A 71,806-nucleotide genomic window follows, 5' to 3' on the forward strand; every position below is an offset into this window, starting at 1 on the left:
TTACATAACAGTGCAAACTAGCCATTTCTATAACAACAAACATCTAATCGGTAAAACCCGAAATCAACGTTTCATTTTTTCCCCCCCACCTTGAGCACAAAATCCAGCACTGGTTTCCAAGTAGAAAAAAGTAGGCTTTTTAAAAAATAAATAAATAAATCAAAACAATCCATTTAGCCATCTCTGCTAACTCCATTAATTTTTGCAGTCGTTCATCCATTGTGGGCATTAAAGCGTCCCTCCATTTCTGTGCATAAAATTATCTTGCTGCCGTCACCGTATATACCAGGGGTCTTCAAACTTGGGCCTTTTATGACTTGTGGACTTCAACTCCCAGAATTCCTCAGCCAGCAAACATGCCTGCCTGAGGATTTCTGGGAGTTGAAGTCCACAAGTCATAAAAGGGCCAAGTTTGAAGACCCCTGGTGTTAAATAGTGGGCTCTTTGGTGCAGGAATGACGACACGAGGCTGAGTACAGGATAACTCTTACTTTATTTCTTGCTCGAACTGTACTGAAGCATGGGCTGCAACCAGCCACAATATATAGTCTAGCCCCTAGGTGGCAGCCAATAGGTTTGAACCAACACTTGCCGCCTGGGGCTAGCCAATTGCAGGACAGGAGACAGTTAGTCTGGGTTGCTGGAGAGCCGTTAGCTGCTCCAGCAACCTGTGTGGTGTATCACCAAAACCCAGTACATAACACCTGGTATAGGTTCTCCTGCTTGAGCAGGGGGATGGACTAGAAGACCTCCAAGGTCCCTTCCAGCTCTATTCTATTCTAAGTCCAGGAAAGGAAAAAGACAAAAAGACAAAATGTACAATTAATCAGATTGTTGAGCCACAGGGAGTGTTTTCCTTATTCTCGGGACTAGGAGAAATTCGTAAAGGTTGAGCACCCCTGCTTTAGACCAAACCCACTTTGTTCTATCCAGTCCATGAATGGAAAAAGTGGAAGAGTCCCAAACATCTTTTTTCTGCTACAAGAGTCAAACAAGTCTGTATTTGTTACACAAAATAGCTGCCCCCAAAGATGGATAAATCTCCTTCAAATCTCCACAGATATTATTGTAGGCTGGGTTGGGTTTTATTTATTCTTGTTTCATCTGGTGCTCCCCGCCCAGAGTTGCAAAGGCAAGATGGGAGGCTAGATAAATCAATTTAATCGGCATAAAAACAGCTGCTCAGTGACCTTGAGGCAAAGAAGGGCTGTTCCAGAACCAACATTGACCTTGAAGGCGATTTGGGATGTGGGGCGCCCGAGGAACACAATTTTTGGGGTGCTCCTTTGTTGCCATAGCTCTCTGGAGAAGTCCAAACTGTGGATAAGGGTGGAAGGAAGGAGAAGAGGACAACCATCAGTGGGTGGATGGACCTCAGTGCTGTGTTAACTTCAGACAGTCACTAAACAAATGGTTATAAATTGAGGACTATCTGTTTAAGGATACAGGCAGTCTTCAACTTATGAGCCTAATTAAGCCCAACATTACTGTGGCTACACAACATAGTTATTCAGCGGGTTTTGCCCCATTTTGTGAACCTATTTTGCCACGGTTGTTAAGTGAATCGTAATGATGAAGTTTGTAACACGGTTGTTAAGTGAATCTGGCTTCCCCATTGACTTTCCTTGTCTGAAGGTCGCAAAAGGGGATCACCTGACCCTCGGGATAACGCAACTGTCACAAATACAGTTGCCACTTGCCAAGTCTCCGAATTTTGATCAGCCAACCACGGCGATGCCACCATGATCGTAAGGGTGAAAAACGGCAATAAGTCACTTTTTTTTCAGTGCTGTTGTAACTTTGAACAGTCACTAAACGAACTCTTGGCAGCCGGGTTTGTAATCCATTCGGTCATCTTTCTCCGAGGTCTGCCGAGAAACTAAAGTAAACTTCGGCTGCTTGTTCTGAGAGCCAGGGAGAGGAAAGGTCAGAATTACAGTGTTATTCCAAGTTTTCCTCTGGATTCCTTCAAAGGATCCTGCAGAGAGGAGGCCAAGGGGAGTGTGTGATGCTCTTTTGCAACAACACCACTTGGGTTGATCTCGTTGGTACCCGCTGGGCCTTTTCAAACATCCACTCCGCACCCCCGTCTACTTGGGCTATGTGTGTCTGGATCCAAGTCTTCCTTCCAGGAACTTTCTCTCTCTCTGTTTGTGTGTCTGTGTGTGTGTGTGTGTGTGTGTGTTTTGCACGGCCTGTACGTGTCTGTCTGTACACGTTCGTTCCTTGGCCTGCGTTTGTGCCAAGAATTTGGAATGTTAAGACAGGGAGCGCCAACCAGCTCCCTCCGCCAGTCGCACACTTTCCTCTCTCTGCTGTGCTCTCCGCTTTTGTGTTTCCGGATTTGCCCAGCTCGCCAACAGGTTGCCAACAGTAAAACGATGTGGTGGAGACCCTCAAGGAGGCAGGTTGATCCTAACACATGGCTTATTAGCTTTGCGGCCTTTGGAATAGTAATCTCTTCCGCCACTGTCTGTCTCCCGCGGAAGGCTTCCCTTTGCCAAAACAAACCCCACCTCCCTCTCTTGGATTTGCACAATTTTGGGTGTGCGTTAAAAGGCAAGCCACAGCATTGTTGTTCTGTTCCAGGACGGGGTCCAAGAATCCGATGTGGATACAGTGCTGATAGCTCAAGTGAATAATAGCAGAGTTGGAAGGGACCTTAGAGGTCTTCTAGTCCAACCCCCTGCTCAAGCAGGGGACCCTATTCCATTCCAGACAAATTGGACTAGAAGACCTTCAAGGTCCTATTCTATTCTATTCTATTCTATTCTATTCTATTCTATTCTATTCTATTCTATTCTATTCTATTCTATTCTATTCTATTCTATTCTATTCTATTCTAATTCTATTCTATTCTATATTCTACTCTATTCTAACTCTATTCTATATTCTATTCTATTCTATTCTATTCTATTCTATTCTAATTCTATTCTATTCTATTCTAATTCTATTCTATTCTATTCTATTCTATTCTATTCTATTCTATTCTATTCTATTCTATTCTATTCTATTCTATTCTATTCTATATTCTACTCTATTCTAATTCTAATTCTATGCTATTTCTATTCTATTCTATTTATTCTATTCTAATTCTAATTCTAATTCTAATTCTATTCTATTCTATTCTATTCTATTCTATTCTATTCTATTCTATTCTATTCTATTCTATTCTATTCTATTCTATATTCTACTCTATTCTAATTCTATTCTATTTATTCTAGTCTAGTCTAGTCTAGTCTAGTCTAGTCTAGTCTAGTCTAGTCTATACTATATTTTCTTATTCCTATTCTATTCTATTCTATTCTATTCTATTCTATTCTATTCTATTCTATTCTATTCTATTCTATTCTATTCTATTCTATTCTGAGTCCTTCGGGAGAAGGGCGGTATAGAAATTGAATAAATAATAATAATAATAAATATTCTATTCTATTCTTTCTTATTCCTATTCTTCTATTCTATTCTATTCTATTCTATTCTATTCTATTCTATTCTATTCTATTCTATTCTATTCTATTCTATTCTATTCTATTCTATTCATAACTGCAGTGATTCGTTTAGCAACTGTGGCAAAAAAAACAGGTGGCAAAATCAGGCACGGCTCCTTTAACAGCTACTACCTTGCTCAGCAACAGAAATTTGGGTCCTCATTGTGGTCGTAAATCAAGGACTTCCTTGTTTGTTTATTCATTCATTTAGGTCAGGGGTCTTCAAACTTGGCCCTTTTATGACTTGTGGACCAACTCGCTGGCTGAGGAATTCTGGGAGGTGAAGTCCACAAGTCATAAAAGTGTCACGTTTGAAGACCCCTGATTTAGGTATTTATTTATTTTTCACACTTAACTGCCAATCTCCCTCAGAGAAAGGCTCTGAACGGTGTATAGTTCAATCAATAAAATTAAGCACCTAAGATTATTATTATTATGTTTTTTAAAAAATATAAAACGACATCATAAATTTTCCAAAAATGCAGCGATCCAAGATGGGGAGGTTAGCAGTTATTCCTCGACTTAAGACCATAATTGGGACTGCTAAATGATATGGTCGTTAAAAGAGTCATTGTGTGACCGGACCTGATTTTAAGACCAGCTCAGAGTTGCCTGAATTGCGAGCCTGTTGGCAACTAAATAGTAATAATAAGCACCACTTGGACACCATTGGCGTTGACAAATTCACCCTCAGTCAATTGCAAAAGGCAGAACAGCTTCCATCCTGCGACGATTTCTCTAACACAATCAAACATCCACATCTGCCTATCCCTTGGAAAAGACTCAAGATAGATGGGCAAAAATGCCAAGTCCAGTCTGAACATTTGGCTGACAAACCACAATTAGACGTCCAGTTTTACTGCAATTTTTAAGCAAATCTAGCTTCTTCAATTGACTTTGCTTGTCGGAAGCTGCAAAGCTTGCAAATTACAAGGGTGCAACCATCATAAATGTGAGCCGGTTGCCAAGCACCTGAATTGTGTGACCTTGAGGGTGGGGCGATGGTTGTAATTCCAAGATCAGGTTGGAATTACACCTTTTCCCAAGGCTGTTACTACTTCGAATGGATTTGTGAACTTCAACTCCCAGAATTCCCCGTCGGCATCTGTGGACTTCAACTCCCAGAATTCCCCAACCTGCATGGCTGCCTGGAGAATTCTGGCAATTGAAGTCCACCCATCAGAAAGTAGCTGAGGTTGAGATACACTAAGTTAAATCGCTGCCCATCTTATAGACTGGAATCCTAGTTGCTCAGAAAGCCACCATAAAAACATCAGAACGACACACACAGAGCCACAACCAAACCCACTGCACAGTGGCGTAGCGTGGGTTGTCAGCACCCGGGGCAAGGCAAGTGACATCACGGCACCGCCGAAAAGACGCGCCCCGCAGCAGCGTAGACTTTCCAAGAAGAGTCGCGCGCATGCGGGATGCTTCCGGGTCCCTCTCGAGGGCAGCTGGGCGAGGCTCCGACCTGCAAGAGCCGCTGCATTCAAGCTCGCACGTGAGCCCCGCTAAATAAAGCCACGCATGTGCACGAAGCTAGGCCGGCCGGCCGGCGGGTCCGTCTTCGCTCGGCCAAGCCTGCTGGGGCGCCTGCAGGGCGCTTGCGGTTGGCCTGAGCCTGGGCGGAGAGTTGGGCGCTTCTATTTATTTTATTCAGTTTATGTGGCCGCCCATCTCACCTGCTGGACTCATTTTCCCTTTGCAAGAAAGAGCAGCTCGAGAGCGGAGCCAAGCCGACTCTGTGCAGCCCTTGGGGCTCCCTGAGCAGCTCAGTGCGAGCACGCCCCCCCAGATGTTGCGCCCGATGCGGCCAGCCCCCCTTGCACCCCCCACGCTACGCCACTGCCACTGCACTCTGAATGCAAATACCTAGCTAAGACATCTTAATTCAAAAATGTGCTATCAATAATGTCCAAAAGCTGATTTAGTCGTATCTGTATTTCTAGTCCCCAGCGTGGCACCATAGAGTGCCAATATGCTCACAATCATCTCTTTGGCATTTGTGCCACCCTCTTCATTTTCCACTCTGTTGAAAGCTTTTTTTTTTTGGCTTTTTTTAAAGTGAAAACTGGCCCGGTGCAAAACTCCATTTTCCAGCCTACGTTTTCATTTTCCAAGAATATGAGAGGAACAGCTTGCTTAGGAAACAAAGAAGATTGTTGGCTAAAACACAGGAAGCCGTAGAAACGGGCTTTCTTCTGTATCCTGGCACAACACCATAGTTATGTTGGGTCAGGTGGTTCTGATCAGCCCAGCCCACCTCACAGGGTTATTGTTGTGGGGAAAATACAGGTAGCCCTTGACTTACGACTGGTCGTTTAGTGACCATTTGATGCTATGATTGCCCCCCAAAAGGGTGACGCACAGTTGAAATTCTGATGGCTGAGTCTCTTTGCGACACAAACTGCATTTACGGCGATTGGCAGCTTCCCACTTTCACACGACTGCACAGGTAGTCCTCGACTTACAACAGTTCGTTCAAAGTTACAACGGCACTGAAAAAAGAGACTTATGACTGCTTTTCAGTTATGACCTTGTAGCATCCCCATGGTCAGGCGATCAAAATTCCGACGCTTGACAACTGACTCATATTTATGACGGTCGTAGTGTCCCGGGGTCATGTGATTCCCTTTTGCGACCTTCTGACAAGCAAAGTCAATGGGGACCCCAGATTCACTTAACAACCAGGCTACTAACTTATCAACTGCAGCGATTCACTTAACAACTGAGTCAAGAAAGGTTGTAAAATGGGGCAAAATTAACAAACGTCTCACTTAACAATGGAAATTTTGGGCTCCGTTGTGGTCGCAAGTCGAGGACTCCCTGTATTTTACGGATGGTTTTTGCTGTAAACAGACACATCTGTGTTTGGCAAAATGACACCCATAGGAACCCATTGGTTTGCTTAAGGACTGTAGGATTTGCTTTACGACCACCGCAAAAAAAAAGGTTATAAAATTGGGTTGTTCAGATGACAAACCCATTTTACAACCATTATGACATACAATAGTAATGGGCAAACTCCATTATGGCTGTATGTTGAGGACTTACCTGTAACTGGACGGGACCTTATGTTTACTGCCTGGAGTTTGTACAAAATAAAGGGGGATGTAAATCAGTAAAAATCTCCCTGCACCTTTAAAAAAAGATATGTTGCTCCTTTGCTGAATTTTCAGGGAATAAGAGAAAATATTTGAGTCTGCTGTTCCTTTTTTCCCAGCACTGTGCTTTTTAATAGTTTGTTTTTGCTTATTTATCCCCCTTTTGTGCATTATTTTTCTTGCTTAGAACAGTATTTGCCCACTTCCGTGCACGGTGGACTTCAATTCCCAGAATTCCCAACAATGCCGTGCTGGCTGGGGAATTCTGGGATCTGAAGTCCACACATCTGTGAGGGCTTGAAGCGTTTTGAGGGTCTGTAAATGAAAGAGAAGCGATGGGAGAAACTTTTATGCAGTTGCTACCTCTGAAATACCCTGCCTGAGGAAACCAAGGCATTTAGGTAGGCCTCAATTTATGAGGGCAGGTTCCATTACGGTCGTAAGTCATCAAGGGGGCCACCCACCCAACCGACTCGAGTTTATGACCATTTTTGTGGCAGTTGTTAAGGGGATACTGGAGTCGTTAAGTGAAACAATGGTTTGGTATGGGCTGGTTTTGGTGAAGACTGGAATTAAATGCCAGGTTTTGGCAAAAATGCTAGAAAATGTGGTCCCATGAGTATATGATGCTGCAAGTGGCTGTAATTGCACTCCAGTTGCTGAAATACGGTCATATGAATGGTGGGGGAGGCTGATCTTGGAAATTTGAAGCTGGGTCATAAGTAATCCTAGAGAGGTCCTGGAGGTGTTGAGACTCTAGAAAGAGTGCAGAGAAGAGCAACAAAGATGATCAGGGGACTGGGGGTTAAAACATACGAAGAACGTTTGCAGGAATTGGGTATGTCTAATCCAGGAGTCTTCAAACTTGGCCCTTTTATGACTTGTGGACTTCAACTCCCAGAATTCCTGCCTGGCTGAGGAATTCTGGGAGTTGAAGTCCAAGGGCCAAGTTTGAAGACCCCTGGTCTAATCTAATGAAAAGAAGGACTAGGGGTGACATGACAGCAGTCTTCCAATATCTGAGGGGCTGCCACAAAAAACAAGGGGTCAATCTGTTCTCCAAAGCACCTGAAGGCAGGAGAAGCAGCAACGGATGGAAACTAATCAAGGAGAGAAGCAACCTGGAATTAAGGAGAAATTTACTGTCAGTGGGAACAATTTATCAGTGTCCCAAAGGTGTTTTTTTTTCCAGGAGGCAACTGGACTTTCTTTGTTTTTCTTTGAAGACATTTCACTTCTCATCCAAGAAGCTTCTTCAACCATACTGAATGGAGAGGAATGGAAGGATTTATATTCCTTGCAGTCAGCTGGTCATTTGCATTCTTTTAGAGAGTCATTGAGGCCACTTGGAGGTTTACCGGTCTACCATAGAGAGCGCTCTACCATAGAGAGCGGTCTACCATAGAGAGCGCTTTTACCGGTCTACCATAGAGAGCGTCCTCTCGTATGGTATTGTGGTTTGGTATGCTGGTCTGACAGCCGCGGATAGGAAAGTATTACAGAGGGTAGTGAGCACAGCACAAGACATTGTGGGCTGTTCCCTGACACCACTGGATGACCTCGCCAGGGCCCGTTGCCTTGGAAAGAGTGAGGAAGATTCTCAGGGATGACTCACACCCTGGACGGTATCTCTTTACTCTCCTACCATCCGGTAGGAGATACAGGAATATAGCCAGCCGTACCAACAGGCTGAAAAATAGCTTTTATCCGTGGGCTGTTAGGCTTTTAAATGGGACATATTCTTATGCAGAATTGACTTGGGAGGCTGGTGTGTGGTGTAGTTGGTTCACATAGTGTGGTGGGATGGAGGGTTTGTTGTCACTGTGTGTTGGGGGGAGAGAGCACAGGGGGAGGCTCAGCTAATCTCAATGTACACATGTTGTACTTTGACAATAAAGGTTGATTATTACCTGCAGCCTCAATGACGCTCTAAAAGAATGCAAATGACCCACAAGCAATATAAATCCTTCCACTCCCCACTATCCAGTCAGAGTCGAAGAAGCTTCTTGGATGACAAGAAAGTCCAGTTGCCTCCTGGGGGAAAAAAGCACCTTTGGGATAAGGTGCTTTCAAGGTTGACTCAGCCTTCCATCCTTCCGAGGTAGGTAAAATGAGGACCCAGATTGTTGGGGGCAATTAAGCTGACTTTGTAATAATGCCGCATGGGGTGTGTGTGTGAAAGCCCTAATAAGCAGGCATATACATAGAATGAAGGCTACTGCTAAGCTTGTAAGCCGCCCTGAGTCTTCGGAGAAGGGCGGGATATAAATGGAATTAAAATTTAAATTTAAAAAAAAAATAACTATGAGCTGGACGACGGAGAATTTCCGCAGCCATTTAGCAAATCTATCAGTGGAACTCCTTGCCTCCAGAGGTTGTGGGTGCTCCATCATTGGAGGTTTTGAAAGAAGAGATTGGACAGCCATTTGTCTGAAACGGTGTAGGGTCTCCTGCTTGAGCAATGGGGCTGGACTAGATGACCTCCAAGGTCCTTTCCAAGTCTGTTATTCTGTCTGTTGTCAGCTCAAAACACCTGCTAAGTGACAAGTCGTAAGTCAAGGACAATCTGTATTGTCTCTCTGGATTTTAAAGGCCTTTGTCTCTGGACTTGTCAGCTGGAAAGCTGGCAGCCCAGGTTCAAGACCCAAGCGCCACAGGATGGGGTGAGCTCCCGTCCTCACCTCAGCTCCTGCCAACCTAGCGATTCGAAAGCATGCAAATGGAAGTAGATAAATAGGTACCCCTTCGTTGGGAAGGCAACAAGGCTCCGTGACATCAGGCTGACCGCATGACGGCGAAAATGGCTTTGGACAGCGCTGGCTTTGAAACAGAGATGAACATGGAATTGGGTATGTGTAGTTTAATGAAGAGAAGGGTGAGGGGTGACATGATAGCAGTGTTCCAATATCTCAGGGGCTGCCCCAAAGAAGAGGGAGTCAAGCTGTTCTCCAGGGCACCTGAAAGCAGGACAAGAAGCAATGGATGGAAACTAGTCAAGGAGAGAAGCAACCTAGAACTAAGGAGAAACTTCCTGACAGTTAGAACAATTAACCAGTGGAACAACCTGCCTCCAGAAGTGGTGAATGCTCCAACACTGGAGGTTTTTAAGAAGAGACTGGACAGCCATTTGTCTGAAATGGTATAGGGTTTCCTGCCTGAGCAGGGGGTTGGACTAGATGACCTCCAAGGTCCCTTCCAACTTATTATTATTATTATTATTATTATTATTATTATTATTATTATTATTATTATTATTATTATTATTATGCCCCCCCATAGTTGGCAACAAGTGGAGTCAAATCTGCAGAGACTCCTTGACCTCTTTTACCTGTTTCATAAGATGTCCTTTCTCTAGATGAGGGTAATTCCCCTTGAATTGCTATTGGCTTGATCTGATTTTTTTCCCCTGCCTGTTTTTTATTAGATTTTTCTTCTTCTTCTTCTTCTTCTTCACAGTCAAGTGTGTGCAGCAAATGGTTTGAAATTTGTACCGCTCTTCCTGAATTCGTAACGACCCATCGAAAGAGAGTTGCTTCAGCGTAACCCGGAAAGGATCAAACCTTTATTTCTTTTGCCCACGTTCCTCACCCTCTGCAGGCCACACACGCATTCAAGGCCCAAATTTCCCATCAGAAATGGCTGCTTTTCAAATCGCTTAAGCGATTCTTCTCCTTTCTGGCGGCACCACAAAAAGCTGGTGATCCGCAGCTTTTCCCACCCACCCCACTGCTGAAATTTCGGACTTCAAAGCTTTAGGGAAAAATCTGATCGTCTGCAGCGAGAACAATAAAAAGATGTTGGCAGTGACTTAAAAAGTCCGTTTCAATTTTATTCAATCTTGCTCGATTTTATTCACTGGAAAACAAAAGTTTGACCGGTACAAAAAGTTGGTATCGGAGATATGGGATGCCCCTCCCCACCCCCCACCCCCAATTTAGCAGTTTAATAAAAACATCACTGATGCCCAATATTCGTCCCTTCTTTCAACCTTGACGAAATTGTAAGATATTATCCAGGTGACAATTTTCTTTTTATGGAGCAAATCTGGAATATCCATGCTTGACAACTTTAAGACCTGTGGACTTCAACTCCCAGAATTCCCCAGCGGGCATGGGGAGTTGAAATCCGCAAGTCTTAAAAGTTGCCAAAAGTGGAAAGCCTTGCTCTAACCTTTCACAGCTACAGTCCATTTTTGCTGCTATACCCCAGAGCAAATATTTCACACACCATGTCCTTTGAGAGGATTTGTCTGCATTCAAACACAAAATTCCCTTTAGACCCCCCCATCAGGCGCCTAAAAAGAGGACCCAAATACATAGAAAATGGAGGGGGAAACCCCTCCCCAAAGGCGTTAAAAAACATCCTAGCAAATTTTGGGGGTCTTGACAGTGCTCAGGAATCCTTCCACCGTTTTGGGAAGAGACTATCAGATACCCACTAACTTTTGCAAAGCAAGCTGTGGCACCCTTTTGCAAAGCCAGGCACAGAGAGCGAAGTCCAGATAAAAAGCTGGGCCATCAAGCTGAATATATATATATATATATATATATACATAAACCTGTGTCTTATTTTACCCCACATGGAAAAAGGGTTTGTCTGGAAGTCTTTTAACAAGAGACAAAAGTTTGAAAATTTTCAAATTTCTGGCCTGGTCTTTGAGCTTAGGTGGCGGTGCGGCAGGCATTTCCAAGTGTCAAATGTGCTGTGTGGTGTGGTGCAGTAGCATTGGGCATAATAATAATAATAATAATAGTAAAAAAAAAAGGGGGGGGGTTTAAAAATGAACAAAAAAAGAAGAATGAAAGGGAAAAAAAATGTCCCAGTTTTTCCTTTTCATTGGACGAGTCCAAGGGGAAAGTAGAAACGCATCAGAGAGTGAGAGACATCGGATAATAGGCGGATAGGTGCGTTCACTGCTGAAATCAAACCATTTGGAGATCACCCCATTCACACAGGAACCCGATAGTTGCAGTGATTACACTCCGACTCGCTCAGAGGCAGGGGGATGCTGGGTTTACGTGCAAGATCCTTTTCGGCACACGGTGCCTGGGGCCTCTCCTTGAAGAAGTCGGAGATGTAGCGGACCTGTAAAAAAAGGAAGCTCAAATGAGAAGATGCCAGAGATGGCCAGTTTGATTTAGTGGTGAAGGCACCAGGTTAGAAACTGGGAGAATGTGAGTTCTAGTCCCACCACAGGCATAAAAAGCTCTCTGGGGTGACTGAGCCAATCACCAGGAAACAGTGAGTTCTAGTTCTGCTTAGCTATGAAAGCCAGCTGGGTGACTTTTGGGTCAAACACCAGGAGACAGTGAGTTCTAGTTCTTCTTAACTGTGAAAGCAGGCTGGGTGACTTTGGGCCAATCACCAGGAACATCGAGTTCTAGTTCTGCTGTAGCCTTAAAAGCCAGCTGGGTGACTTTTGAGTCAAACGTCAGGAGACGGTGAGTTCTAGTTCTGCCTTAGGCTTGAATGCCAGCTGAGTGACTTTGGGCCAACCACCAAGAGGTTGGGAGTTCTAGTCCTGCCTTAGGCATGAAAGCCAGTTGCGTGACTTTGGACCAATCACCAGGAGATGGGAGTTCTAGTCCAGACTTAGGTATGAAAGCTGCCTTGGGTGACTTTGAACCAATCACCAGACACGGCGAGTTCTAGTCTTGCCTTAAGCATGAAAGCCGGCTGGGTGACTTTGGGCCAATCAGCAGGAGATGGCGAGTTCTAGTCCCGCCTTAGGCATGAAAGCTGGCTGGGTGACTTTGGGTCAATCGGTCCATCACTTACCGTAAGGATAGCAATGAGCGCCCCCTGCAGGAGGCCGACCACCACGTCGCTCCAATGGTGCTTGTAGTCTGACACTCGGCTGTAGCCCACGTAGATGGCGAAGCAGAGGAGAAAGAACTGGATAGTAGGGCGCAGCAGCCGAGCCCATCGGCCAACCAGGCGGGCCTGGACGTAAAGCTAGACTCCAAGAGAAAGGAGGGGGCTTTAGAGATGGCTGACAGAGGACAATGTCTTTGGAAGAGACGGTCTTCCTCTGTGCCCCACGGCTGAACCTGATGCTCACATTGAATTCCACCCACGCTTCGAATCCTAAATGAGCCCCACGGCTGGGTTTGCCCAACGAGGTCAAGGGGAGTAAGGGGGCATATAAGGGAAGGGAAGGAAAGGGGAAAGAGAAGGAAGGAAATGAGAAGGAGGAAGGAAATGGGAGGGAGAGAGGGAGGAACAGAGGGAGGAAGGAAGGAAGGAAATGGGAGGGAGAGAGGGAGGAACGGAGGAAGGAAGGAAAAAAAGAAAGAAATGGGAGGGGGGAGGGAGGGAGGAAGGAAGGAAGAAAAGAAAAAATGAAGGAGGGAGGAAGAGACCGAGAGAGGGAGAAAGGAAGGAGGGACAGAAGAAAGAAGGAGAGAGGGACAGAGAGAGGGAGGAAGGAAGGAAGGAAGGAAGCAAATTAAGTACACAAACGGTAAAGGAAGTATGCAAATAAATAAAGAGAGCAAATAAATAAATAAAGAGTGAAGCTAAATACAGGGAGCCTCCAAAAAATAAAAAAAGAAGGAAAAATATACTACAAACATTAGTAAATAAAGGAAGTGTGCAAACAAACAAAAAAAAAAACCACACACAAAGGGAACAAATCAAGTTAGCAAAGTAATGCCAGCGCGCAAAAAAAGCGATCAGTAAAACACGCAAATGTATAAAAGGCAGCACGTCACTAAAGGCAGCAGACATATAAATAAAAGGAGCAGATAAATCAAGTGAGCAAAATAAAAGAAAGCGTGGGAATAAATGCAAAATAAATAAATAAATGACGCAAATCAATAAAAGGAAGCGTGGAAATGAACGCACAATAAATAAATAAAATGAATAAAAAGCTAGCAAATCAGTAAAGGATGCAAATCAATGAAGGAAGCATGGAAATAAATAAATAAAGCTAGCAAATAAATAAAAGTATGCAAATAAACAAAGGAAGGGAGGGCACAAATAAATAACCACGCAACGTTTCTGCTCCCACCTCCCCCAATTTGGAAGCTCATCAAACTATAGCCCCCCCCCCTCCGCCAGTCACCGAGGCAACCGCTGAGGGGTCCCGATTTAACTATCCTGGTTCAGCGTGTTGTGGGAACGCAGCCACGATTGGCACCCCTCTCAGTACCTTTTTAACTGACTACAAAAGCCGATCAGACGTCCTGAGCGGGACTGTCAATTCAGAAATTTTTTATTTATTTATTTATTTAAAAAATTATTTTTTAAAAAATAATATATATTTTTTTTTTTAAAAAAAAAGAACCGGGAGCTTTAGAACTCAATCCGGATGGCTTTCCTGATTCGTGGGAATGCTGGCTGCACCCTGCAAAAATCATGTTAAAGCTCTCAAATCTGATGTTTCTCAAGCTTGGCTGGGGAATCCTGGGAGTTGAAGTCCACCCGTCTTCAAGTGGCTAAAGTCGAGAAACATTGATCACAATCACTTTCTCCCTGGTCCTTTGAAATGCAAACGAACGTGCGTCTTCGGGTCCCTGCTTTGACCCCGCCCCGCTTCCAGAGAATTCACTCACCGCTAAAAACATCATGCAGTACATCCCAAAGGAAGAGTGTCCAGAATAGAATGACAATCTAGAAAGAGAAGAAAAAAAGATATATATATATATATATATACATATACATATATATATATATATATATATATATATATATATATATATATATATATATATATATATATATATATATATATATATATATATATATATATATATATATATATATATATATATACACACACACACACACACACACACACACATACATACATATATATATATATACATACATACATATACATACTTACACACACATACATACATACATATATATATATCTTTGGTCATTCGGGTTTTTTCCCACGTAGAATTGGAGGTATCAGGGCAATGTTTCGATGAAATCTCAGAAGAACGAAGCTGAAGTCACCAGCCTGAGGATGACGGATGAGATTTCGTCGAAACGTTGCCCTGATACCTCCAATTCTACGTGGGGAAAAACCCAAATGACCAAAGATCTACATACAAACACCCGCGAAAACCTCAGAACACACACACACACACACACACACACACACACACACATATATATAATTTTGCCCCATTTTATTTTATTTATTTCTTTTATTTATTTTAATCCCATTTATATCCCGCCCTTCCTTGCTGCCGTTGTTAAGTGATTCGCTGCAATTGTTAGGCTGCTAACACGGTCGTTAAGGGGAATCTGGCTCCTCCATCAACTTTGCTTGTCGGAAGATCATGGCAAAAAGGGGTGGCATGATTCCCCGAGATATTGCAACTGTCGTGGGTACATGCCAGTTGCCAAGCCTCCAAATTCTGATCACCTGACCCTGGGGAGGCTGCAACGGTCGTTAAGTGTGAAAAACGGTCTTAAATCAATTTTTCTCAGTGCCGTTGTAACTTGAATGGTCACTAAATGAACTGTTGTAAGTTGAAGACTTACCTGTATAGAATGGATGGTTGGCTAATGCTTTCTCCCTTCCAAAATTCTCAAACAGGAGAACTCATTGTGGAAAAGTTGTTCCTCTTTCAGATCCGACACGGCTTCGCCTTTTGGGTTTTTTTTAAGAAAAGTTCTAAACTACTGGACAACTATGTTAGAAAGGAGTCCTTGACTTACGACCATTTATTGAAGAACTTTGAAATTATGATCTGGGTTCCTGCCTCTCCTCCCGCCTCTTGGAGTGGGGAACACAATCTTCCGTACAAAACAGGCAGCACCAACAACTTTACACGTAGTCCTTGATTTACGACCATTTGAAAAAAGTGATTTACGATCAGTCCTCGCCTTTACAACCAGTGCTGTCCTGTGATCATAATTTGGGAGCTCGGCAACCTCATCTTGGTCACGTGATCATGAGTGGCGGTTTTCCCAGGCAACTTCCAATAAAGTCAAGTCCATGGGAGAAGCTGGGTTCATTTAACAAGCACGTGATTCGCTTAATGACCACGATGATTTGCTTAACGACAGGGGCAAAAATGGTCATAAAATTAGGCACAGTTCACTTAACAAACTGTCTCACTCAAGTTCTGGTTCCCAACTGAGATGGTAACTTGGGGACTTCCTGTATCAAATCCTCTTTAACTATTTATTAACCATTATGAACCATTATTAATTACTTTTTGACTGTTTCCTATCAACGGTTACCATTGTATGTTTATAATTGTATTGATTTTAGAATTGCCAGGAAATTCAGTTCAGATCCACATTCACCTATTCCTGAAATAGAATTTGTCCATATTTTTCTTGAAATCTCCTTTTCGCTGGTAGCTTTGCATAATGATCAAATTTCTGCTGCAATATTTATAGCATTTGCAAAAACAATACCGGTAGTCCTGGACTTACGACCACGATTAAGCCCAAAATTTCTGTTTGCTAAGCGAAATATTTGTTCGGTGAATTTTGCCCCATTTTACAACCTTTCCTGCCACGGTTTTTAAGTGAATCACTGCAGTTATTAAGTTAGTAACATGGTCATAAAGTGAATCTGGCTTCCCCCATTGACTCTGCTTGTCATAAGATCGCAAAAGTGGATCACGTGACCCCGGGACACTGCAACCGTCATAACTACGAGTCAGTTGCCAAGCCTCTGAATTTTGATCACGTGACCCTGGGGAGGCTGCAATGGTCATAAGTGTGAAAAACGGTCATAAGTCGCTTTTTCCAGTGCTGTTGTAACTTTGAACAGTCACTAAATCAACCGTTGTAAGTCGAGGACTACCTGTAAAGGCATTTGGATAACAACTTCATCGCATCAATGACCTGTTTGGACAGAAACAATATTGTGTGCAGCCATTGAGGGAGTTTTCAGAAATTTTATAGACGTTAATTAAGGGAGCCGTTTGGTGCAGGCTAAAAACTGGGGACTATGAGTTCAAGTTCTGCCCTAGGCACAAAGCCAACTGGGTGACCTTGGGCCAGCCACTCTTCCTCAGCCCTAGGAAGGAAGCAATGGCAAAACTACTTGCCAAGAAAACTGCAGGGACTTGTTCAGGCAGTCACTAGGAGTCCCCCATTGACTCAAAAGAATCCAGAAAAAAAAGGTTAATCATTAATTATGGATACAGACAGTCCTCCTTTAGTGACTGCCTCATTTAGCGACCATTCAGTTGCCACAGTGATTCCCTAAACGGCGTTGAACTTACCTGGATTCTGTGATGTTTCTGGTGCTGCCCTGGCACACGTCTTCCACCTGGACATAAACCGAACAATTCACTTTCGTCCAGTCTGGCTCACAGACTGCCAGGAAATTTGGCCGCAGACGCCCAATCATGTACTTGGCCAAGTCAGTCAGCGATTGGCTGACGGCGCTGCCAAACAGGAACGTCCCGATAACTTTGTAGAGGGCAGCCAGGTAATTGTTAAACTGGGAACGCGAGTGCAAGCGTTCGGTGTAGACCAGGTAAGCCTCGCCGACTGAAATCTAGCAGGTAGAGGTGGGGGGGGGGGAAAGAAAAGAAAGAAAGAAAGGTGATGTTTTCCAAGGACAGCCTTGATGCCCTCCCTTCTCAAGTTTCCACCCCAGACAAGATGGTGGGTGAAACCAAAGAGAGAAGCAACCTAGAACTAAGGAGAAACTTCCTGACAGTTAGAACAATTAACCCGTGGAACAACCTGCCTCCAGAAGTTGTGAATGCTCCAACACTGGAAGTTTTTAAGAAGACACTGGACAAACATTTGTCTGAAATGGTATAGGTTTCCTGCTTGAGCAAGGGGCTGGACTAGATGACCTCCAAGGTCCCTTCCAACTTTATTATTATTATTATTATTATTATTATTATTATTATTATTATTATTATTATTATTATTATTATTATTATTATTGTTATTGTTATTGTTGTTGTTGTTATTACTATTATTATTAATCATCATCGCAAAGTCAGCCAGATGTCCAGACTGGATTTGGCATTTCTGTCGACCTATCGAGTCCTTACCAAGGACCTTGGATAGGCAGATGTGGATGTTTGAGGGTATTCCAGATCTTGTCACAGGATGGAAGCAGTTCCTAGTAAGGCCGCCTTTTGCAATTGACTAATGGAGAATTTGTCAGTGCCGATGATGGTGCTCAAGTGGTGCTCCAGTTGTTTTGGGATTGCACCCAAGGCACCTATGACTATCGGTACTACCCTTGCTTGCCTTTGCCACAGTCTTTCTATTTCGATTTGTAGGTCTCTGTATTTTGTTATCTTCTCCAGTTCTTTCTCGTCTATTCTGCTGTCTCCAGGCACTGCCACGTCCACTATCCAGACTTTTTTATCGACCATTGTTAAGTCCGGGGTGTTATGTTGCAGGAGCTTGTCTGTTTGAATTCTCTATTTCTCTATTTTATGATCCCACCAGTTCTTGCTTACAGGCAAATGATATTTCTTGCAGATCTTCCAATGCACCATTGTTGCTACTTTGTCATGCTGCTGCTTGTAGTCAGTCGGTGCGATCTTCTTGTATTATTATTATTATCATCACTATTATTATTAAGAAAAGACCAATCTGAAATGGCATAGGGTTTCCAGCCTCAGCAGGGGGTTGGACTAGATGACCTCCAAGGTCCCTTCCATCATCATCGTCATCGTCATCGTCATCGTTATTGTTGTTGTTGTTGTTGTTGTTATTATTATTATTATTATTATTATTATTATTATTATTATTATTATTATTATTATTATTATTATTATTATTATTATTATTATTATTATTATTATTATTTTGTGGCGGGGCCCTGTCTTTAAGCTATCCAGTGACCATCCACAACCAAGGATACATCTGTGAATTCTCCTGGCTGGCTCATTCCTCAAATGCAAAAAGGACCCATTATCGTACAGGCAGGTCCTCAACTTGCAAACAACAGCCCTGAAAAAGTGACTTATGATTGTCTATATAGAAGCTATAGAATAACAGAGTTGGGAAGGGACCTTGGTGGTCTTCTAGTCCAACCCCCTGCTTAGGCAGGAAACCCTAATTGCTTTTCCACACTTACGACCGTTGCAGCATCCCCATGGTCACATAATCAGAATTAGGATGCTTGGCATCCAAACTAGAGGGTTATAGAGATACAAAAATGGAAAATATTAACTTTTCCAAAAGAGAGCCTGTGAATTTCATAATTGGGACAACGACCTGTGTTGCTACGTTAAGGTTGTTAACTGAGTTGCTCTCCATTTTTATGATCTTTTTTTATCAAAGTTGCTAAGCAAATCAGTCACAGTTTTGTGCCATACAGTATTAACCTTGTGAACTCTCAAAATTCCTTCTTCCGTTGTGTACGCAACAAGATGGACACGTGATTAATATGTATATGTGACTTATATGAAAGCAAATACATGCCCGTCTCCAAGCAACCAGACTCTGAACTGGTGATCATGGGGATGCTGCAACAGTTGTAAAGTTGTGGAAGACTGGTCACAAGGCATTTTTTTCAGTGCCGTTGTAACTTTGCACGGTTGCTAAACAAATGGCTGTAAACCGAGGACTACCCCAACAGCCACAAAATCTTGCCTTCCCAGCTGTTTTAGGACCTCCTCAAAATTGACCCATCAATCGGCTGACCAACCGGTCTTACTATGAAAACGGTGCAGGGAATGGTCACTCCAGCCATCACCCCATGTGTAATGGTGTCCGGCTTGTACGGATAACGTATGGAAGTGTCCTCACAGTAGAAACCCCGTTTGTAGGGAGAGTTCACCAAGGTCAGGATGGCGAAAGGAAGGGAGGCTGCAAGGCAAAACAGAAACAACATTCAAATAGGGCTCCTCGCCAACTTGCATCCATCTGTGCCTGCCCAGGTGCTTCGTAAATCAATGTATGGTCAGCAACAGCTGGAGCAACTGCTGTTTTTTGCTACCTGCACACAGGTTGTTTACGCACCAAAGAAATTGTTTACGCACCAAAGAAATTGTCTTTCACACTTTCTGGCAGGGCTTAACCTACTTGGCCCTTTTATGACTTGTGGACTTCCACTCCTAGAATTCCTCAGCCAGCGGGCCTGAGATGTGTTGGATCTGTTCGCCACTTTGGGTTATTGTAAAAAAAATAAAAATAAAGCCAGGATATCAATAATAAAGAAACAAATACATTTCATATTCCTTTCCACCAGAACCTACGATGCTTTTAATCCTGAAAGAATAGCACAAACCAAAATGATCATATCTTCCACTGATGTTTTTGGGGAAACTCAAATTCCAGAAAGCAACCTAGAATTATCCAAGCAATGTCATCAAATATAATACGTGCTCAGCAAATATATAAATACTTTATGTAAAACTATTTAATTTTCTCTGCCTAATGTGCCAATAACTCTAGGACGAATGAGAAGATCTTTTCCATAACGTAACCCTTCTGATCGTTGGCCGTGTGCACTTTTTTCCAATTTTCCCCCCATCTCCATCACATCAAAACCTTTATTATGTCCTTTAGGCCAGAGAATGCAGCAATTTCCCTTGAGATTGTATAAATCTTTCGTCTTTTTTGCTTCCATCCTGCTGTCACACTGACAAAAAACCCTCTTTTTTTCACCATGATGCTTTTGTCTTGTGGCTGGTGGTCTAAATAGAGAAGACTCTATAATTAGTCCTTGATTTACAGCAATTCAATTAGTGTCCGTTCAAAGTTACAATGGCATTGAAAAAAGTGACTTACGACCGTTTTTCACACTTACGACCGTTGCAGCATTCCCCCCCCCCGCCAGTCACATGATTACAATCCAGACACTTGGAAACTGGTTCATATTTATGACGCTTGCAGCGTCCTGGGGTTGTGTGATCCCCTTTTGTGACCTTCCTACCTGGTTTCTGACAAGCAGAGTCATGCCAGATTTGTTTTACAACTGCATGATTCACTTAACTGCAGCAATTCACTTAACAGCTGTGGCAGAAAAAGGTCGTAAAATGGGGCACAGCTCTCTTAAGAACTGTCTTGCTTAGCAACAGAAATGTGGGGCTCAATCGTGGCTGTAAGTTGAGGACTTCCTGCAATGGTACAACAGTTCAAAGTAGCTCACAAAAATACCCTTTTCCTGAAAACTAACAAACTCGGGGCCAGGCCAACTTTTGCGGGAAAATTGTGTTCCCAGAAAGCAGAAGTAGGTCACACAATAAATAAATCTTCATATTTGGCGAATAGCTTGTTCAAGTCCCAGAAGTTTTCTTGGCATCATTTTTGAATATTGTTTTCCTTTAACATCTTTTTCCCAGGGCCAAGTTAGTGAGTAACTGGCTCAAGGTCACCCAGCTGGCTTAGTGCCTGAGGCAGAATTTGAACTCATGTCCTCCTGGTCTCTAGCCTGGGGCCTTTAACCACTGCACCAAACAGGTTCTCGAAAAAATGTAGGTTAATGATACATTTTCCTATACTGTATATTAGTCTGCTTCCTAGGCTCTTTTGACTGAAAACATGTTTTGTGTTTGCGTGTGATGCGTCTTCCATCCATATAACCACAGGGACAAATCCATGTTGTTTTCTTGCTATGAAATTTCCAAAGTGGTTTTGCCCTTGTATTCTTCTCCCTGGGGAGGACAGAGAGGGACCGGCCTAAAATCCCCAAGCTGGCTTCATAACTAAGGCAGAATTAGAATTCAGGATCTCCGGTTTTTAGCCTGCTGCACAGTGTATCTTGAACTTGGCACTTTAAGACCTGTGGAGTTCAACTCCCAGAATTCCTCACCCAGCCCTACTTGCTACGGAACTCTGGGAGTTGAAGTCCACTCTCTTAAAGCTGCCACATCTGAGAATTCTGGGAGTTGAGGTCCACCGCTCTTAAAGCTGCCACATCTGAGAATTCTGGGAGTTGAAGTCCACCCCTCTTAAAGCTGCCACATCTGGGAATTCTGGGAGTTGAAGTCCACCCCTCTTAAAGCTGCCACATCTGGGAATTCTGGGAGTTGAAGTCCACCCCTCTTAAAGCTGCCACATCTGGGAATTTGGGGAGTTGAGGTCCACTGCTCTTAAAGCTGCCACATCTGAGAATTCTGGGAGTTCAAGTCCACCCCTCTTAAAGCTGCCATTTGACTAATATAATCTATAAGAATTCTGAAATCTCAGGAAACTTGGGAATCAAAGCACAGGCTAAAGAAAAGCAGGCAGTTTTTAAATTTACTGTACAGGTAGTCCTCAACTTACGACCAGTTATTTGCCAACTGTTCTAAGTTACGACAGACTGAGAAAACATACTTATGACCCAGATCAGAAATTCTTATATCGCCCCCCCCACGGTCACATGATCTCATTTTGGGCCCTCAGCAACTGGCCCGCATTTATGACCATTTGTAGCATCCCCCAGTCAGGTAACCACGATTTATGACCCTTTTTGCTGGAAACCAGTGTTAACCTTTGGTTCAGCAAAAAAATGCCATTTGTGAACAGTGAATTCACTTAATGACCACATTGTTTAATAACTGCTGCAAAAAATGTAAATTCACACGACTCACTTAGTAACCTGCTTGACGTACGACCATAATTCCAGACTCAATTAAGGTCATTGAGGGACTGCCTCTATTGTACGTAATTAAGTTTGGGCCCTCATTTTCTCACTCAAAATGGCTAATTTAACTTATTTGATTAAAGGCAATAGCTAACTTTATGACTGACCAGAAAACTGAGATACTTTTTACGTGAAACAAGAAATAAATGCATTTGTGGTTTTGGCAATTAGGAAAAAAAAGGGATAATAGAAAAAAAGTGAGCTTTCTTTTGTCATTCTAAAGGAAGAGATAACTTCGCAATTCTATTGCATTTGCTGCAAAGAAAACTGGAAGCTTCTATTTTTCTTCATTCTTTCTTTTTATACTTTTGACTTTTCCTTCCCCCCCCCTTTCCTTTCTTCTTTTACAGGAATTCGCTTCTGAAACTTTTGATAGATAAATTGATTTGTTCAAAAAGGCAAAACCGTGGTTTCTTTGAACCCAAAGCTTCAGTCCATTTGGGTTGGCCCTGCAGCAAATTCAGAAGCATGGATGGTCTTAATCCAGAAACCTCCATTTAATTTCTCCCCCATCTCAGTTTTCCATTCCTTTTAGGGAATTTGTTGACATCGCTGTTGTTTTAAGTATGTGGGTGTTCATTTGCTGTTTTAGTTATATAAGGAACAGTGTTCACATTGGACATCCATTTTTAAAAAAAACAACACTTAAGTTTTATTGAGATTCTACAAGCTATCTATGACAGAATCCTGGCGTAGAGTCTGAATGAATTAATAAAATTAAAGGCCTGCCATGTTTTCTCCCCAAAAGCCGCACAATATCACCACAAGCACATTTTAGGAATTTGGACATTTTAGGAAACTATCTGTGGTTTGTCCTGTGCTGGAAATTAAGCAGCCCATGTGACATTTTACCCCTTTGGAGGCAATTCTGCCCACAGGTTGCTGAATGAGCACTCTTGATGTATTCCCAGCCCCCACGGGTTTTTCAAAAGGTTTAAAACAAATAAACTCCTGATTCCATCAAGAAGGTTCCCAAATAGGAGCATTCTTCTTTTAAATTTAATCAAGCCACTTTCAGATAATATGACTCCCTCACTGGGCCCTATGCAAAATATCTACAGAATATTTTCTATTTTGCGGCCTTGCGAAAGGAAGCCACGAGATTCCGGGGAGAAATTTGGCCCCCCGATAAAAATTCTGAGAAAAGAAACACAATGGCAGGAGGGTTGAATTAATCATTTTGTGTAGAGATTTGGGATATCGCTTACAAATCACGGTCCAGTTGACGTAAGACGCTCGCCCTATCTGGCTCTCTGTCACAATTTCTGATACTCTTATTTATGCTCAATTCTTAATTTTTTTTAAAAAACAGGAACGCGGCTGTTGTGATCTCATTCCGGCTGAATTTTTAATAGCCAACTCAGGATGCAAACAAACTCTTGCTGCTCCCAGCCACAGCTCAATCTGTGCAAATCCTCAAGGGCACCCCCAATCTTTTCAAAAGGGGTGACAGATCTAATTATATCTCCCTAACCAGCTTGCTAAGCATATTACACGCTCCCTATACAAAGCTGTCGGGTTGCATGGCTGAAGAAAAGATTGGAGAGATGGAACAAGCTAGCTTTAGGACATGCTCCTTGCGTGTTTAACCAAGGTTTTGCCCTCCATCGTTGGCAGAAATGCAAATAGTCCTCGGCTTATGACCACAGTGGAGCCCAAAATTTCTGTCGCTAAGTGAGACAGTTGTTAAGTGAATTGCTGCAGTTGTTAAGTTAGCAACACGGTTGTGAAGTGAATCTGGCTTCCCCATTGACCTTGCTTGTCAGAAGGTCGCAAAAGGGGATCACGTGATCCCGGGACACTGCGACCTGTCGTAAATACAAGTCAGTTGCCAAGGGTCCAAATTTTGATCAGATGACCCATGGGGATGCTTCAACGGTCGGAAGTGTGAAAATGGTTATTAAATCCCTTTTTCAGTGCCGTTGAAACTTCGAACAGTCATTAAATGAACGGTTGTAAGTTGAGGACTACCTGTATATTCTTTCAACCTCCCTGGGACCTTAGCTTTGCCTTGCTCTTTGGCGAGGGGCTGTTGCAGAATCACAGACTGTATGAATTGGAAGGGACCTCGGGGGGGGGCGGGTCATCTAGTCCAACCCTGCCTTACTGGGTGCAGGAATCCACTAAATCCAAAGTTGCCAATTTCAAGAATTGTGGACTTCAATTCCCAGAACTCCTTAGCCAGCCATAGCTGGGAACTGAAGTCCACAACTCGTAAAGTCACCAACTTTGGAGGCCTCTGCGGCAAACCAATCCTGGCCCTCCCCCCATTTGAAGCTCCATTTGAAGTGAAACCCCATTTGAAGTCATGGAGGCTGCTTCCCAGAAATACTTCCACTGCGTGACTGATTTCAATTTGAATTTCAAACCGATGTGTGTGTTTTTTCCTTCTGCTTTTGGTTTCAAGAGAGAACTGCAAGGGGGAAGGAAGCCTTTGAGATATCTGCAAGCCACAATCGTATTTCTTTTTTCTTCAGCAAGCTAAACCAGCCAGCTCCTGCTCCCATGAGTGAAAGGTGTTTAACAGTGTGTTAAAAAGGCCTTGAGAAACAGGGGGCTTTGCTTAGGGACTGTCAGATAAGAGACAGCCTAGTCCACAGCTGTATAACAGGTGGAGCAAGGGGCTCGCCTAGTTTCTCAGGCTGTAAAGGTGACCGGGGGTGGGTGGGTGGGGGGAGGATTCTATTCTGCCTTGCAAGATTTTGTGAATTCTCTCCGCCCCCCCCCCCTTTCCTTTCAATCTTGTCCCAATTCTTGGAGACGTCTTGGAGAACTCTCTGTAAAATGACTTTTTTTTCCCCAGGAAGTGCTTTGCCATTGATTCCTTCTTAGGGCTGAGTGTGACTGGTCTGAGGTCACCCACCTGGTTTATTTATTTATTTATTTATAGACACGTTCATTCAATGTGTCTATATCCTGCCTCTAGTATTGTTTGGAAATAATTCAGGACCAATGTTCCTTCCTCCTCCTATTTTTCCCCACAAGAACACTGTGGGATGTTTGGGCTGAAAAAGAGTGTCCGGCCCATGCTTAGTGGGACTCGAACTCACCATCTCCTGGTGCCTGGCTCAAAGTCACCCGGCCAGTTTTGGGCCTAAGGTGGGACTAGAACTCACCATCTCCTGGTGATTGGGCCAAAGTCACCCAGCCAGCTTTTGGGCCTAAGGCAGGACTAGAACTCACCGTCTCCTGGTGATTGGGCCAAAGTCACCCAGCCAGCTTTCGGGCCTAAGGCGGGACTAGAACTCACCGTCTCCTGGTGATTGGGCCAGTCACCCAGCCAGCTTTCGGGCCTAAGGCGGGACTAGAACTCACCGTCTCCTGGTGATTGGGCCTAAGTCACCCAGCCAGCTTTCGGGCCTAAGGTGGGACTAGAACTCACCGTCTCCTGGTGATTGGCCCAAAGTCACCCAGCCAGCTTTCGGGCCTAAGGCGGGACTAGAACTCACCGTCTCCTGGTGATTGGGCCAAAGTCACCCAGCCAGCTTTCGGGCCTAAGGCGGGACTAGAATTCACCGTCTCCTGGTGATTGGGCCAGTCACCCAGCCAGCTTTCGGGCCTAAGGCGGGACTAGAACTCACCGTCTCCTGGTGATTGGGCCAAAGTCACCCAGCCAGCTTTCGGGCCTAAGGCGGGACTAGAACTCACCGTCTCCTGGTGATTGGCCCAAAGTCACCCAGCCAGCTTTCGGGCCTAAGGCGGGACTAGAACTCACCGTCTCCTGGTGATTGGGCCAAAGTCACCCAGCCAGCTTTCGGGCCTAAGGCGGGACTAGAATTCACCGTCTCCTGGTGATTGGGCCAGTCACCCAGCCAGCTTTCGGGCCTAAGGCGGGACTAGAACTCACCGTCTCCTGGTGATTGGGCCAAAGTCACCCAGCCAGCTTTCGGGCCTAAGGTGGGACTAGAACTCACCGTCTCCTGGTGATTGGCCCAAAGTCACCTAGCCAGTTTTCAGGCCTAAGGCGGGACTAGAACTCGCCGTCTCCTGGTGACTGGCCCAAAGTCGCCCAGCCAGCTTTCAGGCCTAAGGCGGGACTCACCGTCTCTTGGTTTCTGCCCTAATGCCTTAGCCACTACACTAAACTGGCTCTCTGTTCATATAGCCTTATAATAAAGTAAAGTTAGGTCATCTGGGTTTCCTTGTGTTTTGTCTGGTCCACTTTCTGAAGATTAAAAAGACACCTTAATATCCTGTAGTTCTCCTCTGACCTCACCCTTTCTTCATGTCCTTTTTAAAATGCACTCCACCCAGTGAAGAATATTATCGTAATAACAGTGCTATTTAATGCAACCAAGGATTATATTAGCCATTTTAGCTGCTGTAGTTCCCTATTGTACTCATATTGAAATGGGAACATCAGTAGAATCTCGCATAGCCATCCATCCATCCAGGCCTGAATCTCTATCTTTTTTTACTGTTTTGATGCAGAAGTGATACCTGTCACAGCCAAACAATCTCTGGCTGGATTTGGGCCAGGGTTCAAGGCTGATAAGAACATTTTGATAAGGTAAGATAAACTTGTATTTTCATTTTTTTTTTACTGTGAGCACACTGGCACACATTAAAAACGAATTTCTGCTGCCTGCTCTCCAAAGTGTACACATACATGGCAAACATATAAACATGCTATATACACACATATGCATATACCTACGGTGCCCTTACATATAAATAATAATAATAATAATAATAATAATAATAATAATAATAATAATAATAATAATAATAATAATAATAATAATAATAATAATAATAATATAAAGTTGGAAGGGACCTTGGAGGTCATCTAGTCCAACCCCCTGCTCAGGCAGGAAACCCTATACCATTTCAGGCAAATGGCTGTCCAGTCTCTTCTTAAAAACCTCCAGTGTTGGAGCATTCACCACCTCTGGAGGCAGGTTGTTCCACTGGTTAATTGTTCTAACTGTCAGGAAGTTTCTCCTTAGTTCTAGGTTGCTTCTCTCCTTGATTAGTTTCCATCCATTGCTTCTTGTCCTGCCTTCTGGTGCTTTGGAGAATAGCTTGACTCCCTCTTCTTTGTGGCAGCCCCTGAGATATTGGAACACTGCTATCATGTCACCCCTCACCCTTCTCTTCATTAAACTACACATACCCAATTCCAGCAACCGTTCCCTATATGTTTTAGCCTCCAGCCCCCTAATCATCTTGGTTGCTCTTCTCTGTACCCTTTCTAGAGTCTCAACATCTTTTTTACATCGTGGTGACCAAAACTGGATGCAGTATTCCAGGTGTGGCCTTACCAAGGCATTGTAAAGTGGTATTAGTACTTCACTTGATCTTGATTCTATCCCTCTGTTAATGCAGCCTAGCACTGTGTTGGCTTTTTTGGCAGCTGCAGCACACTGCTGGCTCATAACATATAAATATTAATCTCTGTCCACCTTGAATACATAGCGGAAAGAGGAAGCTTTAGAGTTCACAAGGTTGATACTGTGTGGAACAAAAGTGGGACTGAATCTCGATGTTCTGCTTCAGATACCACGGAGCCCCCTCTTCCCAGAAGGTAACAAGGAAAACAGGTTGTGAAGAGGGTGTGTAGTGTCCCAGACAATCTTGCAGACCATCCTCAAGCATCGCTTACGTGCCACGTCCTGGATGGAGGGGAGGGAACTGCCAATGATCTTTTCTGCCGTCCTCACCACTCTCTGCACCGCCTTCCTGTCTGAAGCAGGGATGCTTCCAAACCAGACTGCGATGCCGTATGACAGGATGCTCTCCGTCATCCCTCTGTAGAAAGTGGTGAGGACAGGGGAAGGAAGATGGGCTTTTCTCATGCGACGCAGAAAATGCAGGCGCTGCTGTGCCCGCTTCACCAGGGTCTCGCTGTTGAGCGACCACGCCAGCCTACTCGTTAGCTGCACCCCCAGGAATTTGATGCTGATAACCACCGCCATTTTGGGTTGGGATTTCATTCTCAAATCTGTTCAGCTCGGAGTAAGTGTGAAAAACGGTTATAAACGGTTTCTTTCTCACGCTTTCTTGTTTAACCGTTTATGACCGTTTTTCACACTTACAACCATTGCAGCATCCCCATAGTCACATGATTGCAATTCGGACGCTTGGCAACGGGCACATATTTATGATGGTTTGCAGTGTCCCGGGGTCACATGATCCCCTTTTCCAAGCAAAGTCAATGGGGAAAGACAGATTCACGTAACCCTGTTGTTAACTTAACAATTGCAGTGATTCATTTTACAACTGGGGCAAGAAAGATCATAAACTGGGGCAACATTCACTTCACAACTGTCTTGCTTCGCAATTGTGGTCATAAGTCAAGGACTACCTGTGTTGTTTGCTGTTTCCTTGAAGGACTGACACCAGGTCATAGTAGAAGCATTGAAATAGAATCTGTGGCTGTGGCTATTCTATCATTTCCAAAGTCTATGGGTTATAACAGGAGTCTTCAAACGTGGCCCTTTTATGACTTGTGGACTTCAACTCCCACAATTCCTCAGACAGGAATTCTGGGAGTTGAAGTCCGCAAGTTATAAAAGGGCCAAGTTTGAAGACCCCTAGGTTATAATGTCCTCACATGTATCTATCTGGCCCTCGAGAATATTGCTTTTATTGAATTAAGATATACTACATCCACAGCATTCCATTGCTCTACTAAAGTACAGGTAGTCCTTGACTTACAACAGTTCGTTTAGTGACCATTCAAAATTACATCACTGAATTTTTTTCCCCATACTTATGACCACTGCAGCATCCCCACAATCATGTAATCAAAATTCAGAATGCTTGGCAACTGACTCATATTTATGACGGTTGTAGCGTCCCAGGGGTCATGTGATCTCCTTTTGTGACCAGCATAGTCAATGGGGAAGCCAGAGTCACTTAACAACCATACTACTAATTTAACAACTGCAGTGATTCACTTAAGAACTGTGGCAAGAAAGGTCGAGAATGGGGCAAAGCTACCTTAACGAATATTTCACTTAGCAACAGAAATTTTGTGCTCTGTTGTCATCCTAAGTTGAGGACTACCCTGTCGCCCGTTTATCACAGAAAAAGAATCATAGCAAATAAGGACTGGAACGACATTAGATACCAGAAACCAAATTTAGGAATCCACTTTTGACTTGAATTGTTCTTGATAAACCCATGTTGGCTTTGGATAATAGCAATTTGAAGTGCTCCCAGGAATGCTGTTAAACAATCTGTTCCTGTAACTTAGTACAGAAATTATCTGCCATTTCCAAGGTCCTCCATTACTTCTTTTGAACATTTGCTCTTCATTGATCTCCCAGCATTTCACTTAAGTTTATTCGTGCTTAACTCCACTGCTTCAAAATACCTTTTTTTTTACAACTGTGGGATTGTCTTGCCAGCCTCCAACAGCATAGCAACTGTTGTCAACTACACAGAGAATACAAAAGAGCGTCAGTCGCCAAGTACATTTGATTACAGCAAATGTAGATGGACACTTTATTCTATACACAGGTGTAGAATAGAGGTGCCTGGCTCAATAGTAGCAACTGTGAGAGGGATCTGGGAGTCCTAGTAGACAATCACTTCAATATGAGCCAGCAGTGTGCTGCAGCTGCCAAAAAAGCCAACACAGTGCTAGACTGCATTAACAGAGGGACAGAATCAAGATCACGTGAAGTGTTAATACCACTTTACAAGGCCTTGGGAAGGCCACACTTGGAATGCTGCATCCAGTTTTGGTCACCACGATGTAAAACAGATGTTGAGACTCTAGAAAGAGTAACAAGAGAAGAGCAACAAAGATGATCAGGGGACTTGGGGCTAAAACATATAAGGAACGGTTGCTGGAATTGGGTATGCCTAGTTTAACGAAGAGAAGGACGAGGGGTGACATGATAGCAGCGTTCCAATATCTCAGGGGCTGCCCCAAAGAAGAGGGAGTCAAGCTATTCTCCAAAGCACCAGAAGGTAGGACAAGAAGCAACGGATGGAAACTAGTCAAGGAGAGAAGCAACCTAGAATTAAAGAGAAATTTTCTGTCAATGAGAACAATTAACCAGTGGAACTGCGTGCCTCCAGAAGTTGTGGGTGCTCCATCACTGGAGTCTTTTAAGAAAAGAGTGGACAGTCACTTGTCTGAAAGTCTCCTGCTTGAACACGGAGTTGGACTGGAAGACCTCCGAGGTCCCTTCCAGCTCTGTTACTCATGCACAGGAGCAGTCTATCTTAAAGTTCTCAAGATCCATCAATGCGGGGGGGGGGGGAGGGAGGGGCTGGGAGAAGCAACGTTTATGCCCTGTTTGTGGGCTTCCCTAAGCATCTGACTGGATACATAGCACTGCAGTGGCTTGATTGTTTGAAGGGATTGATTGATTGATTGATGTCAATTACACTATCAATCACATTATCAGTCAATCTCCCAGCCCCTCCGAGAAACCTTTGTTGATAGTGACAAAGCAGGAAAGCCCAGTTCAAATTCTTGCTCAGATAATACCAGATTAGGCAACCCTACCTTGGGGTTAAACAAATGCCTTTTAAAAAGAAGCAATTTCTTCAGTCTGCAAATTCCAACACTCCTTAGATTGTGGGTTGCATCTCCAGAGTTATTTGCCTGAACAAGCCAGCGAAGGGTTCGGATATTCAGAAGTGACCTGCCCCTAAATCACTATAGGTAGCCCTAAATTTCTGCGGCTAAGCAAGATAGTTGTTAAGTGAGTTTTGTCCCATTTTATGACCTTTCTTACGACGGTTATTAAGTGAATCGCCGCTCTCGTGAAGTTAGTAACACGGTTGTTAAGTGAATCTGGCTTCCCCACTGACTTTGCTTGTCAGAAGGTCGCAAAAGGGGATCCCTGCAACTGTCCTAAGTACATGGCAGTTGCTTGCAGGGAAAAATGGTCATAAGTCACTTTTTTTCAGCGCCATTTTAACTTCAAATGGTCACTAAATGAATAGTGAAGTCCAGGCACGCCTGTAAAGAAACAGGAAGGGCCCAAAGATTTCCTGAAGGGAATGTCTTCAAAGATGGAACTTTCTGCAATTAAAGTTGTGTACTTTAAACCCTCCAACACACCTTTATTGAAATGTGCCCAGCCTCTGTGCAAAAGTTCCTGCTGACCTCACTGAAAGTCACCTAACCAGTTTTACAGGCAAGATGAAAGAATTGCAACACAGGGGAAGAATTAATTTTACTCTGATGTTCGATCAAAGAGAGAGAGAGAGAGAGAGAAAGAAGCAAAAAACAGGCATTTACTTTTAATTTTCTGGGAGGTTTGCATGTATGTGGCAGAGAAACAGGGCCTTAATCATTTGTAAGGAACAGCACCAACATCAGAATGGGCCTTGCCTGCACCCCAAAAGCTGTGTCCTAATCTGCAACATGTGGGTGCAGAGCTGAGGGTGAACTATTGCTTGAAATGTACATTTTATAACTGGGGGAAAAATTCAACCCCCCCCTCATAAATGTTAAAAATGTATTCTTAGCTTTCCCATATAAAATCGCATATTGTTACTTGATTGCTGTCTAGAGCGGGGCTTTTCAACCAGTGGTACGGGTACCACCTGTGGTACATTGGCACCTGGCAGGTGGTACGTGACCATCCTAGAAAAGAGATAGTGGGGGAGGGGAATGAGCTGAACCGGTGGTAGCACCGCACAAGCCTGAGCGAGAGACGGCTGGAGCTGCAGGGCTGTCAGGGCTCAGCGGAAGCGCCAGGATCAGCACCAGGATCCAGCTGGAGCTCAGCGCTGATCCCGGTGCTTTTGCTGAGCCCAGAAGAAGCGCAGATCAGCTGGAATGTTGCCGCATCTCCAGGGTCTTGTGATTTACATTCAGATGCTTGGCAACTGATTCATATTTATGACGGTCACAGTGTCCCCAGGATCATGTGAAGTGACCAAAACCTGCTACAACCACACAGCAGATGGGGGGGGGGAGAATAAAAACCAAACACCCCCCCACCCCACCCCCACTGCCAATCCTCAACAGAAATGCTCACAACAATGAAAACCTCAGACAAGAGGAAGAGCGCCGCTGGGCGGGCAGGCAGGTGTCTTGCTCGGCTGTGGCTTGCGGGGCACTTTTTTCGGTGCCATTGCAACTTCAAACAGTCACTAAGCAAACAGTTGTAAGTCGAGGACTACTTGTACTTCATCACTTTTTTCCTTTTTTTTTTTTTTTTTTGGTCATGAAGTTTTGACACCTTGTTAGGTGACTGGTGGTACTCGGATGTTGCCATATCCTAAAAGTGGTACAATGGGTGAAGAGGTTGAAAAGCCCTGTTCTAGAGCAGTGTTTCTCAACCCTGGCCGCTTTAAGATGAGTGGACTTCAACTCCCAGAAATCCCCAGCCCGCATTGTTTCTCAATCTTGACCACTTTAAGACGTATGGACTTCAACTCCCAGAATTCTCCAGTGACCGGTGAGGGCCTCCTAGCCAGAGGTAGGCAACCTTGGCTCTTTTATGACTCGTGGACTTCAACTTCCAGAATTCCTGAGCCAGCCATGCTGAGGGGAAAAGGAGAGGTTTCCAAGCTGAGCCATGCTGGCTCAGGAATTCTGGGAGTTGAAGTCCACGAGTCATAAAAGAGTGAAGGTTGCCTACCCTTGGCCTAGGCCTAGGCCGCTTTATGACTCGTGGACTTCAACTCCCAGAATTCCTGAGCCAGCCATGCTGAGGGGAAAAGGAGAGGTTTCCAAGCTGAGCCATGCTGGCTCAGGAATTCTGGGAGTTGAAGTCCACGAGTCATAAAAGAGTGAAGGTTGCCTACCCCTGGCCTAGGCCGCTTTATGACTCGTGGACTTCAACTCCCAGAATTCCTGAGCCAGCCATGCTGAGGGGAAAGGCAGAGGTTTCCAAGCTGAGCCATGCTGGCTCAGGAATTCTGGGAGTTGAAGTCCACGAGTCATAAAAGAGCCAAGGTTGCCTATCTCTGTCCTAGTCCAATATTCTCTGTGGCTTTTCAACTGCTTCTCCTCCACGCCGACCCAAAACGGTGGGTGAATACAGGGATGCTATGGGCTTAAGAGAAGTCCAGATCTTGTGGCAAGAAGTTCCATAAGTTAACCTACAATCCCATGTATGCTTCCCAGATCTCTTGACCTGATGGGGTTTTATTCCCAAGACACCCCAAGAACGTCTTCTGTACTGGTCCTGTGCTGTGAAGTATAGGTAATCCTCAACTTACGACCACAACTGAGCAGAAAATTTCTGTTGCTAAGTGAAACATTTGCTTAGTGAGTTCTGCCCTGCTCTATGACATTTCTTGCTAACGGTTGTTAAGCAAATCACCGCAGTTAGTAACACGGATCTGGCTTCTCCGTTGACTTTGATTGTCAGAAGGTCGCAAAAGGGGAATCACATGACCCCGGGACACTGCAACCATCATAAATATGAGTCAGTTGCCAAGGGTCTGAATTTTAATCACATGACCCTGGGGACGCTGCAACGGTCGCAAATGTGAAAAATGACCAAGAGTCACTATTTTCATTGCCATTGTAACTTTGAACGGTCACTAAACAATCTGTTGCAAGTCGAGGATTATCCTGCCTGGTCTCTTGATTCTCAGAGGTTGGCCACAAAAGATATTTATAATTTTTCTCTCCCACAAAGCATCTCTGTGATTTGCTCTCTCGCCTGCAGGTGATGATTCCGAAATAAACCGCTCTTTCCTAAAATGTAGATCTGTATTTAGAGCCTGTGTGTGCATCACACACAGGAAAACAAAGGAAATTCTAAGTTGTGGGCCATTTTAAGCTCTCCTTGGTGTACTAATCTGTTCCCAGACTAAAAATATAGATGCTCAAGATGCGAGCCTCACCAAAACAAGCTGCAACGTCACCCTTCACCTCTGACTGCCAGTCCAGGACAAACGTGCAACGGAGGTGGCCGCTGCGGAAAATTAAAACCTTGCTGCTCTTTTTAAAGGGCACTCTTAAAATTACGGACTCAGAAACCACTATTTTGGAGACAAGGCTGTTGCTTCTTTCCATTTTTTTTTTCCTGGGCGGAGCAGGTCAAAAGTTGGATCGTGTATGTGTGTGAAAGGGGTGGGGATAAAGAAAGAAAAAGGAAAAAAAAGAAATATAAAAAAGAAACAAAGAGAAAAAGGGGAAGGACAAAGAGAGAGCAAGAAAGAGTAAAAGACAGGAAAAAAGAGGAAGGAAAGAAAAATGCAGAAAAAGAGAGAGAAAGTTAAGAGAAAAAGAAAAAAGAAAGACAGAGAAATAGAAAAAGAAAGAGAAAGAAAGAAAGAAGAAAAGAGAAAGAAAAAAATAGGGAGATAAAGAGAAAGAAAGGAAGGAAGGAAGGAAGGAAGGAAAAAAGAGAAAGAAATAGAAAAAAGGAAGTACCGTAAAAGAAATAGAGACAGAAAAAGAAATGGAAACAAAGAAAAAGAGAAATAAAAAAGAAAGAGAAAAAGAAAGAAAAAAATAGAAAAGGAAAATATAAAGAAATGAGAGTGTGAACAAAAAAGGGAGGAAAGAAAGAAAGAAAGAAAGAAAGGAAGGAAGGAAGGAAGGAAGGAAGGAAGGAAGAAAGAAAGAAAGAAAGAAAGAAAGAAAGGAGGGAGGGAGGGAGGGAGGGAGGAGAAGAAAGAAAGAAAGAAAGAAAGAAAGAAAGAAAGAAAGGAGGGAGGGAGGGAGGGAGGAGAAGAAAGAAAGAAAGAAAGAAAGAAGGGAGGGAGGGAGGAGAAGAAAGAAAGAAAGAAAGAAAGAAAGGAGGGAGGGAGGGAGGAGAAGAAAGAAAAGAAAGAAAGAAAGAAAGGAGGGAGGAGAAGAAATAAATAAATAAATAAATAAAGAAAGAAAGAAAGAAAGAAAGGAGGGAGGGAGGGAGGGAGAAGAAAGAAAGAAAGAAAGAAAGAAAGAAAGAAAGAAAGAAAGAAAGAAAGAAAGAAAGGAGGGAGGGAGGGAGGGAGGAGAAGAAAGAAAAAAGAAAGAAAGAAAGAAAGAAAGAAAGAAAGGAGGGAGGGAGGGAGGAGAAGAAAGAAAAGAAAGAAAGAAAGAAAGAAAGGAGGGAGGAGAAGAAATAAATAAATAAAGAAAGAAAGAAAGAAAGAAAGAAAGGAGGGAGGGAGGGAGGGAGGGAGAAGAAAGAAAGAAAGAAAGAAAGAAAGAAAGAAAGAAAGAAAGAAAGAAAGAAAGAAAGGAGGGAGGGAGGGAGGAGAAGAAAGAAAAAAGAAAGAAAGAAAGAAAGAAAGAAAGAAAGAAAGAAAGAAAGAAAGAAAGAAAGAAAGAAAGAAAGAGTATCCAAGGATGCTTATAGCAAAAGAGGCTCTAAAAAGGCTATTGATGGTAACCAGGATGAGTTACTATTCTGGGCATCTCCAGCTATGCAAAGAAAAGGTCCAATCAAGTTGATGCATTAAAGGCAAAGGAGAGGAGACAGGAAGCAGCTCTAAAATATAATCAAGAAAGAAAAGAAGGGCAAGAGCAAAGAAAGAAGGAAAGTGTAGAGAAAATTTAAAAAAAGCAGTTTTTGTCCATACATTTTAATGCGGAGTATCCCTTTCTCCAAAAAAAACATATATATATTTTGTCCCCTTGCTGTTGAAATGAGCTTCTACAATACCATTTATTTCATGGATGGACATCTCATGGACCTGCTCTTCATAATGCCTTCGTATTATTCCCTTTTCAAAGTTTTGGGGAAAACCATACCCCTTTATGTAACCTCCCTTTCAGCATTCTCTGTAATTCTTAGGGGTTTAAATAATGGAATTTAACAATGTATTATTTCACATACACACGTCTCATAGCACTGTTGATGTTACCTAGCTGGGTCATGAAATGTCTGCAAGAAAGCAACCAAATGCAAAAAGCATCAAGAACCACACAGTCGTCCTCCTCCTCCTCCTCCACAAACCCTGTTCTCTTCTGGCACTGATGAGGCTACTTAGCTAGGAATAAAACGTCTGCAAAATAACAACCCAGCGCAGAGAGCACCAAGGATCTCACAATCCTTTTCCTCCTCCACTCTACAAACCCCACTCCCTTCTATGAATTATTTCACACACGCACACCTTCTAGCACGGATGCTGCTCCCTAGCTGGGTGGTAAAATGTCTGCAAGAAAACCAGCAAGCTCAGAGACCACCTAGGACCTCACAATTCACTCTGCAGCTACAAATATTCTCTTCTCTTAGTAACATATTAATTGCATGTGCTAGTCCCGCTTATATTAAGACAGATGCATTGCAAGTGCAGTGTTTTTATTATTATTAATTATTATTATTATTTGAGCCCTTGGACAGAGGCAGCCGAAATCGGTTGGGAATTGCTGACAATAAAGCCTCCTTTACGTTTACACCGAGTTTTCTCCTCTGCTGGAAAATGATTCAGCTGCAACTAAGACGTTGCTCTGAAGCTACACAGTGTGTTTAAAGATCTGCCTTTTAAGAGGTTGGGAAGGGATCTCTTAAAGCTGATTTGTTTGCCTTTTCGCATTCAGATGTGACTCATCCGACCTCCTTCAAAGAAACAAGAGTGGCTAAACAAAGGGAAAAAGAGCAGCTGATATATATAATATACATACATACATACATACATACATACACACACACACACACACACACACACAGACACACACAGGCCTTTCCCCAAAGCAGCCACCTTGCAAATCCAGGTAGGCTGGGCCTTGGCTAAGCTATTATAAAATTAATTAAACCTGGTTAGCTAAATCCAATGCTGCCCTGGACCCAATCGGGCCACTGGGCTGCCAATCCAGGAGACCAAAAATCTGACTAGGATACAGGTACTCCTCGACTTACAACATTTTGTTTAGTGACCATTTGAGGTTGCAATGGCACTGAAAGTGACTTATGACCGTTTTTCACACTTACGACCGCTGCAGCGCCCTTGTGGTCACATGACCAAAGTTCAGACCCTTGCCGACTGACTCATATTTGTGACACGGTTGCAGAGTCCCATGTGATCTTTTTTTTTTTTTTGGGCGACCTTCTGACAAAGTCAACCGGGAAGCCGGGATTGGCTTGACAATCGTGTTACTAACTTAACAGCTGCAGCGATTGGCTTAACGACTGTGGCAAGAAAGGGTCACAAAAATGGGACAAAACCCACTTCACGACTTCCTCGCTTAGCGACGGAAACGTTGGGCTCAGCCGTGGTTGTAAGTTGAGGACTGCCTGCGTTACGTTCTCTTCCTCTTAAGAATCCGTGCGTGGAGAAATCTTAGGAAGCCAGACAACTTTCACCAACTTAAAAACAAAACAACAAAAAATACCCCAAACCAATAATCAGATGATTGAGAAGAAGAAAAAAAATGTTGCTCAATCCAGGTGGAATGTCTCCATTCCAAAGCTGCTCCATCAAGTGTCTACAAGAGTCTCTTAAGTGGCATTTTCCGCAGCGTATAAACAAGCCGCACCTTGACCAGCTTTGACCAAAACTCAACACAGAGGCTTTTCGGCTGGAATTTTTCTCTCCAAAACTTACATCTGAAAATTGAGGACCTAATTTTCCACTGGGGAGGATGGGTTACTTCTGTTTCCCAGAGCATTGGCAAAAAAAATATGCCCTAAGTGCAAATTGCAGGGAGTCCTCAACTTACAACGGTTTGTTTAGTGGACAGTTCGAAGTGACAGCAGGACTGCAAAAAGGACCCTTTTTCATACTTACAACCATTGCAGCATCCCGAGGGTCACGTGATCGGAATTCAGATGCAATTGGCAACTGGCTCATATTTATGACGGTGGCAGTGATCTCCTTTGGCAACCTTCTGACAAGCAAAGTGAATGGAGGAAGCCAGATTCACTTAACAACCTTGTCACTAACTTAACCACTGCAGTGTTTCACTTAACAACTGTGGCAAGAAAGGTTGTAAAATGGGGCAAAACTCACTTAGCAACCGTGTTACTAACTTAACATCTGCACTGATTCATTTAACAACTGTGGCAAGCCAGGTCGTAAAATGGGGCAAAACTCACTTAACAAATGCCTTGCTTAGCAACAGAAACTTTAGCGACCATTCCAAAGTTATGACGGCACTGGAAAAAGTGACTTATGACCAGTCCTCATTCTTACAACCGTTGTGGCATCCCCCCATGGTCACGTGATCAAAATTTGGGCACTTGGCAACTAGCAAGTATTTATGATGGTCGCAGTGTCGCCGGGAGGGTCACGTGATCCCCTTTTGCGACCCACCTAGCAAAGTCAATGGGGAAAGCTGAATTTTCTTAATGGCCGTGTGATTCACTTAAGAACAACAGTTTCACTAAACCACAGTTAAGCCAAAAAAGAGTTTGTGAAAAATCGGGGTTCACTCACTTAACCATCGCCTTGTTTAGCAACAGAAATTCTGCTTCCGATTGTGGTCGTAAGTTGGGGACTACCTGTACTAAAACGTGCTCAGACTGAACGGATCAACCCTCAGGGCTCTGCCACCCATGTTCCTGAGTCCGTTGCCAAGGCCTGGCGGCTCAAAGGTCAGTCGTTTATGAGTCACCAGGCACAGAAAGGCAGGATGAGATAATTAAATTGATAAAATTAGCCGCTCGAGATACATTTGCTTGATTGAAATGATAACTTTGAAAAGAGCCACACACGGTGCTGGACCGGCAGCTTAGGAGAAATCTCTCTGCCGTTACCTCAGGAGAAGATTTAGTCTATTCTGTGAAAGGAGAACACCGTTTGGAGCGTTTGGGCTTCTGTTGCTAAGTGAGACAGTCGTTAAGGGAGTTTTGCCCCATTTTACGACCTTCCTCGCTGCAGTTGTTAAGTGAATCCCTGCCGTTGTGAAGTTAGTAACCCGGTTGTGAAGTGAATCTGGTTTTCCCACGGACTTTGCTTGTCAGAAGGTCACAAAAGTGGATCACGTGATCTCGGGACGCTGCAGCCGTCATAAATGTGAGTCAGTTGTCAAGCATCCGAATGTAAATCATGTGACCACGGGGGATGCTGCAATGGTCGCAAGTGTGAACAATGGTCATAAGTCCATTTTTTCAGTGCCGTTGTAACTTTATATGGTCACTAAATGAAATTGTTGTAAGTCGAGGACTACCTGAACTGTAGAACAAGCTAGAGTTGACACAATCTTCAGCTGTTAAAAATCAGAATAGCATTTAAGAGATTCAAAAACACCATCAGCAGCCAATCCAATGAAATGGCAAATGCTGGTGGAGTACAGGCAGTCCTCGACATACAACAGTTTCATTTAGTGACCATTCAAAGTTACAACAGCATTGAAAAAATGGACTTATGACCATTTTTCACACTTGCGACCGTTGCAGCATCCCCCGTGGTCACATGATTTACATTCGGATGCTTGACAATTGATTTACATTTATGACAGCTGCAGCGTCCCAGGATCACGTGATCTCCTTTTGTGACCTTCTGACAAGCAAAGTCCATGGGGCAACCAGATTCGCTTAACAACCGGGTTACTAATTTAAAGAAATGCAGTGATTCACTTAACAAATGTGGCGAGGAAAGTGGGGCCAAACGTAACCAATTTCTCACTCAGCAACAGAAATTTTGGGCTCAATTGCGGTCATAAATTGAGGAGTACCTTTAAAAGAATGTTATGGATTGCTGGTGGCAGGATAAGAAAAACCACTTGGCCTCCCTTAGCAGAATCTAGGCACAGCCATGGAGAAATTCTGCCAAAGTCTCAAAAGCTGGATGAGAACCGAATGAAAACTTCCTGGAACTAGGATGGAAGCTTCCGTTCCAGGCACAATACTTTGTCCTTTGCCTTAACCAGCCAACAGGGAATAAATTAAGCTGTTGCCAATGGCTGCTTTGCTAATCTTGTTCCTTTTTTGTCCCAAAATACAGACGAACCCACTTCAGGATCCAAATAAAGCATACAAGTTGTGCAGGACACAACCACTTCATTCACACATGCATTCTTTTTAATGGATCATCTCAAAGCCTTCCAATTCTGGAGCACTCTACCTTAACACAGCCCTAGGTATTTATAGAATAATGTCTATTTCTGAGACAAAAATGTCCTACTCTTAACTTTCCAAAATATATTTAACCCCAAAGTAGTCCCCCCCCACTTCTCTCTCCATCCTGCCTTGGGTTAAAAGCAACTTAGAAACTTAATTGTGTAGTTCCAGATGTGTGACAAAGCCAAATTTAATTCCAGTGACGTGCCAATCAACACAGGCCGTTTTTTTCTAAAAACATCTGCAGGGTAGAAGATTGCGGGGAAAGAGTATTGTAACCAAATCAACAAACAACCCGGGAAAAGCTACGCCAAGTTTACACTACCTAACTTACTCTGAGCAACAAGCATCAACATGCAGCTAGGCAAAAAATAAAGTTATGGTTAGCATCGGTTCACCTATTAATTTCCTTCTTCCGTTGCTACAGGGCAAAGATGCAGTTCTAAAGTCCCAAAGCCACCTTCTCCGGGAAGCCAAAAACAATACATGCAATTAAAAACACGCAAAGAAAAAAAAATCCTACATTTGCTAAAGCCCATTATTTAATTGCTCATTTCCTCTTTAACTGTATTTTTTAAAAAAAATTAATTTCACTCCAGAAGGAAGGGGCAAAATAGTTTTACGTTTGTTTTATGCATTCCTGTCTTAAAGGAAAGGAATACACACTTTTGAGGAAGGAGATCCGAAGTTGGGAAAAAAGTTGGATCGCATGTCTGATTTACTTGGTGCCAAGTTTTTAATTTTTGTTGTTGTTCTTGTTGAACCATGTTGAGATGATTCATCGGCTGGCACCAGAAAGGCGTAGAAATTCATCTTTTGTAACTGCCAGGTGAGGCCTGGGTGTCTGTGTTTTTTCTTTCTTTTTAGGGCCGCAGTCAAACCCAGTTTTCTGCAAAATCAAGTTCTCCATGGAACATAGAATAATAGTTGGAAAGGGACCCTGGAGGTATTCCAGTCCAACCCCTTGCTCAGGCAGGAGACCCTATACCATTTCAGACAAATGGTTGTCCAATCTCTTTTTGAAAGCCTCCAGAGATGGACTTCTGAAGGCAAGCTGTCATCTCAAGCATTTTTCCTATCAATACTCTTGGTCATGACTTGGTGATCACCGTCACCAAAGCAGGCAGACCCATCGTCCTTGACTTACGACCATAACTGAGCCCACAATTTCCACCGTTAAGCAAGGCTAAGTCAGTAGTGCCCCCATTTTACAACCGTTTTTGGCTACTGTTGTTAGGTGAAACACTGCAGTTGTTAAACGAATCACATGGTTGCTAATCTGGCATTCCCTCACTGACTTTCCTTGTTGGAAGCTGGCTGGGAAGGTTGCAAAAGGGGGAAATCACATGATACCAGGACACTGCAACCGTCATAAATATGAGTCAGTTGTGCCAAGCGTCTTGAGTTTTGATCACATGACCACGGGGGAGGCTGCAACAGTCGCACGTGTGAGAAACAATCGTAAGTGACTTTATTCAGTGCTGTTATAACTTTCAGTGGTCACTAAATGAATGGTTGTAATTTGGAGAGTACCAGATAGTCTTTGACTTACACCTTGTTGCTTAGCAACTGTTCAAAGTTACCATAGACAGACCTGGGGCCTAGACATGACCCGGATTTGAAGTTTTGAGGGTCGGTTGCCCCCGTGGTCACATGACTGAACTTCAAATACTAGGCAGCCATTTGAAGTGTCCTGTGGTCACGTGACCAAAGCTAAGACATTTACTTCCATTTTTGGGGGCACACTCAATCCTTGGTTTGCTTTACAAGTGCTGCAAAAAAAGGCTGCAAAATCAGGGCAGTCATGTTATTGACCTGCTTTATGACCGTAATAGGCAGGCTCCATTACGGTCATAAGTCGACATTTGTGTCGTTTGTAGAGGGTAAAGATAAAAATGGAGCTCTAGTCTATTTGAGACAGGAATACAACCCCTGACCACCGCCCTCATTCAGACGTTTGCAGGTAATCCTCAACGTACGACCACAATTGAGCTCAACATTTCTGTTGCCAAGTGAGAGGGTTGTTAAGTGAGTATTGCCCCATTTTACGACCTTTCTTGCCACGGTTGTTAAGGGAATTGCCACAGTTGTTAAGTTAGCACACAGTTGTTAAGTGAATCTGGCTTCCCCCATTGACTTTGCACATCAGAAGGTCACAAAAGGGGATCGCATGAACCGGGGACATTGCAACCGTCATAAATACGAGTCAGTTGCCAATTTTTATCATGTGATCATGGGAATGCTGCAAGGGTCGTAAGTGTGAAAAACAGTCATAAGTCACTTTTTAAAATGCTGTTGTAACTTTGAATGGCCACTAAACAAATGGTTGTAAATCGAGGATGACCTGTATTCTGCAGGGGAGACCAAATGTTTGGCACTTGTTATGGACCAAACCACCAATTCAACAGAATCAAAACAGCATCAAATCAACCAACAAGCTAAGAAGCCTGCAATGCCCAGTAGTATTTCTGCAGGGATAGGATAGGATAGGATAGGATAGGATAGGATAGGATAGGATAGGATAGGATAGGATAGGATAGGATAGGATAGGATAGGATAGGATAGGATAGACTATTGTCACTTTAAATGTACACTAATCAGCATACATTAAAATGAGATTTCATTGCATACAGCTCTCAAAGTGTAATCACGTCCAATATACACTGCATAAAAATAACAAAATAAATTATGCATATATTTTTAATTTAATTTAATTTTTATTCCATTTATATCCCGCCCTTCTCCAAAGACTCAGGGCGGCTTACAAGCTTAGCAATAGCCTTCATTCCATGTATATGCCTGCTTATTAGGGCTTTCCCCCCCCCAAAGCGGCATTATTACAAAGTCAGCTTATTGCCCCCAACAGTCTGGGTCCTCATTTTACCTACCTCGGAAGGATGGAAGGCTGAGTCAACCTTGAGCCTGGTGGGACTCGAACCTGCACTAATTGCAGGCAGCTGGTGTTACTTAAGGAGGCATTAGCCCACTGCTCCACCAAGGCTAATATTCACATACACACACATGTGGCCCAGAGAAACAATACAGTCCAGTTCAGATGTATACATGTGGTCAAAAAAGTCAAGATGGCGGCTTCAACCGCATAAATCCTTCCTTCCTTCCCTCTCCTTTCCTTTTCCTTCCTTCCTTCCTTCCTTCCTTCCTTCCTTCCTTCCCTATTTCTTCTTTCCTTCCTTCCCCCTTCTCTCCCTCCCTCTCTCCTTCCTTCCCCCTCCACTTCCTTTCGTCCTTCTGCTCCATCCCTCCCCTGCTTCCCTCTCATCCATCCATCCATCCATCCATCCATCCATCCATCCATCCATCCATCCATCAACCATCTACCCATCCCTGACCAGGATACACTGAACTTCCTTCCTTCTTTCCTTCCTCCCTCCCTCCCTCCCTCCCTCCCTCCCTCCCATTATCTTCTATCTATTAGTTTTTAATCTTCATTCATAAAAATGCAAAATTCCATGTGCCATATCTTAGGACAGACATGTCAAACACAAGGCCCAGGGACCGGATCCGGCCCGCGAAGTGGTTCCATGTGGCCCACGAAGCCATCCTGGAAACAGTGAGGGAACGGCCCCCACTGCCTTGGCCCTGGCCCAGAGACCCTCCTTCTGCCAGAGACCCCCAGATCTGTCCCACTCCTGCCCAAGCCCCCATAGGCACCCTTGATGCGAAGGATGTAGAGCTGGCCACGCCCACCCAGTAGGCCATACGCACTCTAGCCACGCCCACCCAGTAGGCCACGCCCACCCTGGCCATACCCACCAGACCCCCCTGAGGGCAACTGCAATGCTGATGCGGCCCTCAATGAAATTGAGTTTGACACCCCTGGCTTAGGATGTGCTTGTCTCGTTCTATCACCCTCCAAATATGTTCCCCATGTTTGCCTGGGCTGCCGACCTTTTATTCTACAGAATAACAGATATTCAACAATACCTATTGGACATCTGGAACTTGCTGCTGAAAGTGTTGAAGGTGGGGGACCAAAATGTTTAACAAAAGCAATTTAAATCTCTAGTTGAATGAAATTGTCTATTGTCAAGATGCTGGCCTTCCTACTCACATATTGATCAGGAGAATCAAATACCCCCTTCCCCATTTATATCGGGGCGATTTATATCACCACTAGCTGCATTCACATCTCAGTTGAGGCCGGTCTGTTTAGAACAGGGGTCTTCAAACTTGGCCACTTTAAGCCTTGTGGACTTCAACTCCCAGAATTCCTCAGCCAGCCCTGGGAGTTGAAGTCCACAAGTCTTAAAGTGGCCAAGTTTGAAGACCCCTGGTTTAGAAACTGTCAGGGCAAAACATTTCAAATCAAGGTTAAATTGGAGCTAGCATTCTGAACTAAATATAATTTTTTTAAAAAACATTCTGTGTCTTTTTAAAAAAGTCTTTTCCAGAATTTGGGCACCGCCTGGGAGTGTCTAGAGAGGATAAAAAAACTGAAGAAGGTGCCCCCACCAAGGTGAAGCACACCGAAAGGGGGGCAGGCGTGCAGTTGCATGGTTTGTGGCTGCCATCTTGACTTTTCTGACCTCAAAATCCCTGGGTTCAATGTCACACTTGTTAAAATAGTGGCCTTGAGAAAGTCTTGTCGTAAACTTCTCTACGTCTGGTTCAGATCCCTAAGAATTTTGCTGATTTTGGAATGCAGGACAGACTCCCCCTGACAATAATGCACCCCAAAACCCATAACCACACTGAAAATTCTGGGTGTGTACCCCAAAACAATCCAGGTTCAAAAGTCACTCCACCCATAGGTGTCACAACATTCCTCTTGTTCTGGCTAAAAGGGCCCATCACATATAATAATCCTAAAACTTTCCAAATCTTGGTAAATTACCCCAAATTGGGTACAGGTAGTCCTCGACTTATAACCATTTGTTTAGTGACCATTTCAAGTTACAGCAGCACTGAGAAAAAGTAACCTATGACCATGTTTCACACTTACGACTGCTGGCCATGTAGGCGCTGGGCAACCGAGATGTCTTTATGAAATAAATACAAATGTATTTATACATTTGTAAACTTTCCAGCCAGTTTCTAACAAGCAATGGCAGAAGCCAGATTCACTTAACGGCCACGCGACTCACTTAACAACTGCAGTGATTCACTTAACAACTTTGGCCCAAAAAGGCTGTAAAATGGGGCAAAACTCAATTAACAGCTTTCTGCTTAGCAACAAAAAATTGGGGCTCAGTTGTGGTCATAAACCGAGGACTACCTGTAAAAGTAGTTTTTATTTGTGTTACAACACACAAACCCATCACAACAGGGACATTAAAACTGACTTAAAGATTGCCATGTTGCATATTATATTCCAAAATCTCCCAAAATATTCCTGTTAAAGACAAAAAACAATACAATGAACAATGCTAATTCTCATTTGGTGAGATTGTTTTTATAATACAGTACAAGTAATCCTCGATTTACAACCACAATGGAGGCCAAAGTTTCTTTTATTAAGTAAGACAATTGTTATGTGAGTTTTGCCCTATTTTCCTATCTTTCCTGCCTGGCTGAGGAATTCTGGGAATTGAAGTCCACAAGTCATAAAAGGGTCAAGTTTGAAGACCCTGGTCTAGTGAGACAGGCAATCTGTTTTGGGGGCTGCCAATGCAGAAAAGCCAACTTTGTCGCTAAACCGTGATTCAATTAATTATTATCTTGTTGGACTCCAAAGTTATGCTGCCTATTTCCTGAAAGAAAGTCCATTGAGAAGCCACAAAATGGTGTTTTTCAACCTTGGGAACTTTAAGATGGGTGGACTTCAACTCTCAGAATTCCCAATGCTGGCTGGGGAAGTCTGGGAGTTGAAGTCCACCCATCTTAAAGTTCCTAAGGTTGAGAAACACTGCGCGTAAAACTTTCCCAAATATCTACAGTTAAGCACCGAGTTCAGATCTTTCCTTCTGCCTGGCTGAGCATTCACACAACCCATGCAATCCCCTCAAACAACAAAAGACACAGCCCCTTGCATTGACACAATTGCACGAAGCTTGTTCGCCTGCACCCAGGTTGGCAGTTCGTCTCATAAATCAGCCCTTTGGTTAGTTCTGGATCTTGTGTGAACTCAGAACAGGAGTTCATTCGGGAAGCAGGTTAAGCGTGTCCTGTGAATGCAATCCTCGGGTGGGGTGGGTTTTATTTTTATTTTTATTTTTTTTTAAGAAAGGGACAGATGAAGCAGCCTTCAAACCAGAAAAAAAACAGAGATGCGGAGTTTGTTTTCTCCAAATGGAAGGGGGAGCATTCCCCCCCCCAAACTCCCCGCCCAGCTGGTATCAATAAAAGAGGCGGCAGCATTATAAGAAATAACGAACAAGGCTCCTCAGCAAATTGGTAAAGTATGAGTTTGTCATAAGGGTCCCAGGAGTTTTCCTTTCCCCAGGAATGCAAAGGAGGACCCAAGAGACAAGGGGCAAAAGTACATTTACCGGGAAGAAAAACTCACAATTATGTGGGGCTTTTTCCCCAAAGGACCCCGGGGGGGGGGGGAGGGGGGGAGAGAAAGTCTTTGAAGCAGGGGTCTTCAAACTTGGCCCTTTTACGACTTGTGGACTTCAACTCCCAGAATTCCTCACCTAGGCACGCTGGCTGAGGAATTCTGGGAGTTGAAGTCCATAAGTCATAAAAGGGCCAAGTTTGAAGACCCCTGCGTTTGAAGTGTGTGTGTGTGTGGGGGGGCTTAAAACAACTCTAAGAGGAGCAGAAGAAAAAGGATACAACTTTTTTGTTTCCCCACCAGGAGAAATGACTTGCTAAAGGACCCAGATGGAAATGAGTCAATCAGTCAGTCAGTCAGTCAATCAACTAGTCCCAGGGGTCTTCAAACTTGGCCCTTTTATGAATTGTGGACTTCAACTCCCAGAATTCCTCAGCCAGCGTACGCTGGCTGAGGAATTGTGGGAGTTGAAGTCCACAAGTCACAAAAAGGGCCAAGTTTGAAGACCCCTGCTTTGAAGTGTGTGTGTGTGGGGGGGGGGGGCTTAAAACAACTCTAAGAGGAGCAGAAGAAAAAGGATACAACTTTTTTTTTCCCCCACCAGGAGAAACGACTTGCTAAAGGACCCAGATGGAAATGAGTCAATCAATCAATCAATCAATCAATCAATCAATCAATCAATCAATCAGTCAGTCAGTCAATCAACTAGTCCCGGGGGTCTTCAAACTTGGCCCTTTTATGACTTGTGGACTTCAACTCCCAGAATTCCTCAGCCAGCATACGCTGGCTGAGGAATTCTGGGAGTTGAAGTCCACAAGTCATAAAAGGGCCAAGTTTGAAGACCCCTGAACTAGTCAGTCCATCAACCAGTCAGTCAGCTACTCAATCAATCCATCGAACGATCCATCTTTTGCAGGGCAGATGTGAAGCAAAGGAAGGGTGGGGGGGCTCTGGACCCCCTTTCCCCCCCAAAAAAAGATAAAGCCATTCATGGGAGGCTCCAACCTGGGAGCCAGGTGTGGGCGGGGGCGTGAGAAAAAGGGTCCCTGGTGGAGAGAGGGAGGGAGAGAGGGAGGGAGAGAGAGGGGGGGGGTCCTTACCGACCACCAGGCACAGCACATCCAGCGCCACGAAGAGCTTGGTGCGCTCCATCGCGCTGCGCCCGCCGCTCCTGCGATCCGCACTTCTCACATCGCGCAAGCAGCCGGGCGAAGGACGAGAGCCCCAAGCGCCGCCGATGCCGTTGCCGCTGCCGCCGCCGCCTCGGAGGGGAGGAAGCGGGGAGGCGGAGCCGCGGCTGGCTGGCTGGGGGAGTGAGCGAGATCGGCCGGGGCGGAAAAAAAAGAAAAAGCACCGCCCTGGCCTCGCCCGCTTTCTCTCTCTCTCTCTCCTCCTCGCCTTTTTTGGGCGAGGCGCAAGGTCGGGCTTAAGCAGGGCGGTCCCCGGAGCGTGTGCAGAGGGCCTGGCTCTTTGCGACCTGCGCTCCCGGAGCACGTGCAGAGTGCCTCGCTCTTTGCGACCTGCGCTCCCGGAGCATGGAGCATGTGCAGAGTGCCTGGCTCTTCGCGACCTGCGCTTCCCGGAGCACGTGCAGAGTGCCTCGCTCTTTGCGACCTGCACTCCCGGAGCATGGAGCATGTGCAGAGTGCCTGGCTCTTTGCGACCCGCGCCTCCCGGAGCGTGTGCAGAGTGCCTGGCTCTTTGCGACCCGCGCTTCCCGGAGCGTGTGCAGAGAGCCTGGCTCTTTGCGACCTGCACTCCCGGAGCATGGAGCATGTGCAGAGTGCCTGGCTCTTTGCGACCCGCGCTTCCCGGAGCGTGTGCAGAGTGCCTGGCTCTTTGCGACCCGCGCTTCCCGGAGCGTGTGCAGAGTGCCTGGCTCTTTGCGACCCGCGCTTCCCGGAGCGTGTGCAGAGAGCCTGGCTCTTTGCGACCTGCACTCCCGGAGCATGGAGCATGTGCAGAGTGCCTGGCTCTTTGCGACCCGCGCTTCCCGGAGCGTGTGCAGAGTGCCTGGCTCTTTGCGACCCGCGCTTCCCGGAGCGTGTGCAGAGTGCCTGGCTCTTTGCGACCCGCGCTTCCCGGAGCGTGTGCAGAGTGCCTGGCTCTTTGCGACCCGCGCTTCCCGGAGCGTGTGCAGAGTGCCTGGCTCTTTGCGACCCGCGCTTCCCGGAGCGTGTGCAGAGTGCCTGGCTCTTTGCGACCCGCGCTTCCCGGAGCGTGTGCAGAGTGCCTGGCTCTTTGCGACCCGCGCTTCCCGGAGCGTGTGCAGAGTGCCTGGCTCTTTGCGACCCGCGCTTCCCGGAGCACGTGCAGAGTGCCTCGCTCTTTGCGACCTGCGCTCCCGGAGCACGTGCAGAGTGCCTCGCTCTTTGCGACCTGCGCTCCCGGAGCACGTGCAGAGTGCCTCGCTCTTTGCGACCTGCGCTCCCGGAGCATGGAGCATGTGCAGAGTGCCTCGCTCTTCGCGACCTGCGCTTCCCGGAGCACGTGCAGAGTGCCTCGCTCTTTGCGACCTGCACTCCCGGAGCATGGAGCATGTGCAGAGTGCCTGGCTCTTTGCGACCCGCGCCTCCCGGAGCGTGTGCAGAGTGCCTGGCTCTTTGTGACCCGTGCTTCCCGGAGCGTGTGCAGAGTGCCTGGCTCTTTGCGACCCGCGCCTCCCGGAGCGTGTGCAGAGTGCCTGGCTCTTTGCGACCTGCACTCCCGGAGCATGGAGCATGTGCAGAGTGCCTGGCTCTTTGCGACCCGCGCTTCCCGGAGCGTGTGCAGAGTGCCTGGCTCTTTGCGACCCGCGCTTCCCGGAGCGTGTGCAGAGTGCCTGGCTCTTTGCGACCCGCGCTTCCCGGAGCACGTGCAGAGTGCCTCGCTCTTTGCGACCTGCGCTCCCGGAGCACGTGCAGAGTGCCTCGCTCTTTGCGACCTGCGCTCCCGGAGCACGTGCAGAGTGCCTCGCTCTTTGCGACCTGCGCTCCCGGAGCATGGAGCATGTGCAGAGTGCCTCGCTCTTCGCGACCTGCGCTTCCCGGAGCACGTGCAGAGTGCCTCGCTCTTTGCGACCTGCACTCCCGGAGCATGGAGCATGTGCAGAGTGCCTGGCTCTTTGCGACCCGCGCCTCCCGGAGCGTGTGCAGAGTGCCTGGCTCTTTGTGACCCGTGCTTCCCGGAGCGTGTGCAGAGTGCCTGGCTCTTTGCGACCCGCGCTTCCCGGAGCGTGTGCAGAGTGCCTGGCTCTTTGCGACCTGCACTCCCGGAGCATGGAGCATGTGCAGAGTGCCTGGCTCTTTGCGACCCGCGCTTCCCGGAGCGTGTGCAGAGTGCCTGGCTCTTTGCGACCCGCGCTTCCCGGAGCGTGTGCAGAGTGCCTGGCTCTTTGCGACCCGCGCTTCCCGGAGCGTGTGCAGAGTGCCTGGCTCTTTGCGACCCGCGCTTCCCGGAGCGTGTGCAGAGTGCCTGGCTCTTTGCTACCCGCGCTTCCCGGAGCGTGTGCAGAGTGCCTGGCTCTTTGTGACCCGCGCTTCCCGGAGCGTGTGCAGAGTGCCTGGCTCTTTGCGACCCGCGCTTCCCGGAGCGTGTGCAGAGTGCCTGGCTCTTTGCGACCCGCGCTTCCCGGAGCGTGTGCAGAGTGCCTGGCTCTTTGCGACCCGCGCTTCCCGGAGCGTGTGCAGAGTGCCTGGCTCTTTGCGACCTGCGCTCCCGGAGCACGTGCAGAGTGCCTCGCTCTTTGCGACCTGCGCTCCCGGAGCATGTGCAGAGTGCCTCGCTCTTTGCGACCTGCACTCCCGGAGCATGGAGCATGTGCAGAGTGCCTGGCTCTTTGCGACCCGCGCCTCCCGGAGCGTGTGCAGAGTGCCTGGCTCTTTGTGACCCGTGCTTCCCGGAGCGTGTGCAGAGTGCCTGGCTCTTTGCGACCCGCGCTTCCCGGAGCGTGTGCAGAGTGCCTGGCTCTTTGCGACCTGCACTCCCGGAGCATGGAGCATGTGCAGAGTGCCTGGCTCTTTGCGACCCGCGCTTCCCGGAGCGTGTGCAGAGTGCCTGGCTCTTTGCGACCCGCGCTTCCCGGAGCGTGTGCAGAGTGCCTGGCTCTTTGCGACCCGCGCTTCCCGGAGCGTGTGCAGAGTGCCTGGCTCTTTGCGACCCGCGCTTCCCGGAGCGTGTGCAGAGTGCCTCGCTCTTTGCGACCTGCGCTCCCGGAGCACGTGCAGAGTGCCTCGCTCTTTGCGACCCGCGCTTCCCGGAGCGTGTGCAGAGTGCCTGGCTCTTTGCGACCCGCGCTTCCCGGAGCGTGTGCAGAGTGCCTCGCTCTTTGCGACCCGCGCTTCCCGGAGCGTGTGCAGAGTGCCTGGCTCTTTGCGACCCGCGCTTCCCGGAGCGTGTGCAGAGTGCCTCGCTCTTTGCGACCTGCGCTCCCGGAGCACGTGCAGAGTGCCTGGCTCTTTGCGACCTGCGCTCCCGGAGCACGTGCAGAGTGCCTCGCTCTTTGCGACCTGCGCTCCCGGAGCATGTGCAGAGTGCCTCGCTCTTTGCGACCTGCACTCCCGGAGCATGGAGCATGTGCAGAGTGCCTGGCTCTTTGCGACCCGCGCCTCCCGGAGCGTGTGCAGAGTGCCTGGCTCTTTGTGACCCGTGCTTCCCGGAGCGTGTGCAGAGTGCCTGGCTCTTTGCGACCCGCGCTTCCCGGAGCGTGTGCAGAATGCCTGGCTCTTTGCGACCTGCACTCCCGGAGCATGGATCATGTGCAGAGTGCCTGGCTCTTTGCGACCCGCGCTTCCCGGAGCGTGTGCAGAGTGCCTGGCTCTTTGCGACCCGCGCTTCCCGGAGCGTGTGCAGAGTGCCTGGCTCTTTGCGACCCGCGCTTCCCGGAGCGTGTGCAGAGTGCCTGGCTCTTTGCGACCCGCGCTTCCCGGAGCGTGTGCAGAGTGCCTGGCTCTTTGCGACCCGCGCTTCCCGGAGCGTGTGCAGAGTGCCTGGCTCTTTGCGACCTGCGCTCCCGGAGCACGTGCAGAGTGCCTCGCTCTTTGCGACCTGCGCTCCCGGAGCATGTGCAGAGTGCCTCGCTCTTTGCGACCTGCACTCCCGGAGCATGGAGCATGTGCAGAGTGCCTGGCTCTTTGCGACCCGCGCCTCCCGGAGCGTGTGCAGAGTGCCTGGCTCTTTGTGACCCGTGCTTCCCGGAGCGTGTGCAGAGTGCCTGGCTCTTTGCGACCCGCGCTTCCCGGAGCGTGTGCAGAGTGCCTGGCTCTTTGCGACCTGCACTCCCGGAGCATGGAGCATGTGCAGAGTGCCTGGCTCTTTGCGACCCGCGCTTCCCGGAGCGTGTGCAGAGTGCCTGGCTCTTTGCGACCCGCGCTTCCCGGAGCGTGTGCAGAGTGCCTGGCTCTTTGCGACCCGCGCTTCCCGGAGCGTGTGCAGAGTGCCTGGCTCTTTGCGACCCGCGCTTCCCGGAGCGTGTGCAGAGTGCCTCGCTCTTTGCGACCTGCGCTCCCGGAGCACGTGCAGAGTGCCTCGCTCTTTGCGACCCGCGCTTCCCGGAGCGTGTGCAGAGTGCCTGGCTCTTTGCGACCCGCGCTTCCCGGAGCGTGTGCAGAGTGCCTCGCTCTTTGCGACCTGCGCTCCCGGAGCACGTGCAGAGTGCCTCGCTCTTTGCGACCCGCGCTTCCCGGAGCGTGTGCAGAGTGCCTGGCTCTTTGCGACCCGCGCTTCCCGGAGCGTGTGCAGAGTGCCTGGCTCTTTGCGACCCGCGCTTCCCGGAGCGTGTGCAGAGTGCCTCGCTCTTTGCGACCTGCGCTCCCGGAGCACGTGCAGAGTGCCTGGCTCTTTGCGACCTGCGCTCCCGGAGCACGTGCAGAGTGCCTCGCTCTTTGCGACCTGCGCTCCCGGAGCATGTGCAGAGTGCCTCGCTCTTTGCGACCTGCACTCCCGGAGCATGGAGCATGTGCAGAGTGCCTGGCTCTTTGCGACCCGCGCCTCCCGGAGCGTGTGCAGAGTGCCTGGCTCTTTGTGACCCGTGCTTCCCGGAGCGTGTGCAGAGTGCCTGGCTCTTTGCGACCCGCGCTTCCCGGAGCGTGTGCAGAATGCCTGGCTCTTTGCGACCTGCACTCCCGGAGCATGGATCATGTGCAGAGTGCCTGGCTCTTTGCGACCCGCGCTTCCCGGAGCGTGTGCAGAGTGCCTGGCTCTTTGCGACCCGCGCTTCCCGGAGCGTGTGCAGAGTGCCTGGCTCTTTGCGACCCGCGCTTCCCGGAGCGTGTGCAGAGTGCCTGGCTCTTTGCGACCCGCGCTTCCCGGAGCGTGTGCAGAGTGCCTGGCTCTTTGCGACCCGCGCTTCCCGGAGCGTGTGCAGAGTGCCTGGCTCTTTGCGACCCGCGCTTCCCGGAGCGTGTGCAGAGTGCCTGGCTCTTTGCGACCCGCGCTTCCCGGAGCGTGTGCAGAGTGCCTGGCTCTTTGCGACCCGCGCTTCCCGGAGCGTGTGCAGAGTGCCTCGCTCTTTGCGACCTGCGCTCCCGGAGCGTGTGCAGAGTGCCTCGCTCTTTGCGACTTGGGATTCAGCCGACGAGCCCCCCCACCCCGTCGGAACAGTCCCCGCGGGCGCCTTGGCTTTCGGAAGGTGCCGGAGGGAAGCGGGGTTCCTGAACGCGTGCAGAGTGACGTGGATTTCAAGGAGGCGGCGGCGGTGGCGAAAGGAGGAGTGTTTTTTTCCTCCTCCCCTCCCCACCCCCCCAGCCCGACCCACTTTGTCGCAGAGCGAGGATGGGAGCTTTCCCTCCCCTTCCCCTTTCAGGCTTATTACAGTCAGTCCTCGACTTACAACGGAGCCCAACCGTTCGGCCGCTAAGCCAGACGTTGCTTGAGTGAATTTGGCTTAAGTTTTGGGGAGCTTCCTTGCCACCGTTGTTAATCCCTGCAGTTGTTCAGTGTGTAACGTGGTTGTGAACCTGGCTCCCCCCCCCCACTTGGCAAAAACAGTGGCAAAAACTGTTTTTAACTTTTGTATTGTATTGACGTTTTTAAATACTTTGTAAACCGCCCTGAGTCCTACGGAGGAAAAGGGCGGTATATAAATTCAATAAACTTAAACTTAAAAAGGGGATCACGTCTCACACACACACACACACACACAGAGTCCACTGCAACCGTCATAAATGTGAGTCCGTTGTTCAGCGTCCAAATTTTGATCATGTGACCGTGGGGATGCTGCTGTGGTCGTAAGTGTGAAAAACGGTCAGGTGTCGTTGTAGCTCCAAATGGTCGCTAAGTGAACTGTTGTAAGTCGAGGACTGCCTGTATAAGCGCTTCTGAAGAAGAAAGTTTTGTTTTGATGATTTAAAGAAAACGGGGGGGGGGGGGGTCTCAAGTGTTGGAGCAGCTGTGATGTTCCTCATCCTTCCTTCCTTCCGATTGGAAGGAAGGAAGGGTTCCCCACCGGGCGAGCAAAGAAAGAATTCCCGAAGAAGAGAGAATTAAGAAAATTTTAGATTGTGCTGAAATGGACAGACTGACCCTAAAAATGAAAGAGAAAGAAGATTCAGAATACTTTAGAACAGGGGTCTTCTAACTTGGCCCTTTGATGACTTGTGGACTTCAACTCCCAGAATTCCTTAGCCAGCCGGCTGAGGAATTCTGGGAGTTGAAGTCCACAAGTCATCAAAGGGCCAAGTTAGAAGACCCCCTGCTTTAGAACATGGGATATATTTTATCAATGGCTAGGACAGGGGTAGGCAACCTCGGCTCTTTTATGACTCATGGACTTCAACTCCCAGAATTCCTGAGTCAGCTGACTCAGGAATTCTGGGAGTTGAAGTCCATGAGTCATAAAAGAGCCGAGGTTGCCTACCCCTGGGCTAGGAAAAAAACACGAGGTAGAGAGAACGGAGTTTAACAATGTATTTTAGTAAGCTAAATGTTGAACCCCAGACAATAAGTTGCTGATAAAATATGAAGCACTTGTGACTATAAAAAAAATTAATAAAATATTGGGGAAAAAAAAAGAATTCCCAACTCTAAAGGACAATATTTGTAGCTTAGGGTTGAAGTGAGGGGTCCTGAGCTTGCTTTGTTTTCTTGCGGACGATTCATTACCCTAACCCAGGGGTCAGCAACCTGAAACAGGGAAAGAGCCAATCGGAACCGGTTCCCTCACAAAAGGAAAAACTGGGAGCCGCAAAAAAAATGTGTGCGCATGCGCGTACATGCGCGCATGCGCAGAACAGGGTTTGACTGAAGAGTGGAGCCAAGGCGAGATATGCACCTACCCTGCATATTTGAATTGATTGGTCGAAATTTTTTAGTCCCACTTTTTTTGGGGGGGGGACTGCACATGGCAGAGGACTGGGAGCCGCAGGAGATGGCTGAAAGAGCCGCATGTGGCTCCGGAGCCGTGGGTTGCAGACCTGTGCCCTAACCTAACATCATCAGGGATAGTCAAATCTGCACTAGCAGTGATGATGTAATCTAGTTTGGGTAATGAAACGTCTGCAAGAAAACAAGCAAGCTCAGGGCCGCCTCGTTCCCGACGCTTTGAAATCGGGGACAGATTAATTCGGAGCATCTGCCAAACGCACCCTTCCGCTTTGCTCCTCAGAGAAGAGGAAAACCATAACCACGTTGATGCACACAGGATGTCCTATTAGCATCCTTTCGATTTTGGCAGCCAGCAGTCCTCATCTGGCCCAATACTGTAGCATTGGGGGAGGGGAGGGGAGATTCTCAGCAAAGGAGCCTCTCGAGAGCATGTGCAGAGTGTCCCACCCTCCTGATGGACAGTACTGCAGAATTTTCTTAAATCAGAAGAGAGAAAGAAAGAAAGAAAAAAGAAAGAAGGGGAGGGAGGGAAGGAAGGAAGGAAGGAAGGCCTCCCAAGAGCATGTGCAGAGTGCCGCGCCCTCCTGAGGGAGAGTTCCACAGAATTTTCTTAAGTCAGAAGAAAGGAAGAGAGAGAAAGATAGACGAAAGAAAGAGAAAGAAAAAGAAGGAGAAAGAAAGGAAAAGGGAAGGAAGGAAGGCCTCCCAAGAGCATGTGCAGAGTGCCACGCCCTCCTGAGGGAGAATTTCACAGAATTTTATTAAGTCAGAAGAAAGAAAGAAAAAAGAAAGAAAGAAAGTTAGATGAAAGAAAGAAAAAGAAAGAGAAAGTGAGGAAGGAAGGAAGGAAGGAAGGAAGGAAGGAAGGAAGGAAGGAAGGAAGGAAGGAAGGAAGGAGAAGACCAGGAAGGAAGGAAGGAAGGAAGGAGAAGACCTTTGGAGAAAGGCCTTCCTACCTACCTCCCAACAAAAAATAAAAAATAAATACAGATTCAACTTGGTGAGGAACTAACTGTGCCTCTCTATTTCTTTAAAACAAAATGCACAACAATGCAAAAAAAACAGCTTCAGCTGCCTGCTTTGTTTTGGAAATAACAGTGAAAATGGCAGGACAGGATTCTTCTCCAGACAAAGGATTTTGTGGGTTTGGCAGGCCTGGCTGGAGGGGGGGGGGGCTTCCTCTTGTATTTAATTGGTGGGCAAACGGCCACCCGTCCTCTCTAAAACAAGCCCTTTTAGCTGGATCCTTTGTGCGTCCAAAGCCCGTCTGATGATTGTTGAAAATCCATGGCCTGCTTTGACACCACGTTCAGTCAGGAGACCTCCAAAACCTGGCCAGACTACAGTACAGGTAGTCCTCGACTTACAGTGGTTCACTTAGTGAACTGAATTCAGATGTTTGGTAATTGACTCATACATATAGAGTCAGCTTTTTGCCCTCTCAACAATCTGGGTCCTCATTTTACCGACCTCAGAAGGATGGTAGGCTGAGTCAGCCTTGACCCAGTCAGGATCGAACTCCTGGCAGTGGGCAGAGTCAGCCTGCTATACTGCATTCTAACCACTGCGCCACCATTGCTGCATTGTGTACTTGGTTGATCAGCTGTGAAGTCCTTGGAAAAGATACTCAGATGCTGGGATGTGTTTGTTCCTACAATGACTGGAGTTATACAAACCGTGATATTTGCTCGGTTGTTCGGGCACCCAAATAATATGCACAATCTTCCATCCAAGTAATCGTCGTCCATCGCAGCTTCCCCATGAGCAGGTATCCTCAACTTACAACCATCAGTGTTCATCTCAGCTTCCCCAGGTAAAGCTATCCTCAACTTACAACCCTCATTAAGAGCCGTGGTGGCATATTGGTGAGAAGGCAGCAGTGCAAGCTAACTCTGCCCACTGCCAGGAGTTCGATCCTGACCAGCTCAAGGTTGACTCAGCCTTCCATCCTTCCGAGGTCGGTAAAACAAGGACCCAGATTGTTGGGGGCAAGAAGCTGACTCTTATGACTGTTCCAGCTCCCCCCCCCAATCACTGATCCAAATTTGGATGCTTGGCAACTGACTCATGACGGTTGCCGTGTCCCGGGGCCAAGTGATCATTTTTTGCTGCCTTCTGACAAGCAAACTCAACGGGGAAGCCACGTTCCCTTAAGAACCGTATTACTAACTTAACAACTGTGGTGGTTCACTTAACAGGTGTGTCGAGAAAAGTTTTAAAATGGTGCAAAGCTCACTTTACAACTGTCTCACTTATCAACAGAAATTATGATCGTAGGTCAAGGTCTACTACTTGTATTGAGCTGACTGGCTCACGGCTCTTACAGTCTTAGCCACTCTATAATCAGGGCCTATTGGAGGAATTCATCCTTAGGGATGGACTGATACTTTAACCAGGGGTAGGCAACCTTGGCTCTTTTGTGACTCTCCCAGAATTCCTGAACCAGCATGAGGGAAACCTTGGCACTTTTACGACTCGTGGACTTCAACTCCCAGAATTCCTGAGCCAGCATGAGGGAAACCTTGGCTCTTTTATGACTCGTGGACTTCAACTCCCAGAATTCCTGAGCCAGCATGAGGGAAACCTTGGCACTTTTACGACTTGTGGGCTTCAACTCCCAGAATTCCTGAGCCAGCATGAGGGAAACCTTGGCACTTTTACGACTTGTGGACTTCAACTCCCAGAATTCCTGAACCAGCATGAGGGAAACCTTGGCTCTTTTATGACTCGTGGACTTCAACTCCCAGAATTCCTGAGCCAGCATGGCTCAGCATGGAAACCTCTCCCTTTCCCCTCAGCATGGCTGGCTGAGGAATTCTGGGAGTTGAAGTCCACGAGTCATAAAAGAGCCAAGGTTGCCTACCCCTGCCTTAGACTCAGCCTTGATGCAGTTTTGTTCGATTTCAGCTTCCTGGCATTTGCAAATTTATGCGGTGTGGTTTGCAAGCCACAAGTGATGACTTAGTGGCTTTCTAGACTCGGTTAAAGCTGGATTGATCTCTGTTGTCTCTGAGTAAAAGATAATGATAAGGCATGACTTGTTTTCTGCCTTTAGGCAATGCGTGCGATGGAGCACAATTCTGTTTTGATATCCTGGCTTGAATCAGCAAAAATTTAGTTTCCAAAACATCGGAAGTCATTATTCTTTCTTCTGCTTTGGCCATTTTCCATCACAGGTCCTCCTAATGCAATGTTTCCCAACCTTAGCCATTTTAAAACATATGAACTACAACTCCCAGAATACCCAAGGCTGCTAGGTATTCCGGGAGTTGAAGTCCACATATCTTAAAATGGCTAAGCTTGGGCAAACTGTCCTAATGAGTCCAGGTATCCCACTTAAGAAAGAGAGAAATCAGAAGAGGGCAGTGTGGATCAATATTTCTGGATCTCAACGAGTTTAAGATGTATGGACTTCAATTCCCAGGATTCCCCAGCCAGCATGGCTGACTGGGGAATCCTGGGAGTTGAAGTCCACCCCTCTTAAAGTTGCAGAGATTGAGGAATACTGACATAAATGAGGAGAGGAGTGAAAATTAAAAGCAATGAAAAAAAGATTGGGAGAAATTATTTAGCTCTGAGAAAAAAAAGTTAGACTTAACTCCAAGAACATTCCTGAAGTTTCTGGAAGGTTAGCACAAATTCAAGAGCGGATATCTCTCATTCCAGATGTGGAATAATGAAGTTAAAGGAAGGCAGATCCCAAAACACCAAGAACATTTCAATCTTTGGAAACCACCAACTCACAAGTTCTCCTTCCCTGGATGACTTCACACAATCATTTATCAGAAATGCTTCAACATGTATTCCTGAACTAAGCAAACTCAGGGTCCTCACCTCTAGCATCTTATTTGTGTGAATGTGGCCAATGTTGGAGACTGTGTTCAAAAAAAAACCACCCTGCTTAAAGAAAACTCTGGTTTGGGGTGCTGTGTGAACTCAGTCAAATACTGAAGCGGAAAAAAATGCAGAAGCCAGCGATTCCTTCTGAATCACTGACATCCATCTATGGAAAAAGCCGTTTCTGTTTACTTCAGAATTACACAGCAGTATAATTTTGGGCAGAGATCAGAGTTAAGTTGCTGGGGTTTTCCCCCCCCCAGGGATGTTAAACAATTGAGTGTCATAATATTTTGCAGATCTATAAATCCACGAAATATCTCGAATTACCCATCCTCCATTTTTAAAATAAAAGAACACAATTTCCTCTTAACCTTGACCCCTGGCTGGATAGCAATTTCACTAATATTTACCCAGCAGTGTTGTTTTTGTTCTTCTTCTTATTATTATTATTATTTCTACAAATTAAACTTTGCTACCCATTTTTTCAACATTAAAAACCCAGGAATATTTCTATTTGCTGGAAAGGAAGGGGGGCATTTTGCTTTTTTGCTTCTTTCTTTATTTTCTTTATATACCCTCCTTTTAAAAAAATTACAAATTGACATCTGTCTGTCTGTCTGTCTCTATCCATCTATCTGTCAATATCTATATTTCTGTCAGTCTCTCTGCCAATCTATCTGTCAGTCTCTCTCTCTCATCTGTCAGTCTATCAGTCTATCTATCTATCTATCTATCTATCTATCTATCTATCTATCTATCTATCTATCTTTCTATCTCTTAGTCATCTACCTGTGATCTGTCTATCTGATCTATCTTTCATCTATCTATCTTCTATCTGTCTGTCTGTCTATCTATCTATCATCTCCATCTATCATCAAAAGCTTAGCTTTTTAATCAAGTATTTAATTAGTCAAATATTCTCTTTCTTCTCTCTCTCCATCTCTATCTATCTATCTATCTATCTATCTATCTATCTATCTATCTATCTATCATCCATCCATCCCTCTCTCTCTCTCTATCTATCTAATCATCTCTGTATTATCAAAAAGCTTAGTATTTTAATCAAGTATTTTATTAGTCAAATATTCTTTCTTCTCTCCATCTTTATCTATCCCATCTCTCTCTCTCTCTCTCTCATTTATCTATCTATCTATATCTATCTATCTATCTATCTATCTATCTATCTATCTATCTATCTATCTATCTATCTATCTATTTATCTATTATCTGTCTGTCTCTCTTGCTATAGTAGTCCTCGACTTATGACCACAGTTGGGACCAGAATTTGCATTGCCATGCAGGTTGGTCGTGAAGTGCGCCATGCCTGATTTTATGACCTTTCCTGTCACTGTTGTTAAGCAAATCATAGCAGCTATTAAGTAAATCAGTCGTTAAGCAAATCTGGCTCCTCCCCCCCCAACTTTGCTTGTCAGAAGCCAGCAGGGAAGGTCGCAAACTCCAATCAGGTGAGCCCAGGACACGACAATTCTTGTAAATGAAATGCTTTTGGCCACCTGGCTGAATTCTGACCCTGTGGCCATGGGGATGCTGCGGTGGTCATAAGTGCGAGGATCGGTCATAAGTCACTTTTTCCAGTGCCGCTGTAAGTTCGAAGGGTCACTAAGTAAATGGTCATAAGGCAAGGACTGCCTTAAAGCAGGGGTCCCCAACCCCTGGTCCGTGGACCGTACCGGGCTGTGGGCATGCCAACAACCAGTCTGCACAAACAAGCAAAGTCCCATCCGTGGGATGCAGGCAGTACACAAAACCACACACTGTCCGGTCCACGGAAAAACCTCTCTCCACGGAACCGGTCCCTGGTGCCCAAAAGGTTGGGGACCTCTGCCTTAACAGACTTCCTTTTTTAAACCTGTATTTATCCTAGAGTTGTATAATATAATCTTGAAGAAAATTATTGGCGGGGGAAGAAACAGGAAGATTTCTTCGGAGTTTCAGTGGTGGGATTTTTAATCCCCCTGTTTGCAAGGCCTCTCAACTTTGAGACACTTTTTTTTTCCTATGCCAGAAAATGGGTTAGATTTAATCGTCGTGATCCTCTTTTGCAACCTTCTGACAAGCAAAGTCAGTGGGGGAAGCCGGCTTGACTTAACAACGGTGTTGCGACTTAACACCTGCAGAGATTCACTTAGCAACCGTGACCAAGAAGGTTGTAAAATGGGGGCAAAGCTCAATGGCTCTCTCACTTAGCAACGGAAACCTTGGGCTCAACTGTGGTTGTAAGTCGAGGACTACCTTCAGATGTTTTCCTTAAATGTCAGCAGAGGATGGAAATGAGAATACCAACAGACCTTCTGGATATCCCTGGAGTTTTCTTGGGACCCACTGAAAAAGTTCCGCGAAGCTTATAACAGCCAATCCTTTACAACTGGAACCATAATTTATTTCATTGCTTCTAAATAAGAAAAAAAAATTATGTAGGAGAATTAGGGGGAACCTGCCACGTTTGATAGAATTTGGGATTTGGGGATTTCATCGAACTGGCAAGCTATTGAAAGCCATGGAGCAGCTTTGCCCTCTGGTGTTGAAAATGTACAATTGCAGGCTCAAAAACTGGGCTGAGTGGGAAGGAGACAGAATAAGAGAATAATAAATAGAATTGGAAGGGAAGGAAATAGAGTTAAAAAAATGAAAAAAATGGGGGATATAAATGAATTTTAATTTGAGAAATATATGTTTTTATTCTTTTTCTTTCTTATTCTGAGTAGTGTAAGGGACGCGGTAGCTCAGTGGGTTAGGACACTGAGCTTGTCGATCAGAAGGTCGGCAATTTGGCAGGTCGAATCCCGAGTGCCGCGTAGCAGAGTGAGCGCTTGTTACTCGTCCCAGCTTCTGCCAACCTAGCAGTTCGAAAGCACGTAAAAATGAAAGTAGAAAAATAGGGACCACTACGGTGGGAAGGTAACAGCGTTCCGTGCGCCTTTGGCGTCTAGTCATGCCGGCCACATGACCACGGAGACGTCCTTGGACAAGCGCTGGCTCTTCGGCTTTGAAACGGAGATGAGCACCGGCCCCTAGAGTCAGAAATGACTAGCACACATGTGCGGGGGAACCTTTACCTTTTTTTAGCTGGATAAATGTTAGAAAAATGTTTATATTTAACCTCTTTGTTATTAAAATACTAAGAACTGTATTAACCTACTGTTTGCAAACGAGAACAATATGGGAAGGAGAGAAAATCAAGGAAAGCTGTTATGTAGAATACGACATGATAGAAATTGACTATTATTGATTGTTGTGAAATGTGAATGCTGTTTATTAAGCACCAGGTTGTTAGTTTAAAAAAAATATCAATAAAATATATATTTAAAAAAATAGAATTGGGACGGGACCTTGGAGGTCTTCTAGTCCAGACGTCACCAACCTTTGTCAGTTGGCGGACCAGAGGAAAAGGGAGGGGGAAGCATTTCACATGCGTGCATGGCACATGCGTCCGCACGGCACCGCAAGCACATGTGCGCCGTGAACGGGGCAGGGCTAGCACCCAGGTGATACTCACCAGCCCTGCCCAGTTCTTGTGTGGCGCAGCGCTTTGTTTCTATGCCCCGCAGCGTGGTGGCGGCCATGTTTGCGCCCTGTGGCATGGCAGTGCCCATTTTTGCGCTCTGTTGCGTGGCAGTGGTCTGCTTCCATGCCCCACGGCACAGCGGCATCCATTTTTGTACCTTACAGCGCAGCAGTGGCCTGTTTTTGTGCCCCGCAGCGCAGAGGTGCCCCATTTTCGCGCCCTGAGGCGTGGTGGTGGCATCCCGTTTTTGCGCCAAGGTGTGGCGGCGTCCCATTTTTGTGCCCTGAGATGCAGCGGCAGCCTGCTTTTGTACCCCGTGGCGTGGTGTTCTGTTTTGGCACCCTGTGGCCATGGCACTAGCACAAGTGAGGGGGTGTGAGCGCACATGCCACGGCCCACAGGTTGGGGACCCCTGTTCTCCTCCAATTCATTTGCAAAGAACACAGCGAGGGTGCAGTGGGATGTGATAGGGGGAAGAAGTGTTAAGTTTGAATCTGATCTGAATTTGTTCCAAAACTCCTTGATGCTTTTCATTGTTATTTTCCACATAGAGATAGTCCTCAGCTCACAACGGCAATTGAGCCCAAAAGGTAGGTTGCTAAGTGAGACGTTGGTTAACTGAGTTTTGTCCCATTTTATGACCTTTCTTGCCACAGTGCTTAAGTGAATCACTGCAGTTGTTACGTTAGCAACAAGGTTGTTAAGTGAATCTGGCTTTCCCCCACCGATTTTGCTTGTCAGATGGTTGCTGTCGCCCCACGCCCTGCTTCTTCCCCTGACGCCGAGGTCCATACAGCGCGAAAGAAGGTGTAAGTTCTGTATCCCCCTCTCCCGTACCCTAAGGTCCCTATTGTGCTCCCCTCCACCAACTTGGTATTCCGTGCCACACCCGCAGCTCCTTGACAAGCCCCATCGTCCGTCCGCAGCTGTAGGGCGCCCTGCAGCTCCGCCGGTATGCAACCGGCTGAAATGTCCGTAGGTCTTGTCTCCGACCGCTTAACTACGGCCGCGGCCCGCCGCGCAGCTGACCGGCCAGGCGCGACTCTTGTGCGATGGCCGGGGTCCGCCTCTCGCTGTTGCTGCTCCACTGTCCGGGCTGGCGCGGCTCCTGTGTGACTGACGGGACCTGCTGCAGGCCGCCGCACAGCTGATCGAGCTTGCGCGGCTTCTCCTTGGCTGCCGGGACCTGTTTCAGGCCGCTGCACAGCTGCTAGGGCTGGCGCGGCTTCCCCGTGGTCGGCGAGGCTTGTTTCCGGCCGCCAATCAGCTGTTCGGGCAGGCGCGGCTCCTCCGAGACTCGCTTCTGGCCGCCAAGCAGCTGTTCGGGCAGGCGCGGCCTCGGCGTGGACGCCCGGGGTCGTTGTCGGCCGCTGTGCAGCTGTCGGGCGCGGCTGCGGCTGGATCCCTCTCCCGGTGCTCCCCTGTGTCCTGTGAGTATGTTGAGCCCGAGGGGCTTGACAGTCGCAAAAGATGGCCACGTGACCGTGGGACACGGCAACCGTCATAAATATGAGCCAGTTGTCAAGTATCCGAGAGGGATGGGGGGGGGTCCTTACCGACCACCAGGCACAGCACATCCAGCGCCACGAATAGCTTGGTGTGCTCCAAGCTGCGACGGTCGTAAGTGTGAAAAACGATCATAAGTCACTTTTTTCAGTGCTGTTGTAACTGCACATATACTCAATCGGGGGTCTTCAAACTTGGCAACTTTTAAGACTTGTGGACTTCAACTCCCTGGCTGGCTGAGGAATTCTGGGAGTTGAAGTCCACAAGTCTTAAAAGTTGCCAAGTTTGAAGACCCTTGCACTAAATGAATAGTTGTAACTTGAGGACTACCTATAGTTCTTTCTAGCTCCCAATCCTGCACCCAGTAAATGGGTGAAACTATAAATCCCATTTTGTCCAATTAGCCAGGCTATCCGTTTCACCCACTACAAGTTTGTATTTGGTACAGATACACCTCAATTTATGAGTGTAATTGAGCTCAGAATTGGGATCGTAAAATTATGAAGCAGGTCATCACATAATCAGCCCAATTTTATTTGCATTTTTATGTGGCGGTTGTTAAGCAAAGCTGGCAGTCATTAAGTGAAGGTGGTCATTAAGCAAATACTGTTAGGCATATGGTGTTAGCCTACAATGTTGGGTTGAAAATATATTAACCATGATGTTATGTCTTTAAGATGTTAATTGGTCAATGGGTGTGTAAGTGTTCTCATGGCCATAAGAGGGAGCTAGTAACGTAGCTTCTTTCTCTCTCTGAATTCACTGCTCTCTACTATTACTGTTTTTGCTCTGTTACTGTTATAAACCTGAACTGTGTATTGACCTCTGGACCGGTAAGAAGACTTTGTATTTTGGATTACTGCTTGGACTGTTACTATTGTGTATGACCTGGACTGTTTATTTTTTGACGGTGCATTTTTGTTCTTACACCACCTTAAAGTAAACTACTTTTTGCTTTTACAACTCAGTGTACTCTTGTGGTTACTGTGTAACTCTTACTGGTCTCAGTACCCTTCCTTGTCTGTGCAACTCTTTGGTAGCACAAGGAGACCTCTGCACAACAAATTCCTTAACAAATACCACAGACGTTAAATGAACTTGTTATCCTCCATGGGTATTTTTTGCTAGAAACCAGAAATGAACACCAGTCTTCGTGAAAAATACGTCGTAAATCATGGTGATCCGTCTGCGGGATTTTATGCCAGAAATCCTATCCCCCCCCCTCCTTTAAGGATTGAGTAAGGATTGAGTTTCTCTTCCCCCCCCCCCTCTCTTTCTCCTGGAAAATCTCTTTCTTTCAACTGGAAGTTGAACTCTAATTTAGGTTAAAAAAAAAAAAGAACAGTTCACACCCATGTCAATTAAATCTTGGCCAGCTGAAGTTGGCTGGCTAGCAGAATGCCTTTGAAAACCTTTGCTCTTTATTCAAAAAGGCCACCGTTCACACGGCCGTGTTGGCAAGTGACACCAGCAAACTCAAAAGCGAACATGCTAAAAGGAAATGACATTGTCTGCAAAATCTCAAGAGGCGAGGGTTTTTTGGTGTGTTTTTTTTAGGAGCAAACGGTTCTCTTAAAACCTTCCGAAACACTGAATTCTTGCCGTGTCAAATTCTTCTTCCCGGTCGGTCATCGTCGGTTGAAGAACTGAGGATCAACCCGAAGGAGGTTTTTTTTGCACAGGCCAACTTCTGAGTTGGCTCAGATCTAAAGTCTTAGGAGGTCTGTCTGCAGTGGGTTAGGGGTGTGTGTTTTTTCCACCGAGTGTAGCTCTCCGTCCACCGTCACCGGACTAACCAAGAGCGGAAACTCACCCGTGGACCCGGTGGTTGCCCTGTTGTAGGACTGGACATCTAATAAGTTCTCGTAGGTCAAATTCTGAACCCAGAACTGTTCACCCAACGGCGGCTCAGGGCACGTTTTGGCCAGATCCCAGCAGCTGGACCACATGCAAGGAGGACCGCTCCAGGTTTCACCTGATCCTGGCTTGCTTTGGATCACCAGCACCCGGGAGTACTCCACCTCGTCCCAAGCTGCCAGAGTTTTCTGGAGCTGCTGGTCTTCAGGTTCTCGCGGCCCCGTCCCACTTTTGATCACGGGGACAACCTTCCGCAAAGCGTTGGGAGACCCCCCCAGCCACTGCTTTCCAAGGAAGCCTTGTGGATCTCTCTCCTCAGGTTGAGAAGAAGGAAAGACCTTGATGAGGTCACTGATGGTCACTCCAAGGTAAGCCTGGCTCCATTTCTCATGGCAGTGAGAAGTGAAGTCCTAAAGGGCAGGTGAGATTGGAGAGAAGAGGAGAGAAGAGAAGGGGAGGGGAGGGAAGGGAAGGGAAGGGGAGAGGGGGAAGGATGGGGAGAGGAGAGGAGGGAAAAGGAGGGGAGGGGAGAGGAGAGGAGGGGAGGAGGGAGGGGAGGGGAGGAGAGAAGGGGAGGGGAGAGGAGGGAAGGGGAGAGGAGAGGAGGGAGGGGAGGGGAGGGAAGAGGAGAGAGACGAGACAAGATGAGATGAGAGAAGGGGAGAGATGAGAGAAGGGGGAGGGAAGGGAAGAAGAAGAGAAGAGGAGAAGAGAAGAGAAGAGAAGAGAAAGAAGAGAGAAGGGAAGGGAAGGGAAGGGAAGGGAAGGGAAGAGAAGAGAAGAGAAGAGAAGAGAAGAGAAGAGAAGAGAAGAGAAGAGAAGAGAAGAGAAGAGAAGAGAAGAAAAGAGAGAATGGAAGGGAAGGGAAGGGAAGGGAAGGGAAGAGAAGAGAAGAGAAGAGAAGAGAAGAGAAGAGAAGAGAAGAGAAGAGAGAAGGGAAGGGAAGGGAAGGGAAGAGAAGAGAAGAGAAGAGAAGAGAAGAGAAGAGAAGAGAAGAGAAGAGAAGAGAAGAGAAGAGAAGAGAAGAGAAGAGAAGAAGGGCAGATCATGTTTAAGGTAGATGTTTCTGCACCCACAATGTAGTGCAGGTAGTCCTCAACTTACAACCACAATTGAGCCCAACATTTCTGCCGCTAAGTGAAACAGTTGTTAAGAGAGTCTTGCCCCATTTTACAAGCTTTCTTGCCACACATGTTAAGGGGATCATTGCAATCCTTAAGTTAGTAACATGGTTTGTTAAGCGAATCTGGCTTCCCCCCCTGACTTTACTCGTCAGAAGGTCACAAAAGCTGATTTACAGGCAGTCCTCAACTTGCAACAGCTCGTTTAGTGACCATGCAAATTTACAACGGCACTGAAAAAAGTGAGTTAACGACAGGTTTTCACACTTACGACCAACGCTGCATCCCCATGGTCGCATGATCAAAATTCAGACTCTTGGCAACTGACTCACATTTATGACAGTTGCCGTGCCCTGCTGTCATGTGATCCCCTTTTGCGAGCTTCTGAGCAAAGCAGTTGATGGGGAAGCCAGATTATAATAATAATAATAATAATAAGTTGGAAGGGACCTTGGAGGTCATCAAGCCCAACCCCCTGCTCATGCAGGAAACCCTATACCATTTCAGGCAAATGGCTGTCCAGTCTCTTCTTAAAAACCTCCAGTGTTGGTGCATTCACCGCCTCTGGAGGCAGGTTGTTCCACTGGTTAATTCTTCTCACTGTCAGGAAGCTTCTCCTTAGTTCTAGGTTGCTTCTCTCCTTGACTAGTTTCCATCCGTTGCTTCTTGTCCTTCCTTCAGGCGCTTTGGAGAACAGCTTGACTCCCTCTTCTTTGGGGCAGCCCCTGAGATATTGGAACACTGCTATCATGTCCCCCCTCACCCTTCTCTTCGTTAAACTACACATACCCAATTCCAGCAACCGTTCCCTATATATTTTAGCCTCCAGTCCCCCAATCATCTTTGTTGTTCTTCTCTGTTGAAGTCCACAAATGCCAACTCGGGCATTCTGGGAATTGAAGTCCACAAATGCCAACTCAGGCATTCTGGGAATGGAAGTCTACAAATGCCAATTCAGGCATTCTGGGAACTGAATTCCACAAATGCCAGCTGAGGCATTCTGGGAGTTGAAGTCCACAAATGCCAACTCAGGCATTCTGGGAATTGAAGTCCACAAATGTCACAAATGCCAGCTGAGGCATTCTGGGAGTTGAACGGCACCAATGATGCCTGAGGCATTCTGGGAATTGAAGTCCACCCATCTTAAAGTTGCCTTCCAGATTGTGTTTTTCCTGGGGAACATACCCAGCTGCCCCTTCCCCTGAGGCCCACTTACCAGACACACGTTCGGTGGTATCCAAGTAGCCAAATTACTTTTTCTGGGATCTGGAATCTGTGGCCATAGGTACTTCCGAAGTCTGAAAATGAAGCAGGGAAAATCACAACCTGTAAATAATAATAATCTCCTCAATCCTTTTGTGTTTTGTAAAAACAGCAAGAAGCTCTAAGCTATCCGTTTGAAAAGTGAAACCAAATGAGTTTGAAAAGAATCAAGATGATATTTTTAGAAACCAAGCTATAGCAGTGAATGCCTTAGTCTTTCTTCTACAGGTACTCCTCGACTTACGACCGGTTGCTTAGCAACCGTTCGAAGTTATCATAGACCCTAAAAAAGCTCCTCGGTTCTGAAGTTATGATATCTGCCTCCTGCCTCACAGTCACGTGATCGGATTTTGGGTGCTCATCAACCGACTTATGGGCAGCATCCCACAGTCACGTGACAGCAATTTACGATATTTGCTGGAAACTGAGTTTCTGTCAAAAAAAAATTGCCCCATAGCCAGACAAAGGGCTTGTTAATTCACTTTGTGACTCTCACGTTCGCTTAATGACTGCCGTACAAAAGGTCATAAAATCAGGCGTGGTCACATGGTCAGGCACTTTACGAACATCGTGGCTCAGTAATGGTCATAAATCGAGGACTACATATAGATTTTTAAATCTTGTTTTATTATATAACCCTACATCACATCCTCAATGGCTCCATACTTACAATTAAATCCTATTCTCCTTAGCATGTTTATTACAATGCGCAATGAATCCTCAGATTGGTAAATTGCCCACTGTTCTTAAAAAGTTGGGATCCCTTGTTTTAGAGGGACAGGTTTGGCCTTTTAACTGCAACCTGCTACTCTTTGTCTCTTTCTGATCGGATAGTGAGGACCAGTAACTTTTAGTTTGCTATCAGGAAATAAATTATGTTTAGTCAATCATCAAATCCAAAATATGAAAATGAACAGGGGTCAAAGTTACTTGCATTTTTCTTCTAAGAGTTGGCAAATAAAGGAGCCTTGGTGGAGCAGTGGGCTAATGCCTCCTTAAGTAACACCAGCTGCCTGCAGTTAGTGCAGGTTCGAGTCCCACCAGGCTCAAGGTTGACTCAGCCTTCCATCCTTCCCAGGTAGGTAAAATGAGGACCCAGATTGTTGGTGGCAATTAAGCTGACTTTGTAAAAATGGGTGAAAGCTCTAATAAGCAGGCATATACATAGAATGAAGGCTATTGCTAAGCACATTGATTTGTGCTTTAAATTGTAAGCCGCCCTGAGTCTTCGGAGAAAGGCGGGATATAAATGGGATTAAAAAAAAACGAAAACAAAAAACCAGCCAACTAACCTTGACAATTTTTTTTGTCCACAATGATACTTAATATTATGACTTTAACTGTAACTGATTTACAATAATCACTTACAGATTAAAAATTAGTCCCCGGCCTAAATGAGGTTTTGGGAATGCTTTTGGCTTCATTTTCTCAAATTGGCTCCTTATAAAAGGATTGGATTGCAATTCCCATCCTACAGGGAGTCCTCGACTTACAATCACTTGTTTAGTGACCGTTCAAAGTTGCAACGGCACTGAAAAAAAATGACTTAGGACCGTTTTTCCACACTCACCACCACCCCCAGGGTCACGCGATCAAAATTCGGATGCTTGGCGACTGGCTCGTATTTATGACGGTTGATTTTGTGACCTTCTGACAAGAAAAGTCAACGGGGGAAGCCAGATTCACTTAACAGCTGTGTGACTAACTTGACAACTGCAGCAATTCATTTGACAATTGTAAAATGGGTCAGAATTCCCTGAAGAACTATCTTGCTTAGCAACAGAAATTTGGGGCTCAATTGCGGTCGTAAGTTGAGGACTACCTGTATGCTTCCCATCAGCACGTCTTTTGATCTAGCTAACTAAAACATGAACTGCTAATATATTTATAAACAAAATGTCCTTCTTATAATATGATTCTGTTCCATAATAATAATAATAATAATAATAATAATAATAATAATAATAATAATAATAATAATAATAATAGTAATAATAAGTTGGAAGGGACCTTGGAGGTCATCAAGTCCAACCCCCTGCTCAGGCAGGAAACCTTATACCATTTCAGGCAAATGGCTGTCCAGTCTCTTCTTAAAAACCTCCAGTGTTGGAGCATTCACCACCTCTGGAGGCAGGTTGTTCCACTGGTTAATTGTTCTAACTGTCAGGAAGTTTCTCCTTAGTTCTAGGTTGCTTCTCTCCTTGACTAGTTTCCATCCATTGCTTCTTGTCCTGCCTTCAGGCGCTTTGGAGAATAGCTTGACTCCCTCTTCTTTGGGGCAGCCCCTGAGATATTGGAAGACTGCTATCATGTCACCCCTCACTCTTCTCTTCGTTAAACTACACATACCCAATTCCAGCAACCGTTCCCTATATGTTTTAGCCTCCAGCCCCCTAATCATCTTTGTTGCTCTTCTCTGTACCCTTTCTAGAGTCTCGACATCTTTTTTACATCGTGGTGACCAAAACTGGATGCAGTATTCCAGGTGTGGCCTTACCAAAGCATTGTAAAGTGGTATTAGTACTTCACTTGATCTTGATTCTATCCCTCTGTTAATGCAGGCTAGCACTGTGTTGGCTTTTTTGGCAGCTGCAGCACACTGCTGGCTCATATTGAAGTGATTGTCTACTAGGACTCCATTTAAAAAACTTGCTTGTGCTTTCTGGGATGTCCAAAATCTCCCGCAGAAAATCATTAACATTTCTGTTGATAACAATTTAGTGGCCAATTATCTTCCTGTCGTCTTTCTTCTCCACCCCTTTCCATTTTCTGAGGCCATGTTTGCAGATTTTACCCCCACCCCCCTAAATTTTGATTTTGTCCTATTTTTGGAAATATTAAGAAACACAAATAAGCCAATAGGCTTCATACACGGATTTAAATCATTCCCAGCTTCAGTCTTCTTAAAGAGAGCTAAAATTATTGTCCATCCTATCCTGGTGATATTAAGTATTCTGTTCTACAGGGTGGGGCTTGAAATATCACCCCTAAGAAAGGTACATATTATAGGCTGCAAGTGCATTTTGTCCTAAAAGTGTATTCTCGTTTTATATTTGTGCTGGTTCCCAATTCCTGAAGCCTAAAAGGAACTCAATGCAGAATCTGCAGATACGAATTCTAGCACACTACAAAATTTTCCCTTTGTAGTTCCATCCATTAAGAGGCACTCCCCCTGAGAACCCAATAAGCCCCACCCCCTGACTCCTCCCTTTCTCATGTTAAAGATCTACTTGATGGACAGTTGATGACAGATAGATAGATAGATAGATAGATGATTCATAGATTTAGATAGATTACTAGATAGATACAGACAAATGATAGATAGATGATAGATACAGAGAGAGAGAGAGATCAGATGACGGATGATAGATGTGATACATGAGAGAGATAGAGACATGACAGATAAATGATAGATTGATAGATGACAGATGATATAGATGAAAGATGATACATGAATGAGAGACAAAGAGCAATGACATACAGATAAATAGGTAGATAATAGAGACATGGATAGATAGATAATGACATAAATACATAGATATACTGTAGATAGATAATAGATAAAGACATAGAGACATAGATAGAGAGATAGAGAGAGAGAGAGAGGGAGACAGATCAAATGATAGATGATAGATACATGAGAGAGATAGAGACATGACATAGATAAATGATAGATTGATAGATGACAGATGATAGAAAGAAAGAAAGAAAGAAAGAGATGACAGATAAATGAGACATATGACATGGATAGAAGATAGATGAGAGATAATAATAATAATAATAATAATAATAATAATAGTAGTAGTAGTAGTAGTAGTAGTAGTAGTAGTAGTAGTAGTAGTAGTTGGGAGGGACCTTGGAGGTCATCTAGTCCACCCCCCTGCTCAGGCAGGAAACCCTATGCCATTTCAGACAAATGGCTGTCCAGTCTCTTCTTA

General features: G+C 45.8%; 1 protein-coding gene across 1 annotated transcript; it reads right to left on the reverse strand.

Annotated features, from left to right (window-relative positions):
• Positions 1 to 11,371: 11,371 nt before the first annotated feature.
• Positions 11,372 to 47,744, reverse strand: PLPP2 (phospholipid phosphatase 2). The gene is made up of 6 exons (XM_081326368.1): positions 47,555 to 47,744; positions 19,215 to 19,366; positions 16,804 to 17,081; positions 14,155 to 14,212; positions 12,377 to 12,553; positions 11,372 to 11,683 (listed from the first exon to the last, which is right to left on the reverse strand). Exons 1-6 carry the CDS (start codon positions 47,604 to 47,606, stop codon positions 11,546 to 11,548), a joined length of 855 nt encoding a protein of 284 aa, XP_081182494.1. The 5' UTR covers positions 47,607 to 47,744; the 3' UTR covers positions 11,372 to 11,545.
• Positions 47,745 to 71,806: the final 24,062 nt, after the last annotated feature.

This window comes from Vipera berus, assembly GCF_964194415.1.
Source record: "Vipera berus genome assembly, chromosome: 1".
Classification (NCBI taxonomy): domain Eukaryota; kingdom Metazoa; phylum Chordata; class Lepidosauria; order Squamata; family Viperidae; genus Vipera; species Vipera berus.

Bases quoted from the DNA above. Each gene is read 5' to 3' on its own strand.
- PLPP2 (XM_081326368.1), bottom strand. From the start codon at position 47,606: ATGGAGCGCACCAAGCTCTTCGTGGCGCTGGATGTGCTGTGCCTGGTG. The intron at 14,213-16,803 runs GTAAGTTCAACG...TTCTCTTTCTAG, and splicing joins AGAAACATCACAGAATCCAG to ATTGTCATTCTATTCTGGAC. The intron at 11,684-12,376 runs GTAAGTGATGGA...CTTTTTTTACAG, and splicing joins CGCTCATTGCTATCCTTACG to GTCCGCTACATCTCCGACTT.